The sequence below is a fragment of the Hyperoodon ampullatus genome, assembly GCF_949752795.1.
Source record: "Hyperoodon ampullatus genome assembly, chromosome: 8".
NCBI lineage: Eukaryota > Metazoa > Chordata > Mammalia > Artiodactyla > Ziphiidae > Hyperoodon > Hyperoodon ampullatus.
In genome coordinates, this window is record NC_136921.1 from 63,224,808 (window position 1) to 63,296,896 (window position 72,089).

The following is a 72,089-nucleotide window of genomic DNA, read 5'->3' on the forward strand; positions in this document are numbered from 1 at the left end:
GATATCAAATTTCTTTTTTAAATTTGTTTTTTGTTTGTTTGTTTTTTTGCTGTACATGGGCCTCTCACTGTTGTGACCTCTCCCGTTGCGGAGCACAGGCTCCGGACGCGCAGGCTCAACGGCCATGGCTCACGGGCCTAGCAGGTCCGTGGCATGTGGGATCTTCCCGGACCTGAGGCACGAACCCGTATCCCCTGCATCGGCAGGCGGACTCTCAACCACTGTGCCACCAGGGAAACCCTAAATTTGTTTATTTTACGTATATGCACATGTCTGTGATGCTTGAGGCCATCAAAACTTCAGCTTCTTGTTTGAAGGTTAATTTTAATAGGGCCCTGTGGGTACCTGGCCCCATGTCAATTTGCATGGCTGAATTAATCTTCCTATACACATCTCTTGATAAACAATTTCAGAGTTTCTCAGCCTGTATAGTCACAATAATTAACCTAAAATTTCTGTTGTCACATAATACCATATTAGCTAAGGAGACAGGGAAACATCTGGACCCCATCATCTATAAAATAAGTCTTCATATGATGAAATTTCTATTGTTTCCCTCAAACCATTTCTTTTCTAGGTTAAGCAATGTCGGTTTCTTTCTTCATGGTCTTAATTTTCCAATACTTTTTTCATGTTCATTTTTTCCACTGCTGGATCCCTCTTATCGATTGTTGAAGCACCCTGTTGTTCTGGGTTTGGGTAGTTCTACCACATTATTTAATCTTTCAAATAGGCCCCAGGTAATGCTTCACATATTCTGAACCTTGTTTATCTCTGGTTTTTACAGGTTAAGTTCTTGTTTATATATACACTAAAAAGTGTTCACTTACCTCTTTCTTTTTCTCAAAAGAACTACACTGCTGTTTAAAATATTATTATAGAATCACAATCAACTTGCGACTAAAAAGAAAGAAGGAAAGGAGTAGTCATTATAAAAAATAATTGCACTTGCAGTAGTTTTGTTAAATGTTTGCCAAGCTGACTGAAATGTATGACTTACAAATGTATGTTTTGAATTCCCTCTTCTGTCTTTAAGGAGATTTGAATTTAGCAGACGTTCTTCATAGGAAGATCTGCTATTATGAGGAGGGAATGAGAACTGAGCTGTTTATAAATAGTTATTAGATAGATGCAGCTTAAGAACAGCTACTCATAGTAAATAGAAAAAAAATTCTGAATGGCTACACGTTCTGGCTCATGGCAGTGCTGAAACATGTATAAAGGTTGGGGAGAATTGAGGCTCTTAGCTCAACAATGCAGGCCCAAAGAAAACTTTTTGCTTGAAACATATCCATAATTGGGACAAAGTTTTCCCACAAACATCTGGCTTAGAATACTATACCAGCTTAATTTGAAGGCACAGCCTAAAATGAGATTCAGTGTGGACATGAAAAGTCCAATCTTAATATTTGAATCATTACAGCCATAATCAGGGAAAATAAAAATGCTTCAACAACCTGTTTCCTTAAAACTACAAAAACCTGGGCTGACACTGCCATTTTAATTGACCTCTTCCAAGAAAGAGGGAGAAAGAAAACAGCCTAAGTATGAGTCAATTTGGAATATCAGCCCAGACTTCATTTTAACAGTAAGTTGCTAATTTTAATTATACAGAGACAATTTCATTACTTCATTTTGTCCATATTATTTTCCTTCACAATTATATTCTGTACCTTCATTGAATAAATCAGTGCAATATGATGCACTATGGAAAAAAATCTGTCCTACATTATAGTAACATGAGGAATAGTCCTACTATTGGAAAAGTTTTGTGTTTCTTCCTTTCAGGAATAGAAATTACTAGAGATAATTTGATAGGCTTTCAATTTATTATTTCATCACAACAATGACTTGAGGCTATTAATTATCTGACTGCAGGATAATTTCATACTATTATTTAGATTCAAAGTCCAAAATAAATATATGTAAAAGATAGATTAGTTCTTATTAATCATAATCAATCAGTGAGATCCTTGGGGGCAGGGGCTATATATTTTTCACCTCTGCATTTCCAGTCTACTCTGGTGCCTGGGACAATGCAGAACATTCCATAGAAATGATTACTAAGTAAATGTGTAGCCGTGGTGATATTTTCTACTGTGAAAAGTAATGATACTTTTGAATTTAGAGTTAAACCTAAAAGCAGTAATTAGACATAGGAAAAAAACTATGTATATATTCAAAGCCCCTTGCAAAATAATTTATTTTCCTCCTACAGTGTAATGCCTAGTTATTTTTTATAGTCAAATTTAAGCTCAGCCTGACGGTAGTAGCTCTCACTGTTTCAACCCACCGTGATTAATTTCTAATGTAGCACAACTTTGATGTAAATGTAATGAGGACAAATGACAAAAGGGACCCAATAATCTGACTCAATGGAGAAGTTATTTCCATGAGAGGACACTTTCTTTCAGTTCCTCTTCTCTTCCTTCCTGACTCCTGCCTCTATACTTCCTTCGAGGCCACCTTTTATGTGTATGACAAACTCAAACAGTTCAGCCAAATAATCATTTACTGCAATTCTTTTGCCTTCTCAAGCAGCACCATCAACAGGTATCTGGGAAAAGACCTATATCGGTTTCACTTGGCACTGAACATTTTTAAGAAAGAAAAAGAAAGAGAAATCCTAAGTAGTAAAGGGCTACAAAATTGAAAACTACCATTTTTCTTTCTTCAGAAGAATTCAGGACTGTGGAAGAACACCCCTGACACCTTCAGCAGAATGCTTCTTTTAATTAGTGTTTATGTTACATTAATAACCTGATTCAAATTCTAAAATCAGTTGTTATTGGACTTTTTAAATTATGGAGAGAAATAATGATTTCTGGATAGTCTTGTGCCTAGCCTAGTGCTAGGGAGGATCAGGTGTAAATTGTTATTGAATAAACAGATAAAGATTTAGCTTTAAAGAAGTTCGTGGAGGAAAAAGAGAAGCAAGAATTTTTGAGATTCTAGTTCTCTTTAGAGTCATGAAAGAAAAGAAAATGTGTCAACCAAGAGGAATCAGCATTAATATGAGTCTCTCTTCCTCATAGCTTTCTCCTCTGTTATCCCAAGATTTCTGCTTTAGTAACCTGCTTAGAACCATTATCAACAGAATGCAAGGTGAGGATTGTCATGATAGGGACAAGGTATGGTAAAGTTTCCTAAAATCCTACCGCTGTGTGATACTTATTTGGAAAGCCTCTTCATTGCTGAGTTAGTCAATATTCACTTTTTTCCTCTGAAATATTGCTGTAGTTGTGATGAGGTGCTCTTGAATTATGTTTTACATTGAAGAATGTTGACACCCTAATTGATAACTCTCTAAAATATCTGGACATTTCAAATATCTTTTTTTTTTTTTTTGGAAGTTCAGCCATGTTTTTAACTAGTGCCTTCTTCCAAAAAGAGAATCATATGAAACTCCAAACCATTATGTGTTTACACCTGCCTTTGCTGTAGATTTATTATCTCCCCCAGCAATATGGAGAAATGATGAGAGCATATGATCTGAATTTAGGCTTTCCAGCCAGGGACTCAGGATTCTAGGAGGGAATGCTTCCTCACCTTGATAATTATTATCCTCATCCAGAAAAGTCATGAAGTCTGAGAGTTAACATTCTAACACATAAGTTGGCATTATGGAATGCTTACTGAATACCAGGCTCTTTGCTAAATACTTTACATGAATATTCCAATTTAACCTCAGAGAATTATTGCCATAGTCTAACAAAGTATTTGCTAGCATTATCCTCATTTTACCCATGCAGACACAGAGGCTGATAGAGGTGGAATGACAATAGTCACAGGCTACTAAGTATCATAGTTTCAAACACAGACCTGTGTGATTCCAGAGCACACATTCTTTTTTCTTTTTCTTTTTTTTTTTTTTTTTTTTTTGCGGTACGCGGGCCTCTCACTGTTGTGGCCTCTCCCTTTGCGGAGCACAGCCTCCGGACACTCAGGCTCAGCGACCATGGCTCACGGGCCCAGCCGCTCTGCAGCATGTGGGATCTTCCCGGACTGGGGCGCAAACCCGTGTCCCCTGCATCAGCAGGCGGACTCTCAAGCACTGCGCCACCAGGGAAGCCCCTCACATCTTAAATGTTGTTTTTCTTGTGAGTCCTGATATGCATCTGGTTGAGAAGGTTTCCCATGCTCTCTGATGGCTCATTGTATCCATTTTTATTTCTTAATATATTATTAATATAAACCCCAATTGCGTAATAATTGTGATTTGATATTCACACTCATCTTTAATAATTGGACCCATGCCTACCTGTCCAGACTCAACCACTACCACTCTTTTCAGTCCCCAAAGGTCCACTTATAACTGAAGAATTTTCCTGAGCACACTTGGCTTTCCCATTATGTTGTTTTGTTGGACTACCCATTCCATTGCCTCCATTCATTTTTGAAATACTGTTCAAACATTTCTTCCTCCTCTTATCATCTCCTGATACACTTAGGTGTTCTTGCTGTTATGCTCCAGAGTTACACCTGACATTGCCTCTAGACTATGAACACTTTGTGAGGACAAGAACTATGTCTTCTTCATATGGGTACTTTTAGAAACCAGCACAATTCTTATATAATGTTAAGCACATTATGTTAAACACATTGTGTTAAACACAGTCAGTATTTGATGAAGGAAGAAAAGAGAGAAGAAAAGAAGGCAGGCAGCTAGGAAGGAAGGAAAGGAGGAAAGAAGGAAGGAAGGGAGGAAGGAAGGAAAGAAAGAAGGACATTATGAAATGCTACATAGTTACTCTTTCAATATCTTTGATACACATAAATGCCTAAAACTTGGTTTTTCTCTTCCTTTTTTGTGAAGCTGACAGAGGTGGAGTAGAGCCTTGAGTATGTGCAACAGTATGAAAGTAAACGAAGTGTGTCAGGAAAGTCAAGTAAATTCTTAAAGGAGAAATTAATAGAGTTATAAGTCAGGTGCATGTCACAATATGTTCTGAATCCCAATAATTCCAATTTTGAAGTTTAATCTCTTAGCTCCTAAACAAAAATTTCAGATAATTTTTCTTAGGTCAAAGAGTATACATTTTTAGTAAAGATGTTTCCTTATTCAAATAGATCTCCTTTATTAGACAAGTTTTGAATAGGCAAATTTAGTAGTATCAGCAGGCATGGCTGGCCCTGTCTCCTTCCTGGATTCCTAGAAAGGATGTGTGATATACACACTGCAATGTGTACAAAGGAGCCACAGCTTTTGCCCTGAAATGACTTAGCAAATAAACTTGACTATCCCCTCCCCCTTTGATTTTACTAAGGTCACAAGGAAGGTCATGGAGACTCCTCCATAGCACTGAGAATATAGAAATAGACATTAGGTCATGTGTAGACAACATGGTGATACCATGGTCTTCCCATAGCTGGAAGTGTTCTGGTCAAATCAGAATATTAATTGCAATTTGTCTTCAAAAACAAGAGCTACCAGTCAACTATTCTAAAATTAAAATTGTCTTTTTGAAATGGCCAATGGTGGGCAGGATTGTGACCCCATGATCATTGTCCCCTGGTGTTTCACCTGTGAAAATGTTACATTATATGGCAAAATCGACTTTGCAGATGAAATTAAGTTTATAAAAATTAAGGTAGAGAGATTTTCCTATGTTATTTGGGTAAGAATACCATGAACCTTTAAGAGCAGTGAGGCTTCCCCCCCTGAAGTAAAAAGAGGCAAAAGATATGTGACTCAAGGATAGGAAAGATTGGAATCATGAAAGGACTCAACCTAGTACTGCTAACTTTAAAATTACTGAGGACACAGACCAAGGAATGTGAATAGACTCTAAAAGCTGAGAAAGGACTCGGGATATGCAGCAAGAAAACAGGGATTTCAGTTCTACAATAGCATGGGACTGGATTCTGCCAAAAACCTGAATGAGCCTGGAAATGGATTCTCCCTTTGAGCCTCCAGAAAGGAATGCAGTATTGCCAATACCTTGACTTTGGCTTTGTAGGACTGGAAGCATAGAACCTAGAAGAGTCCAATCAACTTCTATTCATAAACAGGTGCTGTTTTAAGGTGTTATGTTCATAGTAATTTAATATGGTGTCAAAAAATGCATTCCTAACCATACATATTTTGGTGAGTTATAATCAATGATTCTTTACCACAAATTAACTCCATCAAATGCCTTAGTATATCTTTTCCAATTAGTTTAACTTGCATTTACAGAATTTTTGTTTTTAAAATTCTGCTATTATTGTGTGTTGTTTTTAAATGTCTAAGGCAGGTATTTGGTTACATGTGTTTGAAAATGTTCTAAGTTAAAATCACCATGGTCATGCTCTGTGACTGGAAATTTCGTGATATAAATGCTCATTCTACTCTATTTATGTCTTTGAAGGAGAATCTTATCTCTGTACTCCAAACTCCCTTGTTGCATCTCCAAGTGGAGACCAATTGTCCTTCTGTCCAGGTATATGTCATCATTAGGTCTTGTGCATTCTCGCACTAATGCCAAATCAACTTCTAGTGTGGCCTATTGGTAAAGCATGTGGACCTGTCCTTGACATATAGCTTAATTTAAAAGCTACACTCCAAGTAACTTCTGAGGGAGAAGGACCTCAAATTCCCTACTCATCAATACTCATAAGAAATTAAGCGAGGGAAACATTATTTGTCAAAAATTAGTCAAAGGATAGGCAGACTATCCATTCTTCTAGATAATCCAAAAATCTATTCCTTGATTCATTCAATAATTAATTCAAGTTTGTTTTCTATTGAGCACCTACACTGAGGCCAAAAACTGTTTTGGTCATTGAGATTTGTCAGTGGACCAAACACACAAATCCCTGACCTTTGGGAGTGTACAATCTAGAAAATAAACAAATATGCTAAAAAGCCACATCCGTTAATGTAAAGTATTCTGAAAAGCAATAAAACAGGGTAAGAGAAGAGAGTGTGAGGGTCAGGGGAAAGCCTTTCTGAAAATGTGGCTTTTGATCAGAAACCTGAATGGAAGTCATGCAGTTCACTAGGGGAAGAACATATCAAGTAAAGAGAACAGTAAGTGCAAAGGCCCTGAGGTGGGACCATGCTTGGCATATTCAAAAAATAGCAGCGCAGTCAGCATGGCTGAGAAGAAGTGAGCTTGGGGAAGAGGTTGAGATAATAACAGCGATTCTGTCAGGTAGGGCTATACAGGCCATGGGAAGAAACCTGGATTCTGCTTACAATTTGACGGAAGCCAGTGGATAGTTTGAAGCAAGGTAGTGACATGATCTGAGTCGTTTAGTAAGTGGTCACCTTGACTACTAAGTAGAGAATAAACATAATAAGAGAAAAGGTGGAAGTGTTCTTGAAAAGAGGTCACAATGGCTTAGTCCAGGCTTATGGCAATAAAGAAGTGAGAAATGAAACAATTAGAGGCATCTTGAAAGAAAGCATAATAGAAATTATTAGCATGAAATTTAAAAGAAAGATAGGAATTAAAGGTAACTCTCGGGCTTCCCTGGTGGCGCAGTGGTTGAGAGCCCGCCTGCTGATGCAGGGGACACGGGTTCGTGCCCCGGTCCGGGAAGATCCCACATGCCGCGGAGCGGCTGGGCCCGTGAGCCATGGCCGTTGAGCCTGCGTGTCCAGAGCCTGTGCTCCGCAATGGGAGAGGCCACAACAGCGCGAGGCCCACATACCGCAAAAAAAAAAAAAGGTAACTCTCAGGTTATTGGCCTTAACATATTAAATAATAGACTGACTTTTTCCCAAGTAGGTGACCTTAGGGAACGAGCAGATATGGCGGTCAAACAAATTTTTCTTCTTTGACATGTTAAATTTGAGATGCTTATTGAGCCTATCAGTGTCAATGTTGAGTCTGGAGCTCAAGAGAGAAGCCAGTGATAAATACATTTTAGGGCGGTCCATATAAAGATGATATTTATTTATTTACTTATTTATTTATTTTAACATCTTTATTGGAGTATAATTGCTTTACAGTGGTGTGTTAGTTTCTGCTTTATAACAAAGTGAATCAGTTATACATATACATATGTTCCCATATCTCTTCCCTCTTGCGTCTTCCTCCCTCCCACCCTCCCTATCCCACCCCTCTAGGTGGTCACAAACCACCAAGCTGACCTCCCTGTACTATGCGGCTGCTTCAACAATTTTGCAACAGAATAACAGCAGGTCTGGGTCTCTGGTTAAGAAACTCACCGCTGGCCAGTCTATTGTGTGCATTATAGTAAAACAGATGCAAGTTACAGGCTATAGCCCTCTTTCCTATACAATTATCCACTTGCCTTTATTTTCTCTACACATACTGAAATCTGAAAACTAGGCTGAAGTAAACATTAGGAAAATTTCTACAGTGAGTTTGACTTCCCTTGAGCCATGTGCAGATGAGCTTATTTTATACATATATATTTATATAAAATCTGCTTTCATAATACACATTGGTCAAAATGCCTTTGTCTGTTCAAAAAAAAAAAATCATATGTGCACTCTACCGAAAAGTTCTGACAGCTATTTTTCACTGTATATTCAAACAAACAAAGGAGACAAGAAGAGAAACTAAAGATTATTTTTAATGATAACAGGCCAAAACCTCACCTCAGAAATACACATGCACAGGAGTTGTGTACATGTCTGAGGGAGGCTCTCTGCCACTTGAAATCAAATTATTTTTCGAATGAATGCCATCGAGACTTAAGTTAGGAGACCCTTACATTGGACCTCTTTTATAATACAGTGAAGTAAGGGCTAGGAAGTTAGGATTTTTACCAACCTATCTTTGATTTCCACTAAGTTTCTTGCATCACCCATTTAAATCTGGCCTCAGTTGTGCATCCTTTAAACATCTCCAGTTATAAGATATACATTTCTTGCAAAGGGTAGGGTTGGAGGAATAGGGTAAGGGTCACATCTAACTCTACACTGTGGGCAAACTTTTGAATGCCTCTTAGGCCATGAATATTCAAAGTTAGCAATTGATCAAATCAGTTATCCAACACGTGAGGAAGAATTCAGACTGTCATAAACTTAGATTAATCCTGGGGATGAGAGTTTTTATTTCTTTACCATTATAATCATTAGGATGCTTTAGTCTGCATCCCTCATTAAGCAGAAATAGTTTCTCCTTTATGGCATCTGTCACACTATACAGATCCCTTGCTATATGCAAGCTTGGAGAAAATATTTCTTTAGGTCTGACATGGATGAGGCACCCCTTTTGTGACACATTTCTGGCAGAGAAAACCAGCCTCAACAAACTAACTTCTTGCCAGGAATAGTGTGTACACACCTATGACCTCGAGCCTTATTACCACGCCCGATGATGATAATAATTTTAAGAACTGGGAATTATAAAGGCTTGCTTGGCAGCCTTTTCGTATTGTGAGTGATAAATCAAACTCACTCGGGGTGCTTGCCAGCAAAAAATTCTTTCTTATCTGAGTAAATATATGAGGGTGGATCTGATACAGGCAAAGCAATTTGGGTAGAATATCATGATGGGTGCAATGGGTGGGCTTTTGTATTGTTTTATTGCTTTCCTCATTTGGGGTTTTTGTCTCACACTCATTTGTCCACAAGCAGTGTCCGTCGCTTTTCCCTTGTGTAGCAGATTTTTTTTTACCTTTTTTTCTTCTATATTAACCAATAAAAATAAGAGAAGCATTTTCTAAGCGCATCTTCCATCAGCCGTTCCTCTCCATACGTGCATTGTAGAAGACTGCAAACATGAAGCAATGTTTTTCAGTCACCCTGATTTCAGAAGTGTGTAAATCCCCTTATTTCCTCCCTTTTACACTCACCTCTCATTTGGATGCTTATAGTTTGCATTCTCAAATGCCACCTGTTGAAAATAAAAGTCCCATGACATTTGCAAATTCGGGTTCATCCTGGTTTAGCTTTACACAGCAGTCTAATTTCACAGTGCTTAGCAATTACTTTTATTAGTTACTCCACCCAACAACCCTATGATATCAGGAACTTCATCTCTTCCTCTGTCTTGATCTCTCCCTCTCATTCTTTTTCTCTCTCAGGCTCTCTTTTTTACACATACAAACACAACAAACATCCATTTATTATCCTTTGAATTATTTTAGTGAATCTCTAAATGTGTCCCAAAATATTCCATATGACTAAAAATAGCAAATGTCTGAAAAGATATTCTCTGTGAGGATGGGAGCAGCTGAGGTACAGGGAAATGGAGATATTCTTCTAATTAGAAATGTGTTGTTTTAGAAGCAAGTTACACGGGAAGTTAGAAAACTTACAGTCCTAGCTGTGTGGCTTTTAGCAATTCATAATTTCTCTGCCAGCCTCAGTTTCCTCCTTGGTTAAAAGGAGGCAAGTGAATGAGTCCCGCAGTGTCTCAGACATGTGGCTCTGTAGTTAGATTTTCCAGGGGCACATGTGAGGTCAGGGAAGGATTTGTCTGGGGACTCAGAGCCGGCCCCCAGGCACAGTGTTCTTCCGGCTGACCACACACTCTCCGCTAATGAACTGAGGGGAGGAGCGGTGAGGCTGCATGTTTCGCCAAAACTGGCTTTGCATACTTAAAATGCACACCCCATGAAAACTTAACTTTGTTTAAAAAATCTTTTTTAAGCTCTTCAAGATTGATTTCTTCCTGTTATTGTTGAAGACTTGCTTTCTATGGTCATTTGGTAAATAAATGGCTTTAAGGAGGAAACAAACAGCCGTGCTTTGATTTTCTTCTGCCGAATTTATATGTTAAATTTCAGCCACGTCGTGTACTAAAAGCATCGAGCTTCAGATGGTTATAGGGAACCAGGAATTCTTAAAAGGGGCAGGGCAGGATGTCCTCTGCCATCACTCACTGAGTCACAGAAGACAAATGCCTTTTCAGGAGTTCTGTAGTTGTGATTTCACTCAAGTTCCAGTGGTTCTCAACCACTTCTCTAAATCCGAATGAAGAAGCAGACACCAGGACTGTGTGAATTAGGATGAAATGCATTCTGATTAAGAGCTGAAAGTGGCATTCGCCGTGAATTCACAAAACTTTGCAGTATCATCAAGATATTCAATACACAGGGAGCAGCATATCCTCAGAGACAGGACAGAACCCCCAAACCACACGCCCTCTCCCGTGCCCAGGTAGCAGCCTACCATATTTGTATTTAATTACAGTCTATTTCTTTTAGCATCTCTGCCTCCTGGTCAGCCACCTCTGTGTCTCTGGAAAGGAAGGCCTTCCACAGAGCATGCTCCTTTTACAAGTGCTGTGACAAGATTGTGTTTCCATTCCAAAGAGTTAATCCCAAAGTGAATTCTTTGCGTGTGTAATTTAATACTTCATAACTGCTGAAAATTGGAGTCCACATAATTTATTTTCTTTGGTCGGGCACATTTGCCTCATGCTTGGCCGGGGCTGACTTCAGAAAGACACACCTAAAGCTCTCAAGTGTCCCAAGTGTCCCATGTCAGTTGTACAGAAGGATTGTGGTACTTGGCCGGAGCCCAAGGATTAGGTGTTCCTGAGAAGGATTTTTTGGCTCTACAAAGCCCTAGCATGTCATGGGAATAGGCTGCACTCCCTTTTCCCCCTTGAAGGCCACATATCAACGGGATATCTAACCACTCAGAGACAGGCTTTACACAAAGGTATACATTAAAATAAATAGAACATGCAACCAGAAAGAACCGAAAGAGAGGGAGGAATTGCTAAGTGGAGACAGGAAACAATTGCTTCATTGTTGGGGCCGCAATCTTAGAATCGCAGAGTGCAGCTCCATCTACAGGACTGTTTGCAAAGCTGGAGCTTTTGGCTGAAAAGGCAAGACAGAACTTTGCATGCCATTTTAATCCAGCTCACCCAGCACGGGCTTTACCTAACTCACAAAACCCCTACTTTTTACTGAAAAATAATTGTCCCTCTTTGATGAGAGGAACTGAGAACACAGCCTAGAGATAACAAGTGAGAGGGGAAAGCTGTTCAAGGGGGCTTTCATTTAGCTCCTTTTTCTTACTTTGGCAGTAAATATTCTTCTCGTCCTTGCAATACTCATTTAATCTCTTTCTTTCCTTTTCAACAACTTCCTCTCATTTGGTTTCCTCTCATTATTCTTCGGTTTGGGAGGGGGCATGTGTATTTTCCCTATTCAAGCAAAATAGAAGGCTGTGTTTGTTTGAACACCCTTCTTGTACTTCCTGGCAAGCTTTTGACTTTAAAGAAGGTTCAGGTTTTTAGGTTTAAAGGAGCTGAAAAACTTTAAAGTAATAATTAAAGCCAACTCTGTAAGTGCATGTTTTCCTCTCCCCCCACTCCTCTTTATTTTAAAACCCTTGCCTGCCAGTGCAGTGGCTGCTGTCTGATGCTATTTCAACAGGAGACCTGAGTTTCAGGACAAGATCCAGGCCATAGGGGAGACTTGATGGCTCGGGGAATTAGCAATGGGATTTGGAGTCCTTCATTTCTAGGTCACTGGTTTGAATACAGCCCAGGTCAGTAACGACTGAAAGTTGTTACCACCCGATGTCTGCTCTTCCCACACTGATCTGAGGTTGCCCGCTGCTCAGTCCCCGAGTGCCTGTGGCACATCTGCTCTAATGGCATTCATTGACAAGTTGGCTGTTAGAACTTAGGCCTAAATGTGAGGCAGACCGCCTCAGCCATGTGCAGAAATAGTGGCCAGGCTCTGTCTGGGCTGCCTCTTCAGGGGATAATACAGAATGAGAGAGACAGAGAGAGTGATAAAGCTCTTTTGCCTTTCTGATGATTCTGTGCCCTTGTTCATCTATCCCACGCACCCTAAGACTCCTAGGCATTGGATCCTCAGTCCCTCAGGTGAGGCTCATGGAGAAGGAATAACAGGCTACAGAGCACCAAGTTTTCAAGTACTCCAAATGTGAATGTTTGGAAAAAGCTGATTTAAAAGATCTGAATTGGGATTGCTTTTGTTTGTTTGTTTCAATTTCTAGAGCCAAATAAAGATGGCCCTTTTAAGGTAATGCTTGCTGGATCCCAGATCTGTGCTTCCTGAAGTCTGGGGGAAAAGAGGGGTATTTCCTGGGGTTACATTAATAGAGGGTATGAAAAAGTAATTGCTACTTTGTTTCTTTGTTTTGTAAGAGGAGAAATGCTTGCTGCAAGAGGATGCAGAGAGGAGTGGGGACTGTGGAGTTTCAAGGACAATACAATATGTTTGCAGTCTCCGGGGCCCCCTTCAGCCAGAGTCCCCTCTCTTTCCTCTTCGCTGTGAGTCGACTGGCTGCAGAGCTCAGTGCAGTTAAAAGGAGGAGCTGGCCGCCTGGTGGGGACCAGGCTGCTGCAGGGAGGAGCTGAAGCGACTTACAGATTTGCATCCGTCCCTGGGCCCACGGCTGCTCCGTCTCTACAGGGGGACTGCTTTCCTTCCCGATGTGGAGGTGAAGCCCACCCCTAAGAAAGAATCACGTATTTATAACCAATTAAGAAACTACAATCACATAAAGACCCATTTATATCAGGCTTATATTTAGATTTCCTTTTCAGACAAGTGGGTTTTTAACAGCATTGATTTTTTAGTAAGAAACCAATTATAGGTGCTTACCACATTGCTCAGATACTGCATGAGAAGTTTTAACTAGAGAGTTCAGTTAAAGGGGGTGACGGAAAACACAGCCTGCTGATACCATTTGTTTCTCATTTACTACTTTTGTGTCTACTTTTATTCCTCTTGGTAGTGTTGTTTTTTGTTTTTATTTTATTTATTTTATTTTATTTCATTTATTTTTTTGTTCATCATGCTTCCAAGACTATTTACTTGCTTTTACTCTTTAATTTTATTTTTTTTAAGAAACATCATCTACATTTTTGCCGAGAATTCAGAAAAACCCTGTGGCTGATGTAAGGAGTTTTATTTATTTTATTTACTCCTCCGCGCAGATCCTATAGCCCACCAAGCTCTACTTCTGACACTGGAGGCAGTCCGACAGTGACAGTGATTTCCCAGGGGGGTCTCTCCCAACCCTTGGCAGCATCCCTAGTTCCCACACCACCTGCAGGGCTTGAGCCAGTGGTTCTTTGTGTGCCATCCATTTTCTGCCTTTTCTTAGGGAAATACAAATAGTAACTGATTTTATTATTCTGGGAATCACAGAATCCAAAAGTTAGATGGAGACTTAAAGGTCATCTTCTTCACCGATTTCTCTTAAAATGAAGATCTGAGTCCTCCTTGAATACCTCCTGAAAAGGAGGTCCCTCCTCTCGGAAGCAGTCTTTTCCGTATTTATTTAATATCAGACAAGTCAGGAAATGGAGCTACAGCAGTGAAAAAAATTGCCTTTATAAAGTTTGGAGTCAAGGTGAAGGGTAGCAGAATATGCAATCTCCAAATATGGCACTTTGTCATGTTGATTATTTTGAGCAGTAGGCACTTGAAAACCAGCAAATGCAGGTAGAAGCTTTCTCTGAATTTCCCTTATGGACCTAAAGACAAATCTTTCAAAAGGAATTCAATTGTCATAAATCCCCTCCCCAAGAGTTTCATCAACCACAGAATATTAACACTTGTCCCAGGAGGTGAGTCTAGAATTTGACATCACACCCAGACAAATCTGTCACAAACTATCATATCTCCCATCTATTCTTCTAAGGGCCCATTCATTCTTTGTAAAAGTCATTTACTCTCCCATAAGAGGCCTCGTATTTAAGCTTCAATCCTAAGCCATCTCCAGAGTTACTTTTATCCCCATAGATATCTCCAATGTTTACATGAAATATACATGTTAATATATTTGTGTGTTTTTTTTCTTGTCCATCTGTCTTCTAGTACATGGGTCTTAGCCAAGAACTCAGAAGGGTAGAGAGAAAATTATTTTTTCTCCCCAACACATTTATAGAAGAATCAGCAAATAATTGCAAAGGTGTTAAATGTTGATCAGCTTGGACCACTACCATCTTTCCTAGGTTGAACCAAAACCCACATGCCATTAACACCCACTCGTGTCCTCACGTGATATTTTTTCACATGTTGGCTCTTGGGGACAGTAAATGACTTACCGCACACTTCAAGGATCTTATTTCTTTAACTCCTGCAGCTCCGAGAATTTGACAGGAGTTGGCTGCTCCATGAATACCTGGATCCATCAGAAATGTCAGCTGTGTTCATGGTGGTAGGACTTTGAACCTAAAGGAAAAAATTGTGCACCTCAAGTTACAGTGACTGTTGGCACCCAAACTATCACTTCCATATTTTGAAGAGTAAATGAGATCAACTTTGCAAGATTTCAAGGGGAAAAAAAAAGTGGTATGAAATACCTGCAGCTATGGCTTAGGTTTCCTCCACGCATTTCTTTTTTATTCTTCTGGTTTGAAATATCTGATTTTGCAAATTTCCCTATGGAAAAATTTGGTAAGGAACATGGGAACCTGAACACTTGAATGTTGTAACAGTTATGATGGAATAGTTTTACATAATAAATTTAGTAACATTGAAAAGCTACAAAAAACCCCATAAAAGTGATTAAATGATGACCTATAGGGAAGAGAGAGGCCATGGGTAGAAAAAAGGACTTCCCAATATGTAAATTTTAATCGATTTGATTTTGAACCATTGACATAGTATTAACTATCTACAAATGACATACCATTTAAAATGATTTCAAGATTGTTACCATTATTTTAATAATGATAAAAACTAGAACAGAGGGCTTCCCTGGTGGTGCAGTGGTTAAGAATCTGCCTGCCAATGCAGGTGACACAGTTTCGAGCCCTGGTTCGGGAAGATTCCACATGCCAGGGAGCATCTAAGCCCGTGCGCCACAACTACTGAGCCTGTGCTCTAGAGCCCGAGAGCCGCAACTACTGAGCCTGTGTGCCACAACTACTGAAGCCTGCATGCCTAGAGCCCATGCTCCACAACAAGAGAAGCCAACGCAATGAGAAGCCCACTCACCGCAACCAAGAGTAGCCCCTGCTCGCCACAACTAGAGAAAAGCCCGTGCACAACGAAGACCCAACGCAGCCCAAAAAATAAATTAATTTAAAAAAACCAGAACAGAAAAAATAATAAGATAAAACTATTTTTCTCAGCCTTCAATTTTGAAAGAGTATAACAATATCCTCCAAAGAATAGCAGAAGTTTTCAACTTTGCTATTATATCCAACCCAAAGCACACCCCAGGCAAACAAAATTACTTATACAGTTTATAGTCAAAACCATGAAGAAAGGAAACAAAACCAAACAAACAAAAAACCCCAAATAACCAAAAAACAACTTCTGAGTCTGCAAGGTGAGATTCCAAGCTCCTGCATCTTCAGACAGACTTCCTTGGACTAAAGATGTAATCTTAGGGAAGAACAGGATCAAGGAGAATATGTCCTTGTACCCATCTTCCCTTTTGTATTCTCCTTTGACTTGCCATAGGATTCAAGATGTAGAATTACTGTTCTGCAAGACCTTTATCAGGTGTTTTATTCATAACATCAAATGTTTATGGCTAAGCGTGTGAGAAATGAAAATTTCCACAAATATTGTAGTGGTGAATAGCAAGACATCAGTGTTACACCGTCCTGAGTTCTACTCTGGCTTTGTCATAAAGCAAGTTGCTCAAATTCTTTAACCCTTAGTTTCCTCATTTATAAAATGAGGATGATGATCATATCTATACATCAGGGCGGTTACCTAAATGAAATGATACATTTTAGGCCATTAGCAAAATGGTTCTCACACACTAAATGCTCAATAAATGTTAGTTATTATTTGTATGATTCTGCTCAGAATTATAATAATAATTATTGTTATATTGTATTACATATTATCATGGTAGTTCTTAACATCTCAAGTTATAATTCTCCTGAGAAGTCTTATATAGTCAGTCTGTGGTTTGCGTGTTTTTCTTTGGCCTGCTCAGCATCTAACCCCTGGCTTCAGGTAGCAGCATAACCACTCAGCCACTCTCCATCTGTATGGTTCTGTGGTGCTGACCCGAGCACCCAATTCCAGATGTGTACTTAGAATCAGGACTGGCTAATCAGCATACTCCAATTCTTTGGCAACAATGATTGAGTCAAAGATGAGCATGAGACCCGAGTCCGGCCAATAGGATTCAATTCAGAGGTGTTTTAGGACTTTTGTTTGTTTCCTTTATCTTCCCTTGGACTTTATATTAAGTAGTTGCAAGTCTGAAGTTGCTGGGTGCCACCTGGTGTCATTCATAGATGTGGATAACTGGGGACTCCATCCAGAGACTACTCTTGGTCTTGGGCTGTGCCTTTCCCTGAGAGGCCAAGGGGAAGTACCCTTCTGAAGCCCGCCCTTTGCCTTCTATACCATGCTCTTTGTACCAAAACCCTGGAACTTTCTGCCAAATAGCTATCTGTCAACTTTCAGGGATTATAATAGCCTTTTCCCTTGTCTCCATCTTTGGGGAAAGGGCAAAGGACTTCAGGCCAGAGGCCCCCGTTTTACACAAGCCACAAGTGTAATTTTCAGGGCCTGCAAGTGTTTGAAACATGCTTAAGGACACTACTTGCAGAAAGTATTCTGAGGGTGAAAGCAACAAAGAGAAAAGCAGAGTCTATGAACAAAGACAGAGGACTGATGGGTTCCTTGTAATGCCAGATCCTCTGTGTGTGAAGCAAGACTGACCTTTGCACTTCTGAGTTCCTGAATCAGTCAGTGACTTTGGGTGTCTTTTCTGTCATTTGCAACTGAGAGTGTTCTATCTCGAGACACTTGTCCTTGCTACTCCGTCCTGCATTTACATTTTTTTATCTGTGATAATACATCACTAACAATATTCTGAAATTTATTATACTTTTTATTTATTGAATGCAAGGGAGTTTTTCTTCCTCAGCTAGATTTCTAAGGACATGTGCAAGCAACACAAGAGGATGGAGTTTGGACTCACTCTGTGTGATGGACAGGGTGACCAGGGATAAAGTAGTTAACTTCTCTGATCGTCAGTCTCTTCCTCAGTAAAATGGAAATAAGGTTATTTAAAGTTCTAGGATTGCTAAAGGGATTACATGAGATAATGCCTATGAACAGCCTAGTACACACTAGGTATTCAGTAAATTCCTTTATTATTTCTTTGAGGGCAGTGGGTTTAGGAGTTAAGCCCTAACTGCTGCTGCAACTAACTGATACCCATTTTAACTAACATAAGCATTAGGGCTTTTTGTATTTTTCATAGCATTGGAGTATCTCCTGGAAAGGGATATAGGTAGACCTGGGTAAGCTGATAGCAGAGACTCAAAAACCACCTCTCCATCTTTTGCTGATCTCTACTCCTTATGCTATTCTTCATTCTTGCTGCAGTCTGGCCTTTTCTCATTCTCAAGTCTACAGTGAGGTACAAGGATATCAACAGGCTTGATTTTTTCATCTCCTCTATTCAAGAGAGCATCTAGACTGAAATGGGATTTCTCATTTTTATCTCACATTCATAGACAAGATTCTGATTTCCTCAAATTGGACCAATCAAATGTGGTTAGGCAACAGGTAAAAATTATATTAACTTGGTGCCTTCTACAGTAACATGGTTGAAGTGAAGGGAAGGAAAATTCCCAAAAGATAAGGGGGAGGGATACCATAAAGAGGATATATTAGGCTTGCAAACCAGTGGCATTAGGCTACATGAATAGTTTTTTAAAAATTTTCAGGGCTTCCCTGGTGGCGCAGTGGTTGAGAGTCCGCCTGCCGATGCAGGGGAAGCGGGTTCGTGCCCCGGTCTGGGAAGATCCCACATGCCGCGGAGCGGCTGGGCCCGTGAGCCGTGGCCGCCGAGCCTGCGCGTCCGGAGCCTGTGCTCCGCAATGGGAGAGGCCACAACGGTGAGAGGCCCGCGTACCACAAAAAAAAAAAAAAAAAAAAAATTTCAGAATCCCTTCCCTTTTGAACAAAACGTTGAATGCATGTGAGTACACAATTATTTCCTCTGTTGAACTTCTAGAATGGACCCACAAGCGGAGGGGCTGAGTGGTTTTCCATTAGTACACAGCAGGGGAAAAAATCAGCAATGAGATCTGACCTCTTAGTCCCTTAGTATGATCCCAAGAATCTTTAACTCAAATATTTATCAGGGCTTCTTCTTTAAAAGTGACCATGTCAATCTTTAGTATATGGCTGTTATAATGATGATATGGACACATTATGTATGAAAAATGGTTAGCTCAACATCTGCAGTGACTGATTTTCATGCATTAATAATATGACGATTTAATTAAAATATAATGCCAGAGGGTCCCAATCCACAAGGCAGAATGACCTAGAGAATGTCCTGTCATTGAGAGGTAAGAAGGGAATGAGAAAGGAATTGCTCAGTGACAGGTTGGTCACTTTTATATTTGTATATGTACCTTAATGTAACTGAAATCTAAGTGTGCCCTAGCCCAGGGTTCCCACCTGGTAGGATTTCTAGCTTTAAGTATGTTTTTTTTTTTTTTTGCATTCTTTTGATTTCCATGGGCTGTTGAATGCACGAATGCACTGCAATGCAATGTGCAAACTTCAGGTGGAAGGATTTGGCACTTCTTCAGCTTCTGAAAAGACACCACCATCTCAACGCACCAGACAGACCCACACTCTGAAGGTTGATTTCTGGGCCAGTGTGACCAGCAAGTCTACTTCACAAGAGGGACACAGTAGTTCAGAAACTTATAGTGAAGACTTTTCATGTTCAGCTCACTTCCTAGTTTACAAAGGCCCTGATCAAAAACGCATTCTAAATTAGAATTAGTTAATGATCCAGGTCTCTAAAGCCCAGGGACTGGAAGAGATTTCTTAATTGCACCAGCAGGGGCTTGGTTTCTATTCTTAGTGCAGCTAGGTAATGTGGTTATGTTTGTGGTATGTCCTGTTTCTGCATTGGCAGGGACAACTTTCAATTCGTTGTGGGATAGAGGAGGCCAGGGGAGGGTCTCTCAAGTTTGATCTTCTTCCTGAATGGATGTAATGAACCTTTTCAAAAACAACACACCCATGTAAGTCTTATTGTGCTACGTTTTAGGCCTATCAAATTGAACTATATTTAATACATGCAGCTATTAAAAGAAAGTATAACTTGATAAGAATTTGGAGTCTTCTTTATTTCCTGTTCAGTGAATCTCACTACACATCCGTCACTGAAAGTGGCTCATATTGGAGCTTTCAGGCTAGCCTGATGGAAAGGCAAGGAACAATTGTCAGAATAGCCACTCTGCAGAGAAGTTTTCTGGCAGAAGTCAGTGTCTGAAAATGGGGAATCTCGGTGTGTCCGTCTTTGCCAGTATGAGCACCATGTGTGTGTGCTTATTTTCCAGAGAGGAAGGACTATGTGTTATGAGTCAGTTTCCACCAATTTCTCTTTTTCTGACTGAAAGTTGAGTTAATTGTTCTGAACTACTGTAAATTCATATGCAAGCCCATGTCCTTGTAATTTGTTAGATTTATAACTTTTGGCTATCTCTAATATTTCAAAAAGTACAACAGAGCATAGTTTAGTAAGAAAATACAGATTCCTTAGTTGGTGAGTTAAATAAAGTGCCCAAATCCTTTAACTTGTTGAACTATGCAGTTTAAAAATATGAAATGACCCACAATGAGGCAAAAAGTAAATTGCCTAGCATCATGAAGTTAATGGACACTCCTCAAAAACATGGATTCAATGCCAAACTGTTTATTTTCAATCATTAAAATATCTGATTCAGGGACTTCCCTGGTGGTGCAGTGGTTAAGAATCCGCCTACCAATGCAGGGGACAAGGGTTCGAGCCCTGGTCTGGGAAGGTCCCATATGTCACGGAGCAACTAAGCCCGTGCACCACAACTACTGAAGCCCGAGTGCCACAACTACTGAAGCCCACACACCTAGAGCCCGTGCTCTGCAACAAGAGAAGCCACTGCAATGAAAAGCCTATGCACTGCAATGAAGAGCAGCCCCCGCTCGCCGCAACTAGAGAAAACCCGTGCGCAGCAATGGAGACCTAACACAGCCAAAAATAAGTTAATTAATTAATTAATTAATTAATTAATTAGAAAAGAAAAAAATATCTGATTCATGTGACAGTGTTCTTCTGTAGAAAAAAACGAAACAAAAAAATCCATTTATATTCTTACCCATTTTCTGATCAGTCTACTAAGAAAGAAGAAGCCATAAATCCTTATAACAGAACAAAACAACATCTTGTCTTTTTGGTAATCCTGATGGATTTTGTCAAAGTGGGATTAAGGCAAGAGGTTGTTTCTTGGCAAGAGAATTCTGGAAGGAAAAAGTGCCTGAAACTCTGCATCGTTGCATTCATATCTGGTCAAGCTGCCTTATCAGAATTCAAACTTTTATGCTGGGAAACTGCTCTTTCTTTGGTACCTTTTTGCCAGAATTCAACTCTAACAACAAAAGTTTATAAACAATGAAAATTCCAGCTGGTTGACATCAGCATCACGAAGCTTTCTCTTCACACTGATACAAATATTTACCCTGAGCTCTGGCAAAGCTTTCCTTGCCCATGTCACCCTTAATCATACATTTTTCCTTGATTGAGTTATGCTTTCCAGTACGTGATTTGCTCTGGTTTACTTTTTAACACATCCCAGAGGCTTCGTCAAAATCAACTCTGGGCAGGCTGTGTCATTTGGTAGCTGCCAAACATGTTATTGAGAAGGAATTTGGCAAATATCAAAACAGTCTTTTCTAACTGCTCTAATAAATGTGTTTGTTCTTTTTGACCACCATTTCCTTTTTAGGTCCCTCATACCCATAAAGCAATGAGCCAAGAAAGTAAGCAGAGATGTACTCCATTCCCTTGAGGGAATGTGCTGATTTCTCCTCCAGGCACCTTATTGCAAAGAAGTTGAAAACTTAAAAGGTTTCATCAATGACTCTTTATTTCCTTCAAGAAGACACAAGGGTTATTTTCAAAAGGTTAAAACAACAGATTGATGTACTCTGTAACTGTCGAAAAGTCTTCTAGAACAAATATTTGCCACACCAAAGTGACTCGTGAAGGGATTAGCACAAAATATTGCAAATATTTCTGTAAAGCTTCCCTTGCCAAAATAAAATGTTTGGGTTCTCTGCACTGACTGCTTGCAAAATCCTTGTAAAGTGCATGAATAGGGCAGAATTCAGGGGAGTTTGCTTCTCAGTATTGAACTATTTGATTAAACAGGTGATGGTGTCTTACCTGAAAGAAATATAATTCTTTCCATTGCAGCCAGTTTACAATTTTATTGCACTTATGTTTCAAATAAACCTCATCATTATACAAAAGCCATATACGTTCCATGTGTTACTACACTACCTCCTCTGGAAAGAACATGAAGTAAGCCGTGTGGGCTAAGCGATCCTTTCTTTTGCCTGGACCAGTTTAAAAATAAATCTCAGGCACCCCCACATTTAGTGCAGCCCTGTTTACAAGAGCCTCGACTTGGAAGCAACCTAAATGTCCTTGGAAGGAAAAAATGGATAAAGAAGATGTGGCACTTATGTACAATAGAATATTACCCAGTCATGAAATGAATGAAATAAGGCCAGTTGCAGCAACTCAGATGGAACTTGATATGATCGTACTAAGTGACATAAGTCTCACAGAGGAAGAGACTTATCATATGATATCACTTATAGGAGGAATTAAAAATGGATAAAAATGAACTAACTTACAAAACAGAATCAGAGTCACAGATTTAGAAAACAAACTTATGGCTACCAAAGGGGAAAGGTGGGAGGGGGGAAGGCATAAATCAGGAGGTTGAAATTAGCATGCATACCCTTCCATAGAGAAAATAGATAACCGATAAGGACCTACTGAATAGCACATAGAACTTGACTCAACACACTGTAATCACTGGAAAAGAATATATGACTGGTAAGAATCTGAAAAAGAATATATAGGTGTCTCTCTCTAAGTGAATCTAGTGGATGTACACCAGAAAGAAACACAGCATTGTAAAACAGCTATACTCCACTGTAAAAGATAAATTACAAAAATAAATCTCAAAAATGAGATGGAATTCCCATCTCTGGGGCATTCACAGTTGTTATTTTTGTTATCATAGTTGTTTCTTTCTGTGGTCCCCAGGGAATATGCACATGCACATACACTCTCACTTATACTCACAGTACTCTATACCTAGAGAGTTTTATATTTTCCCTTTGTCAATCTTCAGATTTATCTGACTAGCCGGAGGTGTATATCTGCCTAAGCACATTGAAAATGCAGTAATTTGTAACAAAATCTACCTAATGTGATTGTTAATAGATACATATGTTTCAAGACCATGGCAAATAATTATTATATGCTAAGTGTAACCAACTTACTTGAGAACTTGGAATTTAATAAGATGTTCTCCTTAGTGCCGTGGGAAAAGTAGCAGCAATTGATTGCCCATGGAAGCCCATCATTAATTCTTCTGTTTCAAAAGGAGTCACTTTTAGTGCAGAGAAATGAAAAACATACACTCTGAATAGGCCTTAAGGATTTAGAGCAACTTCCCAAATTCCAAACCAGACCTGATCACAGGAAAGCAGGAAAAGCAACAGCCTGTCCTGTTGCTAAAGATCAATCTCTACCAGAGTGAAAGGAAGACTTTATCCCCACTTTACAGGCAAAGGGAAGAGGACTGGAAAAGGTTCACTAACTTGCTCAGGTTAATTTAACTGGCGAAGGGAGATTAGAGATCAATTTGAGTTTGACAAATAAGCCCCTGTTGTTTATTTATGTCACTTGGTGTGCCCACTGGAGTGACCCAGTGGGCCGGATCCAACCACATGTGCACAGTTCCTTAGTTTGCTTTGAGCCATTGGGGAGATTTAACTCAAATGGATACCCAGTTAACCTCACATATCTGTTGGAATCTACTATAATGCTCAAGTTGTGGAAATAAAATTTAAAACGGGTCCTCTGTATTCCATCTGTGCTCTGTGGAATTCCAGGATTCTGAAGAGGGAGTTAAGAGCTCTTACTGTAGACAACATGGTGGCCAAAGAGGAGACTCTGGACAGCTACACCTGCTCTGCCCTAAGCTGTACCAACCTTATCTTTTGATTTTACTTAAGCAAAGGTAGATATTATTGAAAAATAGAGTTTTAAACCCAAGAATTTCTATGGCTCGGATATTTGAGCATGTTAAATATATTTTAAAATTCTTTTTGATCCAGACCATGACTTTCATAAAATTATAATTTTTGCATGTCATCTAAAAGCCCATAAAGTCAAAACATCTTGTTAGTGATGAGACTAATGCTCCATGTAAACCTGGTTTATGCTCAAATTTCCAAGTACATTAAGTCACCTCCATACAAACGAGTTCTGTTCCTACAGTGCGTTCGTAAGTCCAACTTGCTCGTAAGTTCAACAAAGTTAGCCTAGGTACCCAACTAACACAATCGGCTATATAGTACTGCACAGTAATAAGTTTATAATATGTTCTCATCTTTGAAAGTTTGAAACTTGAAGGTTTGTGTGGAGGGGACTTACTGTAGTTAGAAAATATAAACTACTCGTATATATTTGTGCTTCAGTTAATGCAACAGATCTATCCCTGAAAATAATGTGTATAATTTGCTTTCATATACACCAGTAAGATTGCTTGTTTCAGGGGCCATATTAATAATTTGAAGGATTGTTTTCTGTACATTTGGTTTTTTATAAATTATACACAGATGTAGCCAGCAACATAGTAGTTCTTCCTTTAATTTTAATCTAATAAAGTCTACTGTGAAGACAAAAATATTATTTTTGTGATTTTAGTTCTTTTCACAATTGTTCAGGGCAGTGTGTACATCATGAGAATATATCTGGTTAGACCTATTGAACCAGAATTTCCAGAAGCAGGAGTTCTGTTCTGTACTGTAAAATCATGCCCAGGAGGTATTGAGTAATCAATCAGATTTGAAACCACTGATTTGACCTATTTTATTTTCAGATGTGAAAAGCTTGCCCTTCCCAAGGAGGTTAGTTCATCTTTGAATAAAGCTTTCTAATTCTTTTAGGCACACCTTCAGCCAACCTGAGTCAAGATGCTTTCTTTCCAGGCACAAAATCAAGTGAGACTGGGGAGAGGAAATTAGTTTGTCTGCACTGTTGCTATTTACATAAGTCTGTATGAACAGTACGTCAACTATTTAGTCTGATGCCACGCATGGAGGCTCGACTTCTCCCCTCACCCTTACGTGAAGATGTCTCACTCATCTTCGTGTCTCCAGCCCTGTTCCTGGCACATTTGAGGTTCTCAGCACTTGTGTGTTTCTTATAAAAACAAATTAATGAGGGAATCATCCAAGTTTAATGGTTAAGAAACTCTCACTAGCCATCTAGTTTTTGTCTCCTTTGTGTTTAACCCAATTGCTTCTTAATTTTCAGACATTGATTTATCTCTTTTTCCTTTAGATTACTTGGTAGCATTTTGCTTTCTTCTCCTAACTTCACTTTTGATATCATCCTGTAGTTCCCATTTCTTAACGAATCCCTTCTGAATCTTCTCTCACAGGCACAGCCAATCAATCATCCATCCTCTCCTCAGCTTCCCAGAAGACTGAGTCCTTAAAGTATAGACACTCTCCTGATGCTGCTCCCAGACCGTGACCCATGCTGGCAAAGCTTCTGTTCCCATGTGGCTGCATGTTTCAGGAGGAGAGATACTAAAATGCAGGCAAGCACAAAGTCTTAATTGCTTACTAGTGGGCACTCAGCCAACACGCTGTTAGCAGAATGAAACCCAATCTTAAAGAAAAACTGTTAAACCCCTGCTCTGGATCACCCAACCCCATATGGAATGCACGTGTTTTTTGAGGAGATGTGGGCATGATGATCTTTTTTTCCACTCTTTTGCTTGGGGATGTCAATCTATGGGTTGCTAGAACATTTTATTTGTCATGTTATAATCCTGGCTGCAGACAACTTCAAGAGGCTAATCTGCACCTCCTCTCTCAACTTATGACATGGACAATTAATATGTTCTCAGTTTTTTGTTCCTTTCTGAAAACACTGCTTTCAATGCTCTTTCCACCAAAACTGTTACTTTTAAGAATTTCTACATAGACACTTTGACATTGTCACCGCCTGACTGTGTTGTTTGCTGAACAGTCTTTGTGATTAACTTCCCCAAACCTCAGTTTACTTATTTTTATAATGGGAAAAATAATAATGCCTTCCTGATATGGTGGCTGTGAGAGGTCCATGAGATTAAAACTCTTGACAGTGCCTGGCACAAAGAAAATGTCCAATTAATGTCGGCTCTTAATATTATTGGTAAAAGAAAAAGTCTAATAGCTAATAGTCTAATGCATCTTGATATATAGCAAAATATTTAACACATGCGTGTTCGTGTTTGGGGGCTTCAGCCTTTTCTCCTTTATCTGTCATATTTAGGATTATATTTTCATATATTTCTCCAACATCCTTTTTTCTAAAGAGATTAAAAACCTCTCTTGATATTATAAGTAACAAAAAAGCAGGCAAACAAGATATAGAGATTTCTCCTTTAAATTTTAATATCACAGTGTTAGGCTCCAAAACTTAAGCTCTGTATCCTCTCCCTCAATCCTAGAATACTACAAACCTCCAATCACTATTAAATGACCAAGCTGAGGTGAGCATGAATATTATTCAGTCTGCAGTACTTCAGAGAATGGGACATTCATATTAATCACTAAAACTTAGAGTGTTAGGGTAAGTTTTCATTTCACTTTGAATAACATTCCCTCCCCGAAGCTTGTTATAATCCTTTGTCACACATCTGTCTGGAAAGGACTGTTCCCAAAGACCCAGAGCTGTACACATCAGTTTCAAAGACCTCTTCCCATCTCTTAAAGGAGTTCAGAATGTCTTAATACAAATAGGCCACCTGGTGGCCCACCCTACATCCCAGCATTCTCAAGGAGCATAAAGATTATACTCTTTCCTAGGATACGTTTTTCATTTGCTATAATAATAAAACTCCAGAAAAGCGATGCCAGTGGTTTCTGTTGTCAGTTTCTATAATATTAATCTATTTGTTGATGTAGCAGTTTTTAGCACAGAGAGACCTCATCCCAGAACTCTCATTAATATCAGCAACTCATACACATAAGTACCACATCCAACATAAAAAATTACCTTTGTCATTTTCTTGGTAAACAATAAGAGCAGATTAGATGAGAAAGACATCATCCATATGGTAATTTGATATCTTCAAAAATCAGGGTAGGCCATTTAAATTGCTAAGTTCAATAAAATGCCATTAAAGATCTCTTATTCCCTTTCTCCCCAACCAATTCTGAACCCAGGAAAGGGTTACCAAGAAAGCCTGAATAGTGTCTTCTTTAACTTTGAATCAGATATGGCTCCATTTATTTCTTCAAAAAATGGTAAGAATTAATTAACATTAATCTATAATCACATTGATGGAAAAATTAATGGAAATTTTAATAAAAATATAACCTTAACAGGATTTGAAGTTGTCCTTTAGAATATAAAGCCAACACTTTATCCACAAAGCAACTGGTCCTCTGCTACCAGCTGATGAAATTATAAAATTAACTTCAGGGTGATTCTTCTTTTGTTCTCTATGCATAAGAAAACGTTTTGAGAACTAAAAAGAAAAAGGGCATTAAAATTGAAAGTAAATTTAGAATTGATCAAGCCTATTCATTATTTCCATCTCTTTAGAATATATATTTATTTACAGAATTAGGTTTCATCCAAACAAATCTTAGTCTCTTTCCTAAACTATCAGGGCTTTGGTTTGTATTTTTTATACTTATAGTTTCAGAGAAGACTTGATAATCTTAAATAAATAGGTCAAATTATTTTGGATTACTGAAGTCTTGAGAACTATTAAATGACAAGTAGGTACTTGGAGCATTAAATATTTTTGTTTAAGGAAAATTTGCATATATGCTGAAAATTAAGGCAATATCATAGTGACAATTACAATGTTAAACATGTGCTTCCAGAATATAAATAGTCACATTCATTTTCTCTATTTACTATAATATATACTATATAATATTTAGCAAACTAAATACATAGCAGTAAGTTACTAGGAACTTACAGATGAGTGAAAGTTTGATCTTTTTCAATATTTATTGAATGTTTATAAAATTAGATACTGCACATTTTACAGAATACAATGCTATGTATAATATAGACTATTTTTGCCATTGTATTCATTTAGTGCTTATCAATATTCCATTGCCAATCCTGAATGTTAAAAGATATTTTTCCTGGCATTATATCAACCAGAAATCCTTATCAGAAGGTACTTCTTCATAGCTACAGAATAATGATAACTTAGCTTTATAGCGGTAACCATAAAGCAAACAAAATATCCTGAAATCCCTTTCAAATTATCATAGAAAGAAGTAATATGAGAAAAAATTATTGTAATAAGTAGACTTTTCTTATATTGTAACAATTTGAAAATTGATAATTCATGTATATATAGTTACTCTCTGCAAAGCAGAATTTTTGATTAACCAAAAAATGAATCCCTGACTACACCTAATGACAGAACTGACAGTCCTAGCATAACAATTAGACCCACTGGTGGACATTCACAATGATGCAGATGCAGGGATTCTGACTTTTTTCTGTTTATTATTACAATTCAAATCATGATTATAATTAAAGATGTTGGTAAATAATCTTGCCCCTTTCTTTCTTTCACCTACCCAATTTCTTGGAAGCAGCCTCTTTATTCCAAAAGCATAAGGAGATGAGAAAAGTAACTGAAACTCCCACTGATTTTAGGAGGGAGCAGCTTTTGTCATAAAGTATTCCTCAGTCGAAATATTTTCTTAACACTGGGCAGGAATTAGCCCAGAGCTGCAGGTCTCCAGGAGCATGTGGCCCAAGGGGGTCCTGTAGGAGCCAATTTCCCTCCTCAATGGACACTTGAGTCTTTCCTCTAAAAGATGCCCCCTTGTATTATTTGATTCAATGTTTCCCATTTTATTTTCTTGCTGTCAGTATAAATTGTGTGAAATCATATTGCAGATGCAAAATACTTGCATAGTATAGCCATGATTACAAAGTAAAACAAATGAACAAATATAAATGAAGTACACTTTGAGAAAAAATTTATACCTTGTATCTAGAAACTAATAAAAATCTGATATTGACAAAGCCACACAATATAATTTAATTGGTTAGAGTTTGTGTATGTTCAAGAGCTCCTTCCTTTATATCAGTGATTCTCAAGTGGGGAAATATTTTTGACTGTCACAATCCTCTGGGGGTTGGGTACTGGCTTCTGGCCAGTAGAGGACAATAGTACTGCTAAACATCCTACAATGCACAGGAGAGTCCCCACAACAAAGAATGTTCCAGCACAAAAAGATCAATAGTGCTGAAGTTGAGAAACCCTTCTTTCTACCCAGTGAAATGTGGCTAGATCCCACTTAATATAATTTATCTTTAATTCTCTGTGTCATCTCTTTCTCTACTAGATCCAGATGAAGAAAAAAATATATAATACAATATATTTCTTCAAAATGAAAGCACTTATGCACTACTTATTTTGAATGTGATACTGCTGTGCCTAAGAGTACACAAAAATACCAGAAACGATTGTTCAGTGTTCACCACAGTCAGCACTCTACCACAGATACCCCATCTGGTGCAGTCTGATATGGATAATAATGGTGGAGTGTTCTTGCTGTCTTGACTGTAGTCATTACTGTGATGTTATTTTAGGACTAAGTAGTGTTTGCCCATTGGACCATAAAAGTGTGTCATGTAAATACAGGTTTTAGAACACACAGTAGTCTGTCCATGTGTAGAAATATGCAGAAAAAAACTTCATAAAATGCTATTTAATAGTATTTGTTGGGCATGTGAAGTAATTCCTTTCCAAAGTTAAATCACTTGGAAAAAAGGGGGCTTCTCTTTTCAAGGACCCCGTAAATAATTATACTGCATTATACATCATTCAGATGTCAATGCAAATTTTGTTTCGAAATGGAAGGAATTTTGAATGACATGGTACCAAGCAAGTGTCCAACATTAACCAAACCTTTTATTTATTTATTTGCTCTCACCTGAATTGCTCTTTGAAATTGAATTGGGGGTAGAAGGTTAGTATTTATGTAGCCAGCAACCTCATATTTGACACTTTATCCTAGAATTAAATCCTGAACATCAAAATATCTCATAGAAAAGAAATTCCAAATGACAACAACCTTCAAAAATATCCTTAACAATAGTCGAGACATATTTCTCAGTGGATATCATATTTATATTTATAGCAGAAAAATAAAATGGAAAATATTTTTTAAGATTTACATTAATATTAATCTGCTTTATCTCTAGGTAGCAAATAGTATAATAGTCAGAACTTAACAGACCCATCTTTTTTTTTTTAACATATTTATTGGAGTATAATTGCTTTACAATGGTGTGTTAGTTTCTGCTTTATAACAAAGTGAATCAGTTATACATATACATATGTTCCCATATCTCTTCCCTCTAGTGTCTCCCTCCCTCCCACCCTCCCTATCCCACACCTCTAGGTGGTCACAAAGCACCGAGCTGATCTCCGTGGGCTATGCGGCTGCTTCCCACTAGCTATCTATTTTACATTTGGTAGTGTATATATGTAACAGACCCTTTTTTTTTTTTTTTTTGCAGTACGCGTGCCTCTCACTATTGTGGCCTCTCCCGTTACGGAGCACAGGCTCCAGATGCACAGGCCCAGCAGCCATGGCTCACGGGCCCAGCCGCTCCGCGGCATGTGGGATCTTCCCGGACCGGGGCATGAACCCGTGTCCCCAGCATCAGCAGGCAGACCCTCAATCACTGCGCCACCAGGGAAGCCCCAGAGCCATCTTCAACATGACCTAATAATCTGGTCTCCTGCAGCCTCAGCAACCTAATCTTATGCTCCTTCTTCCTTTACTCACTAATCTCCAGCCACATGAGCCACTTTCCAGTTTCTCAAATGAACTAATTCCTTTTTTTCCACAGGGATTTAAAACAAATGCTGTTCCAACTACCTAGAATATTCTTCCTCCTTTTCTTCACCTACTCAACCTGTCTATTGGGACAAAATTTGAACTGTAATTTCTCTCAACCTCTAAAACAGATTTTCTTCTCATTATATTATCTTATATCTTCGTGTACTTTTTGTATGTAGCATTAATCCAATATTGTGGTTTATTACTTCTTTCAAGTCTTCTTCCTCAGTAGACCACAACTTCCCTGAGGACTTGGGCCTTGCTGTGTGTTCATTTCTGCACCCAAGTAAAATAACATTGATGCCCTCATCTCAACAAAGTATGGATTGACATCCTAGTCTTCTAACTTTTGACTAATTTCAAATGGTCTGCTTGATAATTCCACTCAACATGGCCCAGAAAGACATCTTGACCTGCTCCCATCCCGCCTAGATTCTCCACTAGTGTCCTCCTCTCTTAAAAGTATAATTTTATCCACCTACTGGCCAAGCCAGAAACCTGGAAGTCACCTAGATATTTCTCTTTTCCCCACTCCCCAATTCTAAGCCATCACTAAGTCCTGTCATCTTTATGCACTAAATGTATGTAAATATGTCCACATCTCTTCTCCACAATTGCCACTTGTATCATTCAGGGTCCTGCCAGGAAAGTGTGATCCACTCAAAGTGGGTAATAAAAAAAAATTAATAAAATCATATTTAAAAGACATTTAAAAGGTATGATAAGGTTTGAGGAAACCAACCAGAAATATTTTAAGACCCCATGGCTGGGAGCAACAGGAGGCTGTCAACAATGTAGGCTGAAGAGACAAGGGAAAGAAACAGTTACCAGAAACTAGAGAGGATAGCTCCGTGATGAGTGCTGTCTGAGGTAATCTGTGGCCTTTGACAGAAGAGTAGGAGAAGTCACGGCAAGGAAGGAGCAGGGGTAATAAACACCCAACCTCGTTCTTGAGGTCATCCTCCAGTCTTAGGCTGGTATCTCCCATTAGCTAAACCACAGTGGAATTTAGAAGACAAAAGAACCCCTTGATGTCATTTATGATTATCAGCATTTGGGGGGCCGTAGGACATGAACAGAACAAACAAAATAGTCCACACCCCATTTTTCTCCTAGCCTCTGTCATTTCTTACCTGAGCTATTGCAATGGTCTACTAACTTGTTTACCTGCTTTCTCTCTCATCACACTTATCCTCAGTTCATTTTCTACACAGCTCATAGTTCTCTTTTTGCAATGAAACCTGTGTCAAGTTTTTTCTTCTTAAAATATCTCTGTTAGTATGTATTTCTTTACACTCCCAGATTCCTTGTTTTAAAATTATGAAACATTTATTATAAAGGTTAACTTTCTTATTTCCCTCCTAGACTGAGTTCTGAGAAGGCGTTCATCACCTATTTTCATCTCTCAGTCTCTTATCAATATGACTAGAACATATACTAAATAAATGTTGGATGAATTAATGGATTTCAGAAGGTAGACCTGTATTATTTAAAGCTTCCCAGGTGACTCTAATGTTCTAGATTTAAAAAAAAATGATCATTGAAATAACCAATCTTCTAATGATCTAGATTATAAAGAGAATAATTAGTAAAATTAATTCTTACCTATTTAATTCAGTTATTACATGTTAATTAAGAACTCAAAATGTGTTCATGGAATGTGTTCCTTTGCTAAAGGCTGCCTAAGTCTTTTTTTTTCCTGATCTTTTTTTTTTTTCTTTTAGATATCAAGTTTAACCTTGATTAGACCAACCAAGTATTTCTCTCTTTTAGAGCTCAGACATGAATGACTTTATGGATTCACATCTAATCTTGCATTTGAGGAGAGGAAATATTTCCCAAGGAAGTGCTTTAATTCCTTCTCATTATCTGATACTATAGAAGAACAAATTCTTTTCTACAATTTAAACATTTAATATTTTTGTATATTTAAGAACTGCCACAGGAATGAGGTCATTTCACTGAGTATTTTAATGTTAATTTGCTTTTTCCTTGGATCAGAGGCCCTGGAGGTTCTACATACCTGGCTATGATTTTTTTCATTTCATTTCTGATAAATTTTCTGTTAATATCTTGTTTTCATCTCATGTGAAATCCCAATTTTTTTATGTGTATTTAGATGTTTATATACATTTGATAGGCAGCTGCCTGTTCTAGTGCTGAAGCATTTCCATTTCTCGACACATTCTCCAACACCAGTTTTGCCAAAGAATGCTCATATTTCAAAATCTACTATTTTAATAGATAAATAATAATAAGTTAGTTAACTACTCTATCATTTGGGGACATGAATAAGTCTCATGATTTCTAAGTACTTTTGATGAAATTATTTCAATAAACTTGTGTGATAATTAAGGAATATGTTATATGCATGGACATATACATGTCTGTAAAGATACTTTTGTGTAAGCGTAGATTGAGATAAGTAATGGCTATACATTTTATTTTACTCCTTAAAATATGAAATATAAGTAGAATCCCTAATTTAAAATGAAATATAAGTAGAATCCCTAATTTACTGAAAATGTGTAAAAAGAAATTTATTAAATAAATTATCTTATCTTCTGCATATAACTTTGAAAGGGACACTAGCTCTAACTCTACTCTCCAGTATTTCCATTAGCCAGCTGCCCTCCCCTGTGTGTGTATGTACTAACATCTATCCTAGGTTGTAATCAAATATTTGTTTTATTAATTACTCTTAGAAAAGTTAGAGGTTGCAACCTCAAGGTACATATGAAGCTGTAGTGGCATGTCTTCATTAATTTATAAAACTTGGGTTATTTCTCTATTAGAGTCCCCAGTAGGTGACTTCTATACTTAAACTGAGACCACTAAGATTTCCAGAAACATTTTGATCCCAAATCCTGATTCTGAATGATTTAATTCCTACCTCCTCTTAAATGCAGCCAACATTAATATCTTCTGTTTCTGTCCCCATTTATTCTACTATATATTTAAGGGTTAGATAATTTGGTTTATTCTATAGTCCCCTAATTGAATTGAAGCCTGTCCCTCTATGATTGTATTTTCCACAAAGGCAAGACAATGTTTATGTCTCTTACATCTCTCACAATTTGTAGCAAGGTTCTGGACATGAATAAATATTCAATAATTACACAATTATTTATTCCATTTATTTATGCAATCCCAACTGATTATTAACAAATATTATATAGTTCATTTAGCAGTGCTAGAGGTGATAAACTAAAAGCAAATTTTAAGGGAAAAAAATTAAGAATTATTTATTTAGAAGATCTATTTTGCCAGGTCTTTACTTGGTATTAAATGTGATCAATATACCCTGACTGAAAACGGGAGTAGTGAGATTACTATTATTCCGTTAGTTATTCCTCTAGTCAACTTCCTGACTTCAAAAGTGAAAGGAAATAGAATCCTGAAGCCAGGTGCTGCAGGGAAGTTTGGAATAGAAGACAGTCACTCCATCCTGCCCTCCCCTCTTGGGCTGCACAGATAAGGATGAGTGAGGAGGGAGGCAGCTTCCAGGTAAAACACGGAAACTCCAAACTGTGAGTTTTATTTTTACTTGTGTTACCACAGACCTGATTAAAATTTTATATTTATAAACAAATATTTATTGAGTATTGTTAAATTAAGACACTGAGTTAAAATTATATGGGGTATAATATTATTTTTCTCAATTTTAGATCCTTTTGACCCTACAGATATTTGAAGGAACAACTGTTTTTATCCTTAACCTGATCTTGATAAAGAATAAGTAGGGCCTCCCTGGTGGCGCAGTGGTTGAGAGTCCGCCTGCCGATGCAGGGGATACGGGTTCGTGCCCCGGTCTGGGAGGATCCCATATGCCGCGGAGCGGCTGGGCCCGTGAGCCATGGCTGCTGAGCCTGTGCATCCGGAGCCTGTGCTCTGCAACGGGAGAGGCCACAGCAGTGAGAGGCCCGCGTACCACAAAAAAAAAAAAAAAAAAAAAAAAAAAAAAAAAAAGAATAAGTAGTGGCATATTTATCTACATGGCCTTTTTTTTTTTTTTTTTTTGCAGTACGCGGGCCTCTCACTGTTGTGGCCTCTCCCGTTGTGGAGCACAGGCTCCGGACGCACAGGCTCAGCAGCCATGGCTCACGGGACCAGCCGCTTCGTGGCATGTGGGATCTTCCTGGACCGGAGCACGAACCCGTGTCCCCTGCATCGGCAGGCGGTCTCTCAACCACTGCGCCACCAGGGAAGCGCTACATGGCCTTTTATCTGCAAAATCTGCACCACAGTCTTAGGTAATCCACTGTGTCTTAAAATAAATCTAAATATTAGGTCCGGGGGAAAAACAATATTTAGGAAAAATGCTACAATATAACGGCTAACGTTAATAATTATTAATACTCGCTTATCTACAAGTGCTAAAAGGAAAAGGTTTTCCAACCATTATAAGATGTTACAGTGTTAATCTACATTTCAATAAAATATTTAAAGGCAATACTAGAACTGTCAAGGACCTGCTCTGAAGCTTGAGAGAAACCTGTGAAAGAAAATGCTGACAGTTTCATTTTATGTGACATGATAGCATGATTTTATCAAGAAAATGTTATTAGATCCTCAGACATTTGATCATTTCCCATTGCAGATTCTCAGAAAGTTCCATAGATACTCTATAGTGTGTGGTGCTAGAATAGTACCTATGAAAAATATCCTGAGATACAAAATTAAGGAAGTGATCTCAATAATCAAGGTTCCCTATATTTCACTTGCTTCTATCTGAAGATTACAGCAAAGCCTGAAGTTTTGAATAAGGGGCACTAATATTTAAAAATCCAAAGTGTAGTGAAGAAATTTGGAAGGAGGGAATCTAAAAGTATATGCTCAGTTATGTTTAGATGTTTGTTAAAGATTTGCAGACTGAGAGAGTCACATCTTAAGCAACCTTTGGATTTTACTATATAAACTTGGTAGGGCAACACATTCCTGATCCTGATACACTCTTAAAAATGAGAAAAACTTTCCCAAGCCAGCAAATAATTTGTGTTACCCAGATAGCCTGGATTTCTACAAATTAAGGCATAGATAAGTCAAGATAACCTTTAACTTCACCTTATTATTTTGGACTCCTCCTTTTCTCCTATTGCATATTACAATGTTTCCTAAAGTATAGCAAGCTTATCATTGATACATGAGAAGATGAGTTGGGGGAATGCATGAACAGATTTTATTATTTAAAAATAGAAATAGCTAACATTTACTTTAACATGCATTATATGAAAAAGAGTGTGTTAAAAATCTTAGATATCATTGCTTGGGAATAAAGGCAATATATAGGTAATATAAATATTTAAGATTTTGAAATAGAGTTGATTTAAAGGAAAATATCAGGTAAACACTAGTATAGGTGGTACATAACTATGGCAAAAACAAAGGTGGGACAGAAATGTCTAAAACTGGGAAGACATTGTCCATGGTACTCATCCTTCTCAAAGACATGTGATCTCATTGTGACCCAAATAAATGGATCATCCTTTGAAACATTCTAATACTTCCATAAGGATATCTTCAACCACCTCCAATGACTCTGTATTTCAAACCAAGGGTTCTACCACATTATTAAGTCTGATGTCAACTGCTATGTGATAGGAAATGATGCTAGTGAAATATTTTGTCTTTCATCCTCTTCACCACTGAAAACTGTTACTTTTCCTTTCTGTGCTATGTAGCTCTTCTTTTCCATCATGATCTTTCATTTTTAACCATTAATTAATCAAAAGTGCAAGGACAAGGAATTTTATTTATTTATTTTAACAAATCCATTTCTCTAACTTTTAAATTCTTCACATTACAGAATTGAACTGAAATTTATTAACATTCACTCTTAAATTCCTTATCTACAAACAGAAATAAAGTTCATAAACCCCAAATCCCCAAATAAGACTAAAAACAGCAAAAAGCTTATGAAACTAAATATGGATCCCAGCATTAAAACCTGAACAGAGAATGTAATTTTTAAATTTTTAATAGATGATAAAGTTGTATAAAAACTGAAAACTTACAAATTATTTAACACCTGGAATCACTGACCAGAAATTACACAGTTGGATCCTGAGCAATCAAACAGCAGAAAAGAGTCATGAGGGCACCTACACTGTTCTACTTGCACCCCATGCCATCCTCAGAGGAGAGCCTGACATTGATTAAATATTGGGTTAGGCTAATACTGGCAGCAGAACCTGATAGTAACCTGCCTACCTGAAGAGGCTTCGACTGGATTGGCAATTTTGATCTTGGCCCGGGACATCTGGTGGATCTCATGTTGGTGCCTTGGCATATGATTATGCAGCCAAATTAAGTTATTTGGAATGGTGAGTTCATGGGTGGTTTGAGTAGATGCACCCAAACTTACCCAATAACATGTGATGTCCTTGAATCGAGTAGGCATCCAGAGGTGTTTCTCACTCCCATATCCTTCAACAACTTTCCATGTACATTCTAACTACTACTAATAGCTCACAAACAGATTTATCTTCAAAAAAATACTCTTCTGCTGAAGCTCAATAAATACACTTGTTGACAGTACTTACTATATCCCAGGCCCTATGCTAAACACACATGTTATCTCATTTACATCATCACCTTATGCCAAGCCTACTAAATACAAATGAGGAAACTGAGACAATAAAAGGTCAAAGGTCAACTGGCCACCCTGAGAGATGCTTGATCTGGTTTCAGAACCCATAGCTTTTGCCATTGCATGAAATTATTTTGATATACAAATCTGATATCAAGACTTATGTTCTTTTTTATATTTCTCTTCAGCATATGATATCAACCACTCTCTCAGTTTTAAATGCTTGTTTCACTTGATCTTCTGATGCTCACCTCCTCAGATTCCTTTATACTTTACTCAAAATTACATTCTCCTAACACGCCAAGACACATATTAATCGAACTATCAAAAATTAAATACAAAGAAAAAATATTAAAATCAGCAAGGGAAAAGCAACAAATAACACACAAGGGAATCCCCATAAGGTAAACAGCTGATCTTTCAGCAGAAACTCTGCAAGCCAGAAGGGAGTGGCAGTGATATTTAAAGTGATAAAAGGGAAAAAACTACAGCCAAGATTACTCTACCCAGCAAGGATCTCATTCAGATTTGACAGATTAAAACCTTTACAGACAAGCAAAAGCTAAGACAATTCAGCACCACCAAACCAGCTATACAACAAATGCTAAAGGAACTTCTCTAGGCAGGAAACACAAGAGAAGGAAAAGACCTACAAAATCAAACCCAAAACATTTAAGAAGATGGTAATAGGAACATACATATTGAAAATTACCTTAAATGTAAATGGATTAAATGCTCCAACCAAAAGACATAGACTGGCTGAATGAATACAAAAAAAAAAAGACCCATATATATGCTGTCTACAAGAGACCCACTTCAGACCTGGGGACACATACAGACTGAAAGTGAGGGGATGGAAAAAGATATTCCATGCAAATGGAAATCAAAAGAAAGCTGGAGTAGCAATTCTCATATCAGACAAAATAGTCTTTAAAATAAAGACTATTACAAGAGACAAAGAGGACACTACATAATGATCAGAGATCACTCCAAGAAGAAGATATAACAATTATAAATATTTATGCATCCAACATAGGAGCACCTCAGTACAGAAGGCAAATGCTAACAGCCATAAAAGGGGAAATCGACAGTAACACAATAATAGTGTTGGGGACTTTAACACCCCACTTTCACCAATGGACAGATCATCCAAAATGAAAATAAATAAGGAAACACAAGCTTTAAATGACACATGAAACAAGATGCACTTAATTGGTATTTATAGGACATTCCATCCAAAAACAGGAGATTACACTTTCTTCTCAAGTGCTCATGGAACATTCTCTGGGATAGATCATATCTTGGGCCACAAATCAAGCCTTGGCAAACTTAAGTCAATTCAAATCCTATCAAGTATCTTTTCCAACCACAACGCTATGACACTAGATATCAATTACAGAAAAAAAATCTGGAAAAAATACAAACACATGGAAGCTAAACAATACACTACTAAATAACCAAGAGATCACTGAGGAAATCAAAAAAATACCTAGAAACAAATGGCAATGAAAACATGACAACCCAAAACCTATGCGATGTAGCAAAAGCAGTTCTAACAGGGAAGTTTATAGCAATACAATCCTACCTCAGGAAACAAGAAACATCTCAAATAAATAACCTAACCTTGCACCTAAAGCAATTAGAGAAGAACAAAAAAAACCCCAAAGTTAGAAGAAGGAAAAATCATAAATATCAGACCAGAAAAAATGAAAAAGAAATGAAGGAAATGATAACAAAGATCAATAAAATTAAAAGCTGGTTCTTTGAGAAGATAAACAAAATTGATAAACCACTAGCCAGACTCATCAAGAAAAAAAGGGATAAGAATCAACTCAACAGAATTAGAAATAAAAAAGAAGTAACAACTGACACTGCAGAAATACAAAGGATCAAGAGAGATTACTACAAGCAACTATATGCCAATAAAATGGACAACCTGGAAGAAATGGACAAATTCTTAGAAAAACACAACCTTCCAAGACTGAACTAGGAAGAAATAGAAAATATAAACAGACCAATCACAAGCACTGAAATTGAAACTGTGATTAAAAATCTTCCAACAAACAAAAGCCCAGGACCAGAAGGATTCACAGGTAAATTCTATCAAACATTTAGAGAAGAGCTAACACTTATCCTTCTCAAACATTTCCAAGATACAGCAGAGGGACAAACACTCCCAAACTCATTCTACAAGGCCACCATCACCCTGACACCAAAACCAGACAAAGATGTCACAAAAAAAGAAAACTACAGGCCAATGTCTCTGATGAACATAGATGCAAAAACCTCAACAAAATATTAGCAAACAGAATCCAACAGCACTTTAAAAGGATCATACACCATGATCAGGTGGGATTTATCCCAGGAATGCAAGAATCCTTCAATATACAATGTGATACACCATATTAACAAATTGAAGGAGAAAAACCATATGATCATCTCAATAGATGCAGAAAAAACTTTCAACAAAATTCAACACCCATTTATGATAAAAGCTCTCCAGAAAGTAGGCACAGAGGGAGCTTACCTCAACATAATAAAGGCCATATATGACAAACCCACAGCCAACATCGTTCTCAATAGTGAAATACTGAAAGCATTTCCTCTAAGATCAGGAACAAGACAAGGTTTCCCACTCTCACCACTATTATTCAGCATAGCTTTGGAAGTTTTAGCCACAGCAATCAGAGAAGAAAAAGAAATAAAAGGAATCCAAATCGGAAAAGAAGAAGTAAAGCTGTCACTGTTTGCAGATGACATGATACTATACATAGAGAATCCTAAAGATATTATCAGAAAACTAGTGGAGCTAATCAATGAATTTGGTAAAGTAGCAGGATACAAAATTAATGCACAGAAATCTCTTGCATTCCTATGCACTAATGATGAAAAATCTGAAAGATAAATTAAGGAAACACTCCCATTTACCATTGCAACAAAAAGAATATAATACCTAGGAATAAACGTACCTAAGGAGACAAAAGACCTGTATGCTGAAAAGTATGACACTGATGAAATAAATTAAAGACGATACAAACAGATGGAGAGATATATCATGTTCTTGATTTGGAAGAATCAACATTGTGAAAATGACTATACTACCCAAAGCAATCTACAGATTCTGTGCAATTCCTATCAAATTACCAGTGGCATTTTTCACAGAACTACAACAAATGATTTCACAGTTTGTATGGAAACACAAAAGACCCTGAATAGCCAAAGCAAACTTGAGAAAGAAAAATGGAGCTGGAGGAATCAGGCTCCCTGACTTCAGACTATACTACAAAGCTACAGTAAACAAGACAGTATGGTACTGGTACAAAAACAGAAATGTAGACCAATGGAACAGGATAGAAAGCCTGTAGATAAACCCACACACATATTGGTCACCTTATCTTTGATAAAGGAGGCAAAAATATACAATGGACAAAAGACAGCCTCTTCAGTAAGTGGTGCTGGGAAAACTGGACAGCTACATGTAAAAGAATGAAATTAGAACAGTCCCTACCACCATATACAAAAATAAACTCAAAATGGATTAAAGACCTAAATGTAAGACTGGACACTATAAAAGTCTTAGAGGAAAACATAAGCAAAACACTCTATGACATAAATCACAGCAAGATCCTTTTTGACCCACCTCCTAGAGAAATGGAAATAAAAACAAAAATAAACAAATGGGACCTAATGAAACTTCAAAGCTTTTGCACAGCAAAGGAAACCATAAACAAGATGAAAAGGAAAACCCTCAGAATGGGAGAAAATATTTGCCAATGAAGCAGCTGTCACAGGATTTATCTCCAAAATATACAAGCCGCTCATGCAGCTCAATATCAAAAAAAACAAACAAACAACCCAATCCAAAAATGGGCAGAATATCTAAATAGACATTTTGCCAAAGAAGATATAGATTTCCAACACAAGAAAGGATGCTCAACATCACTAATCATTAGAGAAATGCAAATCAAAACTACAATGAGGTATCACCTCACACCTGTCAGAATGGCCATCATCAAAAATCTGCAAACAGTAAATGCTGGAGAGGGTGTAGAGAAAAGGGAACCCTCTTGCACTGTTGGTGGGAATGTAAATTGATACAGCCACTATGGAGAACAGTATGGAGGTTCCTTAAAAAACTAAAAATAGAACTACCATATGACCTAGCAATCCCACTACTGGGTATATACCCTGAGAAAACCAGGGTGTATGGTTTTAATTCAAAAAGAGTCATGTACCACAGTGTTCATTGCAGCACTATTTACAATAGCCAGGACATGGAAGTAATCTAAGTGTCCATGGACAGATGAACGGATAAAGAAGATGTGGCACATATATACAATGGAATATTACTCATCCATAAAAAGAAACAAAATTGAACTATTTGTAGTGAGGTGGATGGACCTAGAGTCTGTCATATAGAGTGAAGTAAGTCAGAAAGAGAAAAGCAAATACCATAGGCTAACACATAGATATGGAATCTAGGTGGTTCTGATGAACCTAGGGGCAGGACAGGAATAAAGACTCAGACGTAGAGAATGGACTTGAGGACATGGGGAGGGGGAAGGGTAAGCTGGGATGAAGTGAGAGAGTAGCATTGACATATATACACTATCAAATGTAAAATAGATAGCTAGTGGGAAGAGGCCTCATAGCACAGGGAGATCAGCTCAGTGCTTTGTGACCACCTAGAGGGGTGGCATGGGGAGGGTAGGAGGGAGATACAAGAGGGAGGGGATATGGGGATATATGTATACATATTTCTGACTCACTTTGTTATACAGCAGAAACCAACACAACATTGTAAAGCAATTATACTGCAATAAAGATGTAAAAGAATTACATTCTCCTCTGCTAATTCATCTGCTTCTCACTGCTTTCATGAATAAGCCTAGCAGAAGATAGAATAATTGACCTATCTCTATGCTCTATTTATATATTCATTTTTAGAATGTATTGAATATCAACTCAACATTTTGGACAATAGAATGAAAATATCAAAATACAGATATTACCCTTGGCAGAGAATTCTCTACTAGCTTGGGGTAGAAGATCACATTTTGTTTTGTTTTTAAATTAGTAACTTAAGTTAATGTATGTTTAATAAGCACTACAGTTATTGCTTTTCTTGTTATTTGTCCTTCCAAATACCAAGAGGAAGAGAGAGGAAATGAAAGGAAAACTAAGATCGTTCTTTCTATTGTTGCTTCAAAATCCCTGTTAGATTTGAAACCACAATGGTAGTGGTACTATCACTAGCCCAAGTCCCTACTCAAATGACACTCCAATGAATGCTACTTGAGGTAAAATTAAAATTAAAATTAATATTAGTCTATGCTCAAAAGTTTAGTTACTCTTCCATAAGCATAAACCTTAAGGTCTCAAGGCCTTCTGCATCATCTCTGATGTGGAACATCATATTCTGGTTTTTGAGCCCAGATAAGCTAGATATAAGCTTCCTCATGATTATTTCTTCTCTAAGGACTTATTGTAGTAATCTTTCTGGGACAGCATAATCTAGTAAGTAATATTTGAGTCAATCAGAGAAGTTCAACAATCATTGGTTCTCAAAAAGGAATGGCTTAGGGTCTTTCTCATTGGCTCTCAAGAGGCTCAGGGACCACTATGCAAATATAACAAATTTGTTTTCGAATAACACAGAGGATTGGTAGAGGCAAGAAATGCCAGACACAAAAGATCCTGTTACCTACTCCTCTGGGGAAATGGGAGTCATTTAAACATTGAGGGAATAATTGAGAAATAGCTGTTCCAATATGATGAACTGTAGTTGTTTAGTATCTCTTGGCACTGTCTCTTGAAAAGAAAATTTAGTCCCTTTCACTAGATATTCTAATAGAATTTCCCTATTAAGTAAGGAAGTCTTGTATAATAGAGGGAAGCATTGTTATTTCATCTTCTTGCCCCAGATATTTTTCTCTATTTTTATAATAGAGATTACTTTGATTAGGAAACATTTTGTTTAGGAAACATTTCATAGACAAACACTATTATGAACCAGGGAAAGAAGTAATAGGTAAACTACTTAGTTTGTGAAGTTACAATGAACCAGGGGATTGAAGGTAGAGAGTAAAAGAAGAGTTTTAGAGTGAAGAGAGCAACCCATGAAACTTGCTAGAAGACCAGAGCCTGTAGTGAAATACTGCCTGTTGTTGAAAGTTTCTAGGCATGGAAGGAGCTGAGTACATTTAAGAAATGGGATGTCTATTCAAATTTAACTGGTTTGAAATTTTCTCACATAAACTCCCACTGCAGCCCTCATCCTGAAGAAAAAGACTCCTAACTCAACATCTCATGCCAGGGAAATTTGGGGGAATGATTCATTTTGGGTTCTCTGCAAAAGCAAATCTTACAAGAACAAACACTGTGTCCAGGTAGTTTGTTTATTTAAGATGTGATTCCAAGAAGTGGAAGTGAAGGAGCAGGAAAACACAGAGTAAGAGCCCATTATCAAGATCCTTATTGTAGACCTTCATTCCTTCGTGGTCTCATATCTTCAGGGATATCTTCAGGGGATATCTCTGAAAGAGAGGAGTCTGAACACTGATCTATTTCCCAGGATCTGTTCCTCTTTGCATTGGTTGAGGGTCATTTCTAGACGTGTTAATTCTTCTTTATTTATGAACTACATTTGTGTTTGGGTTAGTGAGCCCTCACATCACCAAAGATCTCGTGACAGAGAACAGAGACTCATAGTAGGTGCCTGGGGTGGGACAATGGCAGCTTCCGGTGAGGCCAAATAGTCCACCTGTGAGGTAGGTGCTATTATCCCCATTTTTCAGATATGGAAATTAAAGCACAATGAGGTTAAATAATCACCTAGATTTCCTAGGTAATAAATGGTAGAGCTGGAATTCAGACCCAAGAATCAGGGTGCAGTGCAACCTCTAATGCACAGCACATTATACCTCTTGGGACAAGACACAAGATTCTTAGAAATTAAGATCCAAGGTCCTGTCTACAGTGTTAGTTTATCATATTGCAATGAAAAATTTTAAAAATTCCTTAATAATTTTTGTTTCATAATCATATTAACATTTAAAATGATCTAATATGCCTCATCAAATATACATGCAAAACACACTTTAGATTGTGTTCATTTTTTAAAAATTTAACAATACAAAAAATAGGTCAAGCACCTTTGTTAATTAACTCTATTTCATTAAAATCATGACTTCTGGTTTAAAATGCTTTCACTCTAGTGTGTTAAATTTATGTGGATGGTCCATAAACAGTCCCTAATTAGTCACATGTGTATTCAGATGTGGGCTCACGTGTTATAAACTAACACTGAAATGTATAAGGAACTGTCAGTCAGATCAAAAGTCAACTGAAAATCATCCCGTTTGCAAAGCTGAGAGCCTGTCACAGTTAGTTAGTCATAAATGTTTAAAACAGCAACCAAACTTTTATTCTAATTGAGTATGAGTTGAAAGGCTACCCACTTTGATGTCTTTGCTTTTATCATTTGTATATAGCTAAAAAACTACTATTATGCCTTTTTAAATTTTTTTAAAATCCCCCCTTTGGAGTGGTAGACATTACTTGGTTCTGAAAATATACAGGTAGATCAATCTATAATTGCAGGGCTTTTGTGCAGTTTCCAGTTATGCCTATAATCTTCCACGTGCAAATGTTCAAAAGTAAAATTCTTCCCTCTTTTTTCTCTATTTGATCTCTTTCTCCACATATTTGAGATTCAAGACATAAGGAACACATCTTTGCGGTAATATTTAGGGGGGAGTTCTTTTAAAGTGTAATAGTCCTCTTACCCCATTTTTCAGCTTTTAGTAGAGATAAACAACAAATTTTAAATAATGTAACATATTTTAACACTAAAATTCAGTGATATTAATGGCTCCATTTTAGAGATTTAGATATTAAGACTAGGAAGTGAAATGACTATCAAGGACCTAGAGCAATCCATTTGGCAATATGGCAAAAATCTCAATCCTGTACCATCCTAGTACCTATTAAAGAACAAAAGTGAAGAAACAGAGACAGTAAAAAAAAAAAAAAAAAAAAAAAGTATGAAAAAGTACACCTGTTACAGCTGCTTGAGGGCATTTTTCTGTTTCGTTTTGTTTTTTTCAGGAAATATCCATGAAAAGGAAATCTAGTCTAGATGAAGATTATCTCAAGAGAAAAAATACCATGAACCAGTAAAACGATAACTTGTCATGACAATTAGACATATGGATAAAGATTCAACAAAAACCATAAGGTTGAAAATGCTAAATAATAATTTAGGAACATTGCCCACCAAGGTTTCTCTGTGATGTAAGTCCTCACATGAAAGTATTTGTTAAAAGCTTTCATACTAAGACTATATATGTTGTACATAAACAAAGCACACAGAGAAAATGACAGGTGATTCCTGAAAAGAACTGGTAACTGTGGCTAAAATGGTGCCCAAAAGAAACTGTATATTTAGGTGTTAAATGGTAGGCAGATTTGCTTCCACAGTCTTGTTGTATTTGGAATTTAACTGAGAAGAATATAAAATAGCGAAGTAAGGTTGAAGCAAAAATGGGAGAAAAACAATAATAAAGTTATTTATGGATTCTGTATTATAAGCCTATGATATTTATAAAATGTCAACCTCTAATCTCCTCCATCTATAAAATGATACACTATGACCTAAGGGTGGGTTGGTGTGAGATGTGAGGGTGATCATATTACCCTACTTCTCTGCAACTTCCAAAGATGTTTGCATTACCCAAGCCAGATAAATCAATTCCCTTACTAGAATGTTTAATTTTAGTAAAACTGGGGGGAAAAGACTCTCTTGTATCTTTCATCACCAAAGTACAAGGATATATGTAGGAACATAAGTACTTATTTTCTACACAAGTTGGTGAAAATAGATGAAGCAATAAAATAACAAGATTGAAAAATGAGAAAGATTGAGGATGAGAAAAATATTGAGAAGAGAAGTAGTTTTAGCAGCATTGAGTCTCTGGTTCCTATGTCTGAGGTTCTTAGGTTTTCCTCTGGTTCCCCTAGCTTTTCCTTTGATTCAGTGAGCTCCCCCAATATTAAAAAAAAAAAAAAAAAAAAAAAAAATCTCGTGACTTCCCTGGCGGTCCAGCGGTTAAGACTGACTCCGCGCTTCCACTGCAGGGCGCGTGGATTCCATCCCTGGTCTGGAATGAAGATTCTGCATGCCGCATGGTGTGGCCAGAAAAAAAAATAAAAAGAATTTCTATTTGGCTTAAACTGGTCTGGTGTGAGTTGAGTTTCTGTCACTTAAACCGAAAGAATTTTGAACCAAGAGAAAGCATGATCTGAGTTGATCATTTTGTGACTCAACAGCATGAAACTTTCTGTTTCACATTGAAGAGTTAGAGGTTAATAGTAAAATGTGCATGGAATTACACCATGAAACAAGTCAATTCCAAATGCTTACATTCTAGCCTACTTATTTTAGCTCACATGTTCCACTGAAACATTTAGTGAAATGTAAAGAATTTGAGAAATCAGGGACTAGAAATGTGAACTAGGAACGTTATTTTGACATGCCCCCTTTATTGTTAGCTTTATTAGAGATAAATTTTTACTCATATACCATATAAATATATAAGTATTGTCTTCTAAAATGAAATTAGTTTTATACTAAATAATTATTGAAAAAAGTTATCATGGCCTATGAGTAGTTAACTCTGGAGATTGAATATAATGCTTAAGACAAGACCAAGGCAATGTGTTCAGTTTTATTTTACCTCTGTCTCACTTTTCTCATATGTAAGAGGGGCTCTATAAAAATTATACATGGTAATGTATGTGACTCTTAATGCATCATAATGCCCCATTAAATGTTATTTTCTCTTCTTTATTCTAATACTTTATACTGGAGTACTCCCTATTGGAATATGTTAGTTGGTTAGAGAGCAAGAAGAGATTGCTGAACTACAAAAGATATTGCCATACTCTGCTTCTGAATGTTTTATATTCTGAAGTTCTTCGTGGTAATTTGCTAATAAAAAATGGGTTCCACTACTAAAACTATGTTTGAGAACCTCTAATTCTGGTCTGAACTTTCTTCACCTGTGAGACCCCAACTTTCACCGAAACTGTCATGATAGAGACAGATTCTCCTAACCTCACACTTAAGCCACATTCTTTTTATTAACTAAAGTACGGCATAGAATTGAATCTTAAGTGTCCTTCCTTGATCTTTCAAATGGCATATTTAATATAGAGAAAAACTTAACTCCCAAGAGGCACCCAAGTGTATTCCAAGGACAATGAGTCAGTGTTAGACGAAAGGGGAAATTTTGAATCCAGTACGGTTTTGGGTATTGGTCACTCAGATTGTCCTCTGGTTCTGTTGGCCTCGTGCCTGCCTCCGAGGGAAGTGGGGGAAGATTGCAAAGATTGACTAGAAGCTGAAAGGACTCTTTCACTGGAATCGCTGAAAGATTTTGGAAGCCCAAGGCAATAATACTTTGCAACCTCTGTCCTAGTGTGATCAAAGCGGGGTGGGGGGTAAGTAGAAGAGTGTGGGGTACTTTACATTATTCAGGGTTTCTATTGAGCATGAAAATGTCACAGTGACTGAGCAGTGGATCAGCTGACAATTGGAATGCAAAAAAATAGATGGTATTTCATTGTGATGAGTCTTGGAGATTTTATTGCAGTATTGATGATTTGGGATAAGACTAAGAGTATAGTAGGCATTTGGGGATGGGTAACAATTCAGTGGTTCTGATATCACTGATATATCCATATCAGGAGAGAAAGGGAGTGGTATATGCATGCAGTAGCTGGGAGGACTATTTCCTTAGCACAGTAAGATAATCTTAGACCTATTTTGGAGTAACTATGCTGTAAAGGGTCTGAGATCCACTAAAGCCTTCAACAATTTGAATTGTGTGCTGTGAGAAAAAGAGTGAGATATCATGAATATCCAAAAGCAAAAGCTTTAACAGAATTTTGCAGAGACCAGTGTTGGAGGAGATCCTTGGAAACTGTAAAGACCTCAACTCAGGCATCTTCACTCAAGAGCTTCCCAGTTTGAATTAGTGTCCCAGTTCTGGGGGCCTTCTTATTTCTATCCCATCACCAAATAGTTTTCTCTGATACAGAAACTTAGAGTTTGTTGGGAGGTCAGTCTTCTCATCAGACAAATTGGGGTTTGAATCCTAGGTCTCTCATGTACATGTTTTTGACTTTGGTCTAATCACTTCACCTCTGTGAGCTTCTACTTCTTCATCTCTATGGAGATGGAATAATAACTTCACTGACCTCATAGGTTTTTTGTGAGGCTCAAATGAGGCAGAGTATGTTGTGTGTGCTCAATAAATATCAATTAAAAATAATTTTTCTCATTACTTTGTAACTATAATCATGCTTAAATGTGCTTCACTGGACTCTTTCTTACCCCTCTATAGCATGATCTTTCCATTTCTTTCTCACTAATGAATGTTATAGATTCTGTATTTTTTATGTTATGCTCTTAAGAGAGATTGTTATTGGCCTGAGTCATCTTTTTGATATTCATGTCATATAATTAGATATAGGTGCAATTAGGTGAAAAGATACACACACACACACACACACACATATGTGTGTGTGTGTGTGTGTGTGTGTGTGTGTGTATTTGATGGTCAGCAAGTCAGATAAAATATATTTATTTACTACCTACTTTGTACCAAGCAATATGCTAACCACAGGGATATAGCTCTGAGCACAAAATAAGAGTTTCAACTTCCTGGACTCCCAGGACTATTTGCAGGAATTTTTATATGGACTAAAGCTCCCAAAGATAGGTGGGGATACATATTTGGAAGTACTTTTTATAATGTTGTTGTTAGTTTGATCTTAAAACCCTCCAGACACTCATGACCTGGGGAAGCATGGATTTCACTTTGCAAGACTGAAGAATAGAGCATTCTGAAGAAAGAAAGCCTTGTGTTTGGAAGATCAAGGTGGAAATACAAAGGAACCTAGTTAAAACTTTCACACTCAATGGGAACTTATAATAAATGAGTCACATGCCTCATAGTTCTAGAGAAAAAATAATGAAATTGGAAATCGTGACGGGTAATACTGTAGCATATTGCTAATACTTAGATGTAAGTCTTTGAAATAGCTTTAGTGTCTAAGGAATAAGAAAAGGCGTGTTTTGTTATAGTTTAATGTATTTCAGAAGAATTATTAAAATAAAAATATTAGCACAGTTGTTTTCATGGAATGTACTAGAGTGAAAAAACAACTCTGGATCCTAACAGATTAGGTGCATGAATTTTGCAAAAAATACTAAGCTGTGTTTTGTTAAGTTAGTAATTTTCAATAAAAGATTAAAAAGCATCCTTTAGCAATTCTAATAGTATTATTAGAAGGATAACTAGAATTTCTTGTGGTAAAGTTAGGGAAAAAAAGAAATGTATCAAGAAATCAAAGGGCTTGGGGAAAAAACTCAAAATATAAAATACTCAAATTTGAGGGTCTGGTTTGTTTTATTTTATGGAATGTATATCTGCCATGCACAAGAAAACTTAATTTACAAAATGAAAAGAGAACAGAGACACAAAACCAGCAATATATTAGGATGACTTAAATGCCAAATTTTTGATATTGCCTAGAGCAGTGCTTCTCAAAACTTTATGTGCACATCAATTGCCAGAGGATTTTGTAAAAATGCAATATCTGATTCAGTAGGTCTGGGATATGGCTTCAGATTCTGCATTTCAAGCATGCTGCTAGGTAATGCTAATGTTGCTCTTCCACTGATCATAATTTTGTCTTATTAAATTTTTAATTGTAGATTTACATGCAGTTGTAAGAAATAATACAAAAAGATCCCTATACCCTTTATCTAGGTTGCCCCAATGGTAACGTCTTGCACCTTTGTAAAAACTCAGTTGGAAATATTTATGTGGCCCTATATGAGTTCGCTATTTTCTTCCATTAATCTATTCATGTATGTCTTCACCAATACCACACAGTCTTGTTTGATGTAGAAATGAATAAATCTTGAAATTGAGTATACTGATTTTTCCCACTTTTATTTTGTTTTTCAAAGTTGTGTTAAGCTATTCTAGTTCCTTTCCCTTTCCATGTGAATTTTAGAATAATTTTGTCTATATTTATAAAAATCTCTGCTAACATTTTGATAGAAATTATATTAATTCTATTTGGGGAGAATTAATAACTTTAGTATGTTACATCTTCCAAGCCATGAACACAATGTGTCCCTCCTTTATTTAGAACTTCTTTGATATCTTTTATCAGAATTTTGTAGATTTTAGCATAAAAGTCTTGAATGTATTTTATTGGATTTATACTTCTAAAAATTCCTTCATTCTTATGAGCTATCATAAGTGGTATTATATTTTTAATTTCAGTGTTCACATTTTCTTGCTAGTTTATAAAAATACTATTGATTTTTGTATGCTTATCTTGTATCCTGGAGCCTTGCTAACTCACTTCTTAGTCTAGAATTTGAGGGTGGGGGGTGTTATGATTCCCTGGATTTTGCATTCATGTAACCTGCGAACAGGGATATTGTATTTCTTTCTCTCTCATCTTGTATGCCTTTTATTTCTTTTTCTTACCTGATAATACTGGGTAGAATTGCTGTACTATATTGAAAAGAATGGTAAGAGCAGACATCCTTGCCTCATTCCTAACCCTAGTGGGAACGTATTCAGTCTCTCACCATTAAGTACAATATTAGCTCTAAATATTTCATAGACGCTTTTTATAAAGTTAAGGGAATTTTCCTCTCTTCCTATTTTCCTGAGGCTTCGGGAGTCCATATAACTTGTCCACAGCCACACCTGTAAACATTAAAGTCTTATGGTTTTCTTTTCAAATCCTATTCTCTCAAGGATCCTAATGCATATGTAAAACTAAGAAGGTTTGAAAAGCATGGCCAGAAAACGGTGAGAATGCAATGTGGCTAAAGCATAAGTGTGTCTATGGAGAGTAGTAGAGATTACACCCAATTAAGTTGGTATCTGGAAGACATCTTTAGAGTTTAAAGAATGGGTTGAAATAGGGTGGGACTGGAATCAGGGACCTGAGTTTGATGATGTGAATTCCTGTGGTGAGAACTGACAACATCCTAAAGAAAGTGGTAGTCGAGATTGCATTGCTTATGGTTTCTAATTAGTTCCCTTGATCCCAGGTAAAAATAACTTTAATATCTATAAAGAATTACTTAGGATAGCAGTAATTACTGCAACAAATATACCCACACATTTCAGTGGTTTCGCACAATAGATTATTTCTTGCGCATGCAACAATCTAGTTTGCATGTGGCTTTTTACCACAAGATGATCCAGTCACCCATGCTGCTTGAAGCAAAGTGGCATCCAGTCTGTGGAAGTGGAGAAAGGAAGGAGAAGGAAACTTGCTTTTTTAAATCCTTGGCCAGGAAGTGACATGCATGACTTCTAAATGTATCCCCTTAGCTGACACTCAGTACCTTGATCATACATATCCACAGAGACTAAGAAATGCATTTAACTGTGTGTCAGGATCAGGGGAGAGGAACAGACAGGTTTTTGTGAGAAGAATTTGCCAAATAAATTAGAAGTCAATTATCTAGAAAATATAAATTCATAAAAGACTAAAGAGATACTGGTATTGCACATGTTATTTCCTACTGCTCCTGTAACAAATTGCTACAAATTGGTGGCTTAAAGCAACACAAATTTATTATCTTACAGTTCTTAAGGTCAGAAATCAGAAATGGGTCTCACTGGACTCAAGTGTCAGCAGAGCTGTATTCTTTTCAGGAGACTCCGAGGAGAATCTGTTTCTTTTCTTTTCCCTCTTCTAGAGGCAACCCATACTCCTTGGCTTATAGCCATTTTTCATCTTCAAAGCCAGTAATGGCTAGTCAAGCCTTATGATGCAATCTCTCTGGTTCTGATACTTCTGCATCACTCTTACATATTAAGTGACCCATGTGATTACACTGAACCCGATAGGATAATCCAGGGTAATGTTCTTATTTTAAGATTAGATGATTACCAATCTCAATTCAATATAAAATTTAAGCACCTCCCCCAACTTTGCCATGTAACATGTAAAATAGTCACAGGTTCTAGGGATTAGGTTATGAGGCGGGGGATCATTATTCTAACTACTACAGCACAGTAGAGTTTTATAGAGAAACTCTATAAAATGGATATTATCATTTTATTATATTTTCTATTAAACTAGGAAATGCAGCTGTAGTGGAAAAAATAAGTAGCTCTGCATTCAAATTTCAGCACTGTCATTGAGTAATTCTGTAACCTCATTAGTTCAGGCAAGCTACATAACATCTGTATGTTTATTTTCTAACATGTAAAAATGGGAGTAAGTAATACTTTTACCATAGATATGTTATTAGTCTTAAAAGAGGCACTATATATTTAAGATACTCCTCAAAACATTGTTCATTAAAAATAAGCTGGATTATTTCAGTGTAGTACTTCTTTCATCCAGGCTTGGAAAAGATCAGTACAACCTTAGATAAAGGCATTTCTTTCAACTTTAACTTTCAAAGCTGGCTGTTTTTCAGTCTGTAGTGAAATGATGATTCTAAAGTATTTGTCAGGAGAGGGGATATCATCTATATTCCAAAAGCACTTTTTACATATCAGAAGCATGGGACCCTAAACACAGAAATTGAGAAACTCGGAAAGGAAGGTTTCTATGTATTAGGAAGGAGGCTAGAGAGCCTTCAGAGCTCAGGGCGGGAGTTGGGGGACTGGGCTCTGTGTGAGGAAAGATTTGGAAAAGTAAGAGTTGAGTGAAGATGCTGCTAGAGTCCTTTGGAGAGATTGACCCCAAGAGGAAAAATTACACACAAAAAAGGAAAATGGACACTTATAGAAGAAAGTAGAGTCTCCTCTCTGCAAGTCCACTTGGAACCCAAATATGAAATCATCTTAGAGAGTAACTCCATAGGTGAATGGAGTGAGAATGGCAGTAAAATAAGTTGAGGCAGAAAAAATATCAGAAGGTGTACCCTGATTCTCCTTCCCTGTAGGATGTAAACATTGAAAAAATCATGTGTGCCTCCAGTAGGGGAGTGAAAGGTAATTTTCAGATTTACCAGTATTCTGTGAGATCTTCATGGCAAGGGCTAAATTAACAGACAAAAGCCAGGGACTAGCTGGAGGGTTCATTACCAGTGAGAGTGGAGGTGAGAGTCAGCAAAGTGGGGATCCCTGCCCTCCAGTCATGTTAAGAAAACAGACCTCTAGTTACAACACCACTGAGCATTTGAGCAGTAAATGCATCAAGAACAGGGTCAACACCAGAGGCCAGGGAAGAGCAGTTCCACCTGAACTAGAAGTCAGTGAAGGTCATCAGCGAATGACTTGTTGGGGTGAAAATCATGGCTCTCAAAGGCACATAAAATGCACGTGTCAAACATTTTATTTAACTAATGAATGAAGGAGTGAGGAACATTTTACAAATGTTTGAAAGAAGAATTCAAAGAGCACATATTTATTTAAGTAATCGGGAATGCTGAAATGAATTTACAATAAGTGCCAAACTCTGCAATATCAGGGCAGTAATCAATTGCATTCCGCCAGACAAAATTAATTGGCAGTACTATGGACAAGAACCATTCCCACTGCTATCACTTTACTACAATATACAGCATTGTAAAATAACTCAAAGGCAGAGTGGGAGAGTGTCATAGAATCATATAACTCAGAAGTGTGTACTAGGCGGGACAGATACCCAGTAATAATTTTTGCCCATTTCAAAGTGTTTTCTTTCATGATCTTGACTGACCAACCATACACAGACCACTGTCATATTTTGTCCAGCACCTACCTGTGCAGCATTTTGAAAATGAGAATGAGAGTAAGCAACCCTGAGCTTGAAGAGACTGAGTCTCCCATGATGGCACCCTATTAAAAATTCAAAGAAAATAGCATTCTTTGAATGAGTAAATGTAAAGATTTTGTTTTCATCAGTGAAATAGGAGACTTTTATGAAATTTAGTTCCGTGATAGGGAAATAATGAAGTTTAGAGATTTTCCACATTTGGATGGAGACATGTAAACTTTAATCCTAACAAATATGCCAATGGATTAATATAGTTTCTGTTACAAAATAAGATACTCCATCAAGAGTATCCTATTACTATGCATTCAGGAAGGACTAGCTTTGCTCCTTTGTGGGTGAGTATGCAGAATGAGTGGCAACGTGCTTAAGAAAGTAATAGGAAATATAATATTTTTTAAGAATCATATCTCTAGCTTATCAGGAAGTGAGGCAGTGATTCTCAGCGATCTGGGAGGCGCTGTGACAGGTAAAATTTGGAAGTAGTTGAAAGACTTTCCTTCTCCCTCTTTGATAGTCTCTTTCCTTTTCTAGTTCCTTCCCTTTCCCATGGGTACCAAGTACCTTTGTACACCTTTTGGTTTGCCAGACTAAACCAGTGGTATACCATCCAGGCCTGCTGTGTCTCATGCTCTTACCTTTCCCAACTACCCCTGCCCTCTAAAATATGACCCACATCAGGGCATATTAGTCAACTTTCAGTTTGGAAATGATACACAGATATATTCCATTAGAATGAGAATGATGCGTAAGAGTTCAAAGGATTGTTCTAAACTGCTACTGGATTTAGGGTAAAGAAAAAAAAATTATTCTGGAGGAATGAACTTTAAGGGATTATGTTTTGGAAGGCAGGTGGGTGGAGCAGGTTTGAGAACTACTTACAGTCTTACATGGGGTCTACATGTGGCACTTAAATCACAAGTAGGCCTTGCTCATTCTGCAATGTGCAAGAATGATCTTTAATCAATGTGTTTATTTAAGTATAACACATTACGCTGGAATATTTCCAGTTTGTTAGACCTCATATATATGTGGTGAAGATATAAGTACACCATCCTGAAGAACAAAATTCAGGAGCAAAATGTGCACGTATTCTAAAAGTATTTGCCAGATAATTAGAACATGTTCCACTGCTTCAAAGGCCTCCTATATAATACACAGTTAAATGATTATTTTGGAGCTTATTTTGGAGTATTACTACCTCTGAGAAAGCATTGTTATTGGGCACTTTTTTCTTGGAGACATTAATGTGTATAATTAAAAACATACAATTCAACTTCTCTGCAGGACATCTACGAAACCATTTATGGGTTGTTTTTTCTTGTCTTTCTAGGTGTTGCTGACTGTGTGCTCAAAGTAATGAGAAGAAAGTTATTTTCAGGTCAGTAGAAGTGTTTTGGTTGCTCTGAACTAAAAAGGCTTATTTAGAGTTTGCATACACTCCTACAGTGCACTGTGTTTTATACAAAGCTAATTGCTTTCCTTAGTTTTGCCATTATCCTTTTTTTTTCCTAATAAGCCTTTCCCCACTAAAGAAATGAAAATGCAGTAGATTTGTATGGCTGGTTGGAAAAAATAAAATGTTCAGAGTAAAACAATATATTAAAAACATCTCCCCACCACTACCACTCCAGTTTATGAGGACTTTACTTCTCATTTATTTTGAAAATAAAATATAAGGGAAAATATATGCATTCTATATATGCTCATGTGAGTAGATGACCCAAAATGATCATTATCTTTCTGCATATGTGCAAAGACCATGGATAAGAGAAATTTTTGTGTAACCTTTCTGCTCACAGGTATCCCTATATTTATAATCATTATTACATCCCTTTATTAAGCATTCACCTTTGCCCTCATCTCTGATGGTTGCGGAAGAAAGCAACGTAACCCTTCATGGGTCTTGAACTTAGGAGCTTACTATCTAAAGCAGTAAAATGAGAGACCATTGGTTGAATAGTTGCTTGAAGTCTCACCATCAAGTTTCAAGCCCAATTTATTCTGACAAATGAATTCTAAGTTGGATATAAAATCCAAACCACTGCCCCCAGGCCATTGCACATTTGATCGTATATGGAGATGTGGTTCTAAACAGCTAATTCAGGATATGATGCCACCAGCCACTCAAATATGAAAATGGTTGTGAATGTGAAGTTCTCCTACACCCAGCCACAGGCAGAAGAGACCTACGCCAGCCATGAAGCAGACACACAGATTTTCATCAGACTGAGTGAAAGCACTTTAGGGTGAGTTAAGTAGCCCAATATAGGCAAGGAAGGTTATCCCTGAAGACTGCATGCCTGAGGGGAGAGGAGAGCAGAAACACAAAAGGAGAGGATTCAAAGCATGAATATGACTCACTCTTGCTGTGTTGAGGTGGAGAGGACAACATGACAAGAAATGCTGATGGCTTTAAGAGTCAAGAGAGGATCCTGGCTGCCAATCAGCAAGAAAATGAGGACCTCAGCTGCCAACCACCAGGATCTGGTCTCTGCTTATGAGTACATCTCCCCATCCCTATTTCAAGGGCCTCCAGACAAGAGCCCATGTCGGCCGACACCTCATCTTTGGCCTCAGGAATCCCAAAGCAGAGGAATCAGTCATGCCTACCCAGACTTCTGACCTACAGAACTGGGAGAAAATAAATCTGTGTTGTTTTAAGCTCTTGAATGTGCATAATTTGTTTTGTCATTGATAGGAATGTAATAATATACATGTCCTTCTTCTCCTTCTTCTCCAAAAGATAACACACATCACACACACGAGGACTGTAGATGCCATGGCAACCTATCGTCTAAATTTTATAGCTAAGTGACCGCAACAAGAAAAATTAGGGGAAAGCCCTTACAAACTCATCTCACCCTTAGTTTATGTAGAAGAAACAACAGCAGAAAAAAATTTCCCGTCATTAAAACAGAGTAATTAAGTCTAAGCATTTTATGAGAATGAAATGTGATTTCAAAGATGAACCACCTAGCACATTGCTTAGCACATTTTTAGTGCTCTATACATGACATTCTCCTTCCTTCCCCTTCTGCTGCCCATCTGAGTCTGTTACTTGGTATTACCGTACCTGTGTATTTCCAGAGTTATACATCCTGAGAAAAATGCCGTAACGTGAACCAGATATCACCAAGCCAGGCAGGGAATCAGTGTCATCTGTGAAGCTTGTTAACTACAGACTCTCACAACCCAGACCAACCTTACTGACTGAGTCTCCGGGTTTGGGCTTCTGGGGAGGTGAATTTCTAACATGTTCCCAAGGTGAGTCTTGGGCGGTGGCCTGGCACACACTCAAGAATCCTGCAGCTTGGGTATGGCCAGACTTGATGAGAATGGAGTTATTGACATTTGAGTTATGGGAATCTGCTAGATGGGTAATATGGCCCCACGACATGGCCAAGGGCAGAATCATTGCTTCTTGTGGAAGCTCAGCAGCCTGCTCCATCTGCTTCTCATAGATTTCTCCAGTCAGCTAAGGGAAGACAAAGAAACTATGTTCTCCCTATCTTTTAGTTGAGAAGGTTAAGTTGGAGGGCGCTGCTACAGAAGAAAAATCAGAAGAAAGAAAAAGATAACACCATAGTGCGACAACACATAACCATACTTAGAGCTGCTGAGTTGATAGCTGCCCTTGTAATTCAGCTTTGGTTGAAGTTGGAAAACCTGCCGGATTTGTGGAAACCAGCCTCTAGCAGCAACTGTGACCATTATTTTTCTCTTTTATGGTGTTTCCTTTTAAACTATGTTTGAGATCTTTGTTGTAGGCATATACCCTGGGGCACTAGCCTGGTGTGTGGAGACTTCAGTGAGATACAGCACATAAAAGGATAGAGTATAAGTGTGACGAATCGCAATGACAAGGCTAAGTTGGAGGTAACTTGTGAATGATGAAGTGAACTGAAAACTCCCTTCCTATGAGAGTGCAAAGGGGAGATAAGGGCAACCTGAGGATATGGATCTGATCTTTTCCCTGGAAAGTGTGCCCACACACACTATGTACCGCTCTGCCCTGTTCAAACATCCAAGGTCTGTATTCACCCTGTCCAGAATAAATATCATCTGCCATAAAGTGAACACATTATTAGCAACAGGCTACATGAGTTGATCATTCATGAAGGTGGGGAATCTGGCATTGATCCAAGATTGAGCGACGTGTGAATCAGATGAAAGACCCTTGCCTAGGTATTCAGAAGCAAGACCAGTGCAAACACGGTCATGCGATCAACAAAGCAGCGCAGTTATTAAAGCCCTCCCAGGGTGAATAAACAAAAACTCACCAATGACAGCTATAAAAAAACTTTCCCTGTAATGACCTCTTTGTACCCCTTCCTCTGCTTTTTTGACTTAAGAAGCAAAATTAAAGTTTATAAAAATTAAAGCGTAAAATCAAATCACGTCCCAAACATCAAACAAAACTAATTCAGGTAACACGTTGAAGCTCACTTTTGGCTTGTGCTTGACATTAAGAAATGGTCATGGCAGTTTTTTGGCATCTTTTCAACTGGACTTCCTTATAGGGCTGCCAGGACACTGTTAATTAGGGAAAGAGTTGCAAAATAAAGCAGCTTTGAAGAGAAGAAACTACAAATGTGGTGCAAACATATTGAATCTTTCCAAGATGTGCTTTGTGGCCTTTTTCAGCTGTGTTCCTTGTCCAGGGCATCACTTATGAACCAGGTACCAAGAACATGAAGTAATTGTATACATGATTTAGTGAGTTCTTTTGTTTTACAGTTGAAAACATGCTTCTCTGTTCTTCTCCTTAGCTTGTCCAAACTTGATTGGCAACTTTCTGCCACACAAATAAAAAGAGAAAATGCTCTCGCAGACTTGTCAGAGTTTCTGGTATAATATTTTAGAATTATGATAAAATAATATATTAGTATATTAAACTTTATTACATGTACGGTGTTGATTGTACCATAAGGAACATCGCAATGTCCCATGGTTCTTGGAGAACAATGGTGGGCAAAGCCCTGAATCTAGCATGGTCATGAGAGCTGAAGTAGGAATACTCTGGTCTCTGGAACTCGAAGCCATGTTTCACTGTTACCCCTGCTGCCTGATACTTTCCATTTTGGAACACTTTCTCAGCTGGGATCCTCTGATGTCTTCTCAATAGCTAGTGTTTCCTTTGTTTTAAGCCCAGCAAGGATTTGGAGCTATTTTTAAACACCTATTCAGGAGAGGCCTCTTAGTTCTGTACTAAGCAATCCCCCCTCTTTTATTTTCTTTAAGGCTCTAGCACTTCTAGAATTCTGAAAGAAATTTCTCACTTGATATAATGATCCTTTCTATTACTATTTTCTTTTCTAATGTTGGCCCATATATCAGATTAGTCAGAATTCTCCAGAGAAACAAGGATTGAAATCAATAAATATCTATATCCATATCCATATCCATATCTATTTCTATATCTATACCTACAATTTATTTTAAGAAATTGATTCATGATTACAGGGGCTGGAAAGTCTGAAACCTATAAGGCAGGCTGTGAGGCTTGAAACTCAGGCAGGAGTTGATGGTGCAGTCTTAAGTCAGATTGTTTTCTTCTCTGGTAAACCTCATTTTCCTGCTATTACAGCCTTCAACTGATTGGATGAGGCCCACCCATTTTATGGAGGATAATCTCCTTTATTTAAAGTCAACTGATGGTAGATGGTAACCATAGCTACAAAATACTTTCATAGCAACACCTAGATTAGTGTTTGATTAAGTTATTGGGTAGCATAGCCTAGTCAAGTTGACACATAAAACTAGCCTTCACAATCTCCATCTAAGGGGAAAACAGCTATTCTCCACAGCATTCTTAAGAATTTGTTGACATTCTGAAGAAATCTTCTTTTCAATCTCTCCCAGAAATATGGGTAGAACTTTGAACCACGTACTCTGTTTAGTTCTCTTCTCTAGAGAAGATTCTTGATTGAGAGCAGTGACTTTTTGACTTTTTCTTTTTTTTTTTTCATGAATCCCCGTTTGAGAATTGTGGAGAGCTTTGGGCCCCCTTTTGGAAAAAAAAGTCTGCATGTACAATTGTAATATTTCACAAAACCCTCAGATGTTTATTTTAATGAACCTCATAACTCCTTTTGTAAACCTTTGCTCTAGATTAAAATTTGAGAAACGGGCTTCCCTGGTGGTGCAGTGGTTGAATACGCCTTCCGATGCAGGAGACACGGATTCATTCCCCGGTCCGGGAGGATCCCACATGCCGTGGAGCGGCTGGGCCCGTGAGCCATGGCCGCTGAGCCTGCGCGTCTGGAGCCTGTGCTCCGCAAAGGGAGAGGCCACAACAGTGAGAGGCCCGCATACCGCAAAAAAAAAAAAAAAATTGAGAAACAGGACATTCTCCACTTTATCTGGGGAAGTTTTCTTTTCTCACTTTGAGTTGAATAAGAATTAATTTTAAAATAGACAAAGTCAGTTGATGCAACAGCAAAGCTTAGTCTGTATTACTGTAGATAATTTAAGACATGAAGTCAATTAATTTAAAAGAAAACACATACTCAAAAAGACATTTCTGCCCCCAAGGCCCATACGAAACTTTTCATTATCATTGTCACCTCTACAAAGGAGAATCTTATTAAATGTACCATAAAGAGCACCTAATTTTAAGAAGGGACTCTTTTAAAATCTAGAATCTCAGCTATACCAGAACTATGAAACCACTAGGAATTTCAATTGACTGCCATGCCCTAGTTTAAGAGTGTAGGCATACTGCTGTCAGTTGGATTATTGCTAATTGTTTGCATCAATGTTGTTATTACTATGAAGATAGAATACATAGATACAGAGATAGGTATAGATAGGTATAAATATACATATATACATATGTAGATATATATTAAAGAAACTGAAGGTATTTATTGCTTAGAAAAATAAACACAGCAATAATACAAGAACCTTGAAATACTTAAATAGGTTTCATGTTAAATTCAAGATATAGGATGGTATGCATAGTATCCTACAACTTCTGTCAAAGAGAAATGCGTGCATGCGAGTGCATTTGTGTGTACATGGGCTACCTCTAATTGGTTACACACACACACACACACACACAGACCATAATAGTAGTTGTTCATGGAAAAGTTTACTTTTCACCAACTGTGTCCTGTAGTATTTGAATTTTTAACCAGGGCGTACATTACCTAAGCAAAAACTTTAATTAAAATAAAATTGCTATAATGTGGATAAGGAATTCCAATTACAGATATTTATCGTAGCATTTACTCAAATGGGAATAATGAGAGGGAAATAAATATTTATTAATTATGTGCTATGTGTCAGAAAAATTCAATACATTACCTCCTATGTTCCTATAAGGTAGGATCTCCTATACCCATTTAAGAGTTATGCTGAGACTCAGTAAATTTAAGAGCCTGTTCAGTGTCACTCCTATAATGTAAAATGGAGGTGGAATTTGATTTTGGGTCTTTATAACTTTGAGCCTTTTGCTTAAAGCTCCCATCTGTGGCAAGTTGACCCCTAAGGTCTATTCCAGTCCCATTACACCATGATTTATGAAAGACTGGAGCTGAGAAATGAGTGGTTTCTAGTATTTTTAGTTATTGTTATAAAGTTAAAAAGATCAACTGGTAAATAAGCAAGTAGCTCTTTGCTTTTGAAATTTGAATGTTGAAAATGTTAGGGCTAATAAGAGGGGAAATAAGAAAAGGGGCTCAGTAAACAGGTTATAAAAAATAGTACAGGCAGATAAGGATCTTTTGGCAGATAGCCTATGTTGGCATCGAGAGCAAAGACAAAAGTGTAGAGTTACTTGAAGAATAGAAGGTGAAGATACCCACAGGATACTATGAAGTAATTACAGCTGGGAATTCAAGAGATGAGCTCAGGCTCTTGTTTTGGACATCAGAAAAGAAGGGAAGCTGAGAAAAGCAACAATTTCTGTGGTTCACAGGACCAGTCCCAATACTCTTCTAATTCCTTTCCCAATTTCATTCACATTCTCACGATTTCTTCCAACCACTTGGATGATTTCAGTAGAAATGACACATATTTCATTGAACTCCTAGAATACTGTTATTAAAGATATTCCCTCAACAATAACTGTTTTAGTTTTTGTTGGAAAAAGTACAACTACACAAGTTAGACAATTACTATATCTGATAATAGGCAAGACTGACCAGTGTGGGTAAACATGCTGAACCACAACAGAATTAACATTTTGCCTCATATTCCTTTGTTGTACAAATGATAACATAGTTTGCAAAGCTTTGTTTAGACTAAGATACTCATAAGAGCTGTTTGATAGAGGATGAAAAATATTATAAACTTATATGAACCTCTGGTTAATGCAATGTTGATTAGGTTTATACAATAAAGTGAATTAATTTAGATGATATCAATTTGGAATTTGAGATAATTCACTCAGAGTCTGGGCTAAGTGGGCTTCATATGTATTAGGAAGAAGTGTGTTTACTGATTCAATTAATAAAGCAAATCCTACATAGAGAGGCATTAAAATATTTAATGTGGAATGAAAGCTATTTCCAAGCATCTTCTAAACCAGTGGTTCTCAATCAGGGATGATTTTGTCCCTCAGGGAACATTTGACAATGCCAGAGGCATCTTAGTTTTTTACAATGAGTCAGGGGATGTTACTAGTATCTAGTGAGCAGAGGCCAAGGGTGCTGTGAAACATCCTATAATGCACGGGACAATCACCCACAACAAAGAATTATCCACCCCAAAATGTCAATAGTGCTGAGGCTGAGAAACCTCTAAAAGCACCCATTTATCTTATGTCAGTATGCTTATTGCAACCTACATTTATCCAATCATTAAAGTAGGCCCCCTAGAACCTCCACTAGGAAATCTTTTGTTGCTCCAGGTTAGTTAATGCCATAAAAATCCCTTAGTGTGTCTATCTGCTAGTCTTTGTTGTATATACTTCTGGTAGTGTGTAGTAGCTATTGCTATAACATCACCTTCAACACGACAACCAAAGATACTTGAAAATGAGCAAATTGATTTTTTTAAAAAAAATCTGTATTGTGATATAACTCACACATTTAGACTTGTCTTTCCTTCCTTAGACTAAACATAATTAAGTTTTTTCCATTTACACAAATATTTTGTTTGAATTTGAAGGAATGGACTTATTTTAAAAAAACAACATTTAATGAAAATGAATATTCCAATAGTTGGGCTTAAAGTATGTATTGTATAATGTATACTACTAGAAAAAAATATGCCTTAATGATAGAACCACAGCTATTGTGGTTTTTTTTTACTGTATTATTATTTATTATTTACAAACTTGACTTACCTTCTAAACTAATTGTGCACATTCCCAAAATGTACTTTGTGTTAAGTTACAAAATTAAAATTGAAGAAAGAAATCAACATGTTTAGACAAAGGAGAAAAGTCTCTAAGTAGTTTTGCTGGGGCCTCCAAAAGCTACTAGACCCTAGGGCAGCTTTGTATTAATTAATATAGTTTTGCTTTAATGATATACATTTGTAATTATGCACTCTTAAATATCTAAGGAACTTAATGTGTTTTAGATGAAAAAAAAATTCAGACTTAACAACACCCTTTATAAAATAAAATTTAATTCTATTTGTTATGTGGAAATGAGAAAAATAAGCAAAGGTAACAGTCTAAAGCCAGCAAAGCAAATACAGAAACTTTTTCTTCTGTTTTTCAAAATTATTTTTAAATTTTTCTTAGAAAGAAACAGTTTTTTTCACTGTTCTTGAAAGTTAAGGAAGAAGAAGAAAAAAAAAAAGCCCTACAGAGTAGATCCAGGGATCCAAATGTACAACAGAACCACACCTAGATTAGCTAATTACTTCCACCACAAAATCAATGGGCATTACGCAGGGGACTTAAAAAATTCCCTCCTCTCTCAATCCTTGAGTATCCAGAAAGGTTTTTTTTTTTTTTTTTTGAGGGGAAAACTAAATTTAAGTAAAAGAATGGAAATTATGAACCAGTTCTGAAAAGCATAAGAACACCTAGGCATTAATAAATCTACTTGTGATCTACAAAGGAGCTTGAGAAAGGGTAGAATGACATAAGATTAAACAAAAGGTTAAAAATGATCAATTTAAGACCTTGTACTTAACCCTTCAAACTCTTTTTATAGGTGCTCCTGCTTTAGTAATAATAATAAAACATGGGGCTTTTGACCCAATTCTGCTACTGGCTTTCTGAGTAAACTTAGAAAATCACTTAACTACTTTTTGCCAGTTTCCTGTGTGCAGTGATAGCATCTGTACCATATGTCTTGTTTCCTTGAAGTAGAACATCATTCATCATCCAGAGAAAGACTAAGCAAACAGTACATCCAATGGTGCCTAACGTGCAGTACTGCACGTGGTTTTCCTTCAATACCATTCTTCATTCTCTTAGTTCTAAGGAGCAGTCATTTTCTCCTTTGTTAAAATGGCCCTCTGATGCATTTCATTCTCATCTGGGGAATGTCAGGCAGGGTTTGTAGTAGATAAAATTTGTTGAGTGTTTTGAAACATGCTTTAGGGATAAATACAGGTAAAAAGTAGATGTCTTACTCAAGAACTTTTCATATCGTAGCTTTTCAAATGAATGTATTATGGTACTACTGCAATTCTTTGAACTTTATATCTTGTTTATAAAAACATTTAAAACAAGATCTGCAGCTCTCCCGTCTTGTGACTTTTCTACATTGGTGCCGACCTTCTCACAGCACAGAGTTTTACTTGCTTATAGGGCATGAGCAATACAGACTTGAGGAATGTAAGGATCTCTCACTGGAAATCAGAGCCAGCTCAGGAAGATTAGAAATATATGGAACCATAAAGTCCTCAGGTGGCTTACCAAATTTGTATGAGTAGCACACTTGGATTAGTACCCATATTTGGAGACTACTTGACTTGAGAAGCCTCCTCTTATCATACCAGTGTTAAAATCAAGAAAGAAGAACCTTTAAAAACAAACAATTTCCATTTCCTAAGTATTATACAGTTTGCCTAGGTCTCCCAATAAAGTGACTACAAACACAGTCATATGTCTCTCCAAACTGCATGGCTCTGGCTTCCACTCTCTTTGAATGCTAACAGAGAGTCTCAACAAGCCTCCCTATCCACTTCTGAAATAGGTATGCTGCATAATAAAGAACTTGGTTTTCATCCTGTGTTCCTGCCCTGGAACTTCCACAACCCTTGGAATGATGTGAGTGATAGAAACACCTTTATTATTCATGAGCTTTGTTATTCTTGATCACATCTGAGTTTTTGCTAGTGAGGTTACTCATAGTGGATCCCTAGATAGTTTCAGATTGAGGTCTGATCCCCCAAAATGCCAACGTCTGGTTACAAGGTTGGAATTTTGACCCAACCCAAACTCTGGAGAAGGAAGGGAGGCTGGAAATTGAGTTCAATTATATGGGCATTAATTTAATGAATCATGCTTATGTAATGAAACCCCAGTAAAGACTGGACACATGCTCAGTGGAGTTCCCTGGCTGGTGAACAAATTGATGTGCTGAGAGCATGATGATATGCCCAGGTCCCACAAGAGGGAGGCGTGGAAGTCCTGAGATTAGGACCCTCCTAGACCTCACCCTGTGTGTCTCTTCATTTGGCTATTACCGAATTGTATCCTTTATAATAAAACTGTCGTCCTAACTGCAGTACCTTGCTGAGTTCTGTGAGTCTTTCTAGTGAATTATCCAACTTGAAGATGTTGAGGGAAACCTTGAATTTGTAGTCAGTCAATCAAGTATTGGTGGACTGAGGAAACCCTGAACTTGCCATGGAATTTGCAGCAGGGGAGGTCTTGTGGAGGATTGAATGCTTAAATTGTGGTGTCTATGCTAACTCCAGATGGCTAGTGCCATAACTGGACAGCAGTATACCGGTTGGAGGTAAAACAGAATAGGCTCTCCTGGGGCAGCTAGTGAACATCAAGAATAAGTGAATGGTGTCATGCATCTCTTGTATTTCTGCACCTTCTCCCCACTGCTTCTGCTAAAACTTCCAGAGATAACTCTCTTCTGAGAGATGCTGAGCTGTGATGTCTATCTGGGTTTACGGCAGGACCTGTTGCTCTCCCCTTTGGTACTTAGTTCCAAGTCTGGAAGATGTTCTCTTTAACAAGGTGGACTTCTCTGAATGCTTAAAACTAATGGAAGGAAATGCAGCACAGAGAGCCTTACCATGGTCATATTTTGTAGACCATCACCAAACGGCAAGGCCAATGGAAATGCGCTCTAGCAGGCTTGCTCTTCCCATTGATCAAGCGCTAACCCTATGAGGTTCCAGAAAGAGAAGAAGAGTTCCTCCTAACTCCAGTTTGAGGTCTGTCTCTCAAGTCTTCATTCTTATATTCAGGTAGACCTTTCCCAAAAATGTTTGGTAGTGGGACTCATTTGATGCAGAGTGATGCAGTTACATAGCTCCAGGAATATTCCAAAATCAAAAGAGATATCTAGGTTCGTTCATCTTGAGTTCCACATGCAGAGTATCCACACACAGAGTATCCACAGTGCTGAACTGGGCCAATCTTATTCCAGATCTTTCTTTCCTATATCTTTCTTTCAGTTTGTGGTAAAGTTCAGACTTGCAGGTTTTGAGCAAGGATAAAACAAAATAAGCAACGCCATATAGGCTCAGGATACTCTAAATCCTTGTAGAGTACAGACACATTTTCCTTAGAGTTACAAAGCATGAGAAAGCTCTGCTAAATCTGTACCCAATCTTCATTATCAAATAGAACAGATAATTTCTCCAGCGAACATCTGCATTCAACTCAGGGTTCACTTCATAGTTTTTCTCAAGAACAATGTGCCCATGCTCTCTTTAAAGTTCTGTAACTAAGGAGCCCACTCAAGTGCTTTTCTTAGAACAAAATAATTCTGCCCCAAAGCTGAACTACAATCCTTACCTTTTAGGAAGTTGAAACTGCTTTCAATATTTTTAAATGATGTTTTTTGTCTATCTCTTACATATATATGTATGTATGTATATATGATATAAATATGTTAATATACTGTGGTCTAAGAAACATATAAGGGACACCAACCTAATTATTGAATATGTCTTCAAAAGACATTGTGGTTATATTTCATAAAAATGATATCTTTTAACCAATACAGCTGGGTCATGCCTGATTTTAAGGACTAGTTTCCCCTTAGATATTTTTGCATTCTACGCAGAAGAATTGTTCTCATGCTCTGGGTGAAAAAGAATACCGCCGTCTGGATTTAAGGTCATTAGTGCAGGAATAAGAGTTGATTTTCAAATTAATCTTGCTTCACTATTATAAAGGGGAAAAATCTCAAAATATGCTCAATTACCCTTTATTTGTAGGTAATGATGGACAACATCTTTACCCTTTAAACTCTCATATATTTTCATTAGTTGTTTATTTAACTAAGTATAGCAGCATTTCAAGAACTTGTATCTAAAATTTTACTCTTCATTTGCTTGCAACTACAAACCCTGGAGGTTCTACATACCTGATCTTTTTCCACTCCATTTCTGATAAATAATTCTTGACCATCTTTGCTTCCATCTCATTTGAAGCAAGGCCAATATTTTCTTATCTGCTTTCAGATGTTTATGGACATTTGATACGCATCTGCCTGTCCCTAGCATTGAAGAAATCATATCTCTCCAGCATATTCTTTGCTTAACAGTAATCTCACCAAATAACATTAATACGCATATTCTGATGTGCAGATACGAATAATAAAAAAACGTAACTGGACAGTTCCCTGGTTCTTATTTGGTTAGGAACCATGGCATTTCCTGTGCTCTAAGCCACGTGTACTTTTAGTGACTGTAATTTCAAAAGATGGTTTTATTCTTCACTAAGAAAATCAGAAACAGTGACCTTTCCTGTCTGAGAGGGAGTCAGCAACATAGTGTTTAGGATATGATGGGGAGAAATCTTGTTTCCTCTCCATCCCCATCCAAGTTTTCTCCTCATGGCCGGGGAGGAGCCTGGCTTTTCATCTAAGGATGACATGGCTGACAGTAAAGGGATATTTTTGTGATTCAGCAATGGCTTACACAATGCTGCTTCTGTAGCAGCAGTGGGGCCCTCGAGGGGGTAGAAAGACTGCTCAGAGGGGGCTGCCAGCTCCGCCTTAGGACACCTCAGTTGTCACTCCCTTCAGGGCTAGGTTCCTCTTGGGTGAGATTCAGGTGTGCTGCCCTCAGACAGAGCAGGGGAGAGTGAGTGGGTCCCTGCTGCTCTGAGCCTAGCAGGGAGGCCACATACATGCCACCACCACACAGCAAAAGCCTGACGTCCCTTCAGGCACACTGCCTGCTCATCCTCCCCCAACACGGAGCCCATGGAGCTGATTGCCCGGCCCCTCCTGGAAATACTGATGGGGCAAACGGAGCACACAGGGGCCCCTTCATGCATCTGTTTGTTTGTTTATTTGTTTATTAAATATGCTATTGTGTTATTTACTGTCTTTTACACTTCCTAGCAGAGACCAAGAAAGGAAAAAAGAAGTCACAAAAGTATATAGAATGTTTATATTGCATCTGCTAGTTGAACAAAATCATAAAATTCTAAAAGTCCCTCGGGAAAAACATTTCTCTCCTCTAAGAGATTCAACTATGTTAGAAAAAACTCTCTTCTCATGGTCTTATTTAACAAATATTTTGCTCCTTTTAATTCCATCCATTTATATATCTATAACCATGAAGGTGTGTTTGTGTGTGTATATGTATATATACATATATTTATAGACTCTTAAAAGATGTGTGTATTTATATACCATATATTTTTATAATATTCTTTCTCAAATGATTATATCTTATAAATCTATATATTTATTTAATCCTTGATTTTAAACAAATAAATGGATATAAGTTACATGCTAAATAACGAATGTCCTTTTATTTGTAACCTATGGGAAAATCACTCTCTATTTTTCTCTGACTTATTGTAATTGTGCTTCTCCTTTAAAAGAAACTGTCCATAATTTCATAAATATATGTGGTGGTTGTGCTTCGGAATCATGATTCTGCTGTGAGACAGGAAAGAATGGGCCCTCCTTTCTTCTGTTCACCAAAATGATGAAAAAAACTGCTTTGAGTTTTGCCTTGTGTTTGTGAATTTCCGCAACTTCTCTAATCATTTTTCATAAGGGTTTTCACAACTACAGTGAGTTTTGGGGAAAAATAACAATTCGGAAAACTGTGCACATTATTAGCCTCCCTTTGAAACCCTTGCTCCAACCGTCTCGGTCCAGCTAGCAGACCATGGGAAGCCTGAGGACGCCAGGCAGCTTCTTATCGGAGAAATGAGTGGGAGAGCATTTCCTTGTAGTGACTGTAACAGCAGTGGTAATTCTGGGCGCAAAGGCCATAATGATAACATCTACAAAATGGTACACTGTTCTCTGAAATGCAACATGAATACTCCCAAGAATGGAAGATAACCAGCTGCAAACACGGCAAACAAAACATACTAATGGACAAAACGGTGGAGCTGTTGTGTTGTTTTCCCCCCGTTGCTTAAAAGAACAATGTCAGAAAGAGGAGAAAAGCAGTTCGAATGACATTTCTTTTCTTTTTCTTCTCTAACAGGTCTATGAGAAAACAAGAGAAGGGACAACTACTGAAAAGGTCCAGGTTTTAGAAGAGGGAAGAGGAAGATTTGATGATTTAGCAGGTAAGATTCTAAACAGTAAAGATTAAATGGACAAATAATTGAATGTGTTGGGGGAAATGGGGTCTAGTTAACCCAGGGCTAAGAAAATAAGTACAGGGGTGCAGACACACAGCTATTTCCTGAGAGTGAGGGGAAGGAGAGAGCAAGAATAGCTGAAGCAAACAAGAGGACGCATAGGAAAGACCTGAAGGCTATGTGTCTGTCTAGGAAAGGAACCAGGAAGACACAGAGAGTTTCTTGCAGTTGACTGATTCCAGATAAGCCACTCACACATGAGGCATGGTGCTCAGGTCTGCTTCCTACGTCTGGGTCAGCCATGACCAGCAGAATACCATCAATCACTCCCACTCACAAAATGCAGTGAGAGTGATTGATTGTTCAAGACTGAATTAGCCTGGACGTGATTCACGGGAAATCTTAATGAAATCTGGGGGCCCTGAACTGGAAACTTGGGTTTTGGCCTGGAAATGGACCCCAAACCTTGGGGTTAAGTCCGGGTGGGCCCTAGTCAATCCAACTCCACAGCTTCAGTAGGAGGCATCTGGAGACTGAGTTCCACACCTTGCTTGTTTTAACACTTTTTCAGATTTTCTTTCTGAAAAACAAAAATAATATAACACTTCTTGATATGTCAAAAGCGAGCAGATTCTGTTAGTATTTTCATTAAGAACATGTTTACTTCTCCTACCTCCATCATAATCACTCTTCATTTTAAATATCTTTTTAGACAGTAGTTTCATGCACAGAGGTATGCTATAGAGAAAATTATTTTCAATAAACACACATTCAGCTGCAATGAAGTGTCCGGTATTTTGCTAGATATTTATGCAGGCAATTCTAGTCCAGAAATGCTGAGAACTTCTGGTTCATTACAAGATATACATTTTCTTCCTACATTGCAAATGATGAAAACATTACTTCCCAGGCTAAGAGCATTAACATGGCACCAGATAATAGCCACTTCAAGAGACTCCTTTTCCCCTCTTAAATTATTCCCCACCTTTCTTTATTATTATTTTTCACTCAAAGACAAATGAATTACTTGTTGAAATTCTAAATTGTGGGAACACAAGTTTGGTTCCTTAGACTCTTTCTTGGTTGGAAAGAGGAAATGCCTGACATTTCTTAAAGAGGACAATGATGACAAGCTCTATGTGGCCTGGATGTGGCAATCATTTCTTTCCCCTTGAACCCTTGACCTTTGAGGTTTACAGACTGGCTAGAGCTTGAATCTGAAGTCTCGCAAGACCTAGTTAGGACAGTTATTTTCAGTGGAGAGCCCCCTCATTTTTGAAATTCCTCCTTTCTCCAAGTCTGACAGAATGGAAGTTTAAGCTTCTGAGTAAATTGTAAGGACATGTTTTAGAGCAGCCTCTTAGTTGCTTGTGGTTTGTACTATTTCTATTAGCAGCGCGGGTCCCTTCTTTTTCACTCACTCTATTTAAGTACAGGTTTCCCCCACCATCCACTATTAGAAAGGAGGGCGTGTTTCTGTGAAACCTTTCTCAAATGAAAGTGGAGTAAAGTAAAGAAGCATTACCTTAGTCCAAATCTTGCTAATGGATGCACAAAATAAATCGAGACAAAGCACAGATGCTCATAGACATAGTTGAAAACTATGGAGCCTGGATGCTAAGATGCTGAGTGTAGTTCCCTGGGAAGGAGCTCAGCGGTGCCTCTCTCACTGCGCAGGGTGCCTGTCACTTCTATAAGGGCTCGCTGCAAAACAAACTGAACACCATTTTCACTTTTTGCCTTTCCTTATAGTAAAATCAAAAATTATCTTCAGATTTCTTTCAGTTAACAAAAACACGTACTAAAGTAGGTCTTCTGTAAAAGTGAAGTGGCATAAAGCAAACTTTCAAAAAGGAGGATACCTGCATAACTTGACATCCATTTCAGTATACACTTTAAATAGAGAAATGATGAAGAAATAGATTCCAAGCAATTTATCTAATTCAGATTACAATCTCTAGAGATGGTGAGCAGACATCAAACTGCAGACCGTTTGAGATTAGCCCGAATTTAACGTCTCTCTAATGAGGCCAGCTGAGATTGCTCCCTGAGGAGTATGGGGTTGGAGTGGTGTGAAAATTTTCCCTATCAAGCACACATGCTTTGACATAGCCAAAATACATTAAGACATCTCCTTTACTCCTAAATATATTCAACTTTCTTTTTGATATTTCACAGGAGCCTTGTATTTAATAAAAATGAAATTTGGAAAAA